Source organism: Helianthus annuus, chromosome 16 (genome assembly GCF_002127325.2).
Source record: "Helianthus annuus cultivar XRQ/B chromosome 16, HanXRQr2.0-SUNRISE, whole genome shotgun sequence".
NCBI lineage: Eukaryota > Viridiplantae > Streptophyta > Magnoliopsida > Asterales > Asteraceae > Helianthus > Helianthus annuus.
The window spans coordinates 7,566,498-7,638,586 of record NC_035448.2 but is presented as its reverse complement, the minus strand read 5'-3'; the positions used below and the strand labels follow the sequence as shown (position 1 = coordinate 7,638,586).

Below are 72,089 nucleotides of genomic sequence, written 5' to 3'. Positions count from 1 at the left end.
TCATTACACTCGATAAATCTCACCGATAGCAAAGCTAAGGTAGTGTCTTAGGAGGGTAAGATGTGCACAAGCCTTGAACATAGGACACACGGCACTCAGCAACCGGGATAAAGGCTGATTAGTGCATGTATCCCATGTCTTTCGTCTATCAACGGCACCACATGATGCATGATTAACGTCCGCCGCTTTTAGTGTTATTTTCACAAAATTAGTAAAATAACGTTAAAAGTGCAATTTCACTTTTGTCTCCCAAACGTCCACACATATATACATTATATGCGTCTACCGCGAACGAGACGTCTTGAAATGCGTTGCACCATGATGTGTGCTAAACAGACTATAAAAATTAACTAAATTAGACTCTCTAAGCTAGACACTACAAAGCTTTAATTCTAGACTCGACCTAAAACCACACAATTGGCAAGTGTACTGATCAATGTAGGATAACCTAGGAAGTCCGGATATCGAACCACGAGACTCTATGTATCACGCAAACTAGACTCTAACAGACGCAGACAGACACGACTTAACTTGTTTTAATTGTTTAAGGGGGGGGGGTTACGAAAAATCTGGGAAATCCAAATTAAACTACTAAATTAAGCTAGAATTAAACTAAACACGAATTAAGACTGAGGACTTTCTTTATGCGAGAACGAGACCACCTAGACAAGAATCCTGGATCATTTTTAAGAGATTACCAATTAAATTAAATGCATGAATTATGGAACCGGGATCTTAGAGTACTAAACCTATTAAGAACCATCGAGGCCCCTCGACCCTTCTCAAGGAGAAACCTGTGGAACTACCTAGGCCATTAATCCTACCGGTTATTAGACGCCTTTCCAGTTGTCTAATTATTGTGTAAGTACCCTAATGTTGACCTACTCTTTTCCAATTATAGATCTAGGGTAGTTTGAAGAAATCAATTTGACTTGATAGACTAATAAAACCGACAGGTAAACCAAGACATGACATTTTCCAAGGACTATCTAAAGCAATTCGCCGGGTAAGACCTACCAATAGCCCCTCACTTTCCAGGTATTAGGACTAGCAGAACACTAAGACTTAGCAAATTATTACCATTTACTTCTAGGGGTTATTGCGCAATTCTCCCTAAAGAGTGAAGGTTTTCTAACGTGATATAGACACTCACCGAAACCCTAAACCCTAAGATGACTCTATATTGTGATAAAGACCGTCACTAAGAATCATATGAAGCAAATAATAACAATAAACCAACTCAAAGCATGCATATACATCAAATCATTAAATCAAACTTTTTACAAAACACAATTAATCCATAAAAATCATGCAAATAACATAAACGGTAAAAACTTTATTTTAATCCATTCATCAAGTCTAGGTGATTAATAAATTTAGCCGAGCATGTTAAAATGTGAAAACAAATCAAATATGTCTAAATACGAATTCATCATAACAAGTTTCGTAAAGAAAGTCAAGAATAAAGAACTAGAAAACCCGATTAGATCTTCAAGTCTTCTTCTCCGAACTCGTATCGATGATTCCTATGCTTCAAGAACTCCAAAATTGCTCCAAGGATGCTCCAGAAGTCGCCCAAGATGTCCTCCAATCGAAAATTAGGGTTTTTTTTCACGTTTTTGATGATACATATGACTTTCCATAACAAAAATCGCCAGCAACAAGCTTCTAGCTGGGCGCCACAAGATCAGGGACTGGGTGGTGGGGTGTCACCTTGTTTTTTCAGCTCATGTATTACCTTCAGACTCTCGCCAGGTGCCAGAAACTCCTCACGGGGTGCCAGAGGCTCTTTTTTCAGCTTTTTAACTTCTTTTCGGCTCCCGATCTTTCCAACATCCTCCAAGACTTAACACTTCAATAGTTTTACTCGTTTTACTCGGTTTCTCGCATATTTAAACATCAAGACCTGCGAAACACAATTTAATCAATAGCATGCACATTCTAACGAAAAACAAAACTAAATATAACGAAAACTAAACAAACTGTACACGAATAAATGATGTATTTTGCAATACATCAAACATCCCCATACTTACTCTTTTTTCGTCCTCGAAAAAGAATTATGCAACGGAATCAGAGACAATTAATCACTCGGGTCGAAAATTATAGGTATAATTAATTAAAACCAAGGCTTGCGTTAGCTGCGATTGCGAATATACTTGTCCACTTTAAACCCGAACCCAATCCTAAGTCCTTATCATGTGATTTTAATTTAAGTGTGGTCAATCCACCTAGGGTCTCACACTAGAATCAACAGTCCACCTACTCCCGCCTCAAGCTTATAGGACTAAAGGAACGATCACTTGACCAATTCCCAACCGTCTTATATCAAAACCAGAAGAGTTTACAATTAGATTTTTTTTCATCATTTTTTTAAGTGAGCGTAGACGATGCTTTCCCTAACCAAGAGGCAATCCGGCTGTAGAGTCGCTATCCCCAACCACAGATTACTTAGATTTCGGTACTTTTTTTTTACTTTTTCTTTGCACGGTCGATTTCACACACCCTAGCGGTAATCCGGCTATAGAGTCGCTATCCCCAGCCCAGACTACATAGGAATGCATTACTTTCATTTAGTTTCTAGCTCGCTTCTTTTTTTTTAATCGCATGATCATAAACTCTAACGGTTTTAACTTATAACGGTGCCCCTTATACTATTATAGGCAGTTTTAGTTTCCCATATCTCCCAGGCGAAAACCCACTAGCAGACCAACAATTAAGGTATATTAACTCAAAGGGACCTAAAACCAAACCCGGGCCTATCCACAAATCCCTAACTAGACGCAAGCTCGATTTATTTTATTCTTTTATTATTATTATTTCAACCCGAGCAAAAATTCATCTTTTCTATCATTTTCCGTTTAAAAATGCAAACTTCTTTTATTTCAAAGAACATTTTTTGGTTTTTCAATTTTTTTGGATTTTTCAATTTTTTAATTTTTTTTGTATTTTTAATAATTAAGACTCGATTATTTATATGTATCCCATCCCCACACTTAGAGATTGCATTGTCCCTAATGCAAGAACGAAAACACGACTCAACAACTACCTAAAAATAAAAACTACAAACGAAATAAATAAAAATGTACAACAACAAAAAGGGAAACGACTTAGCTGAGTATGTGAGACTGTCAAAGTGCCAGTCGTTTCCACATAAGCCCTCCAATTCGATACGCGCTCAGCAAACAACTCTAACCTCGGATACGCGAACGAAAGCGGCTACAAATACCAACCTAATCAAGCAAACACCAAACACTAGCGAAAAATAATATATAAGATACTAAGTGTCAGTGCAAACATCCAACAACCAAGCGTCAACCATCCCCAAAATCACAACCAACCTGTTTAACGTATTTAAGTACAAACCAACAAACGAGGATTAAAAACAGCATAAAGATAAAAATAAACAAAAGATATAAGTTGTCATCCTCACTGCATCCTCGCTCTACTCCGCATCACAAACCCTGCTCCACGATAACTGACCACCCTCAGTGGTAAATCAGCCGGCTGCTCCTAAGCAGCCCCCTGAGATCTCGTGGAAGCACTTCGCGTGCGTTTGGTGCCTGACGAGGAACCTACACCTGACATCCTGTAAAAATAGTTCAAAAACGCGCAAAAACAGGCGAACAGTCAGTAAACACAAACTATTTTTGGTATTTTTGAGTTTTTTTTTTTGGATTTTTTTATAATTTTTTTGAAAAAATAAAAAAAAATAGCCGTATAGCATTTCATTCGCGGCTAATTCTAACACAAGCGGGTTACTTTTTACAATTGCTAAGTGGTAGTTAAACTCGCCCGAATGGAGATTGAGTACGGGCGAGCTTAAACCACTTGTACGTGCAAGTAAACCCAAACAAAACTAAAAACTACATTAAACTAGACTCAATGTACACCACCCCCCATCGGCACTTTGCGCGCCCTCGAGCAATCCCAAGTGTCGATAAATCATCAAACAAAGCATAAACGTGGAAGCAACGAAAACGAGTCGAGTGTTCGGTGATAAAGTACATTTTTACGTCAAAAAGTTTCGACCCGTATCCCCACACTAGAGCTTTACTACGCCTATATCAACTACACCCGTGATATTCAAAGCAACCTAATCAACCCACCCCGTCGCCCAAGTTAAAATATATATCCGAGCAGAACAAAACAACCACCCCCCTCCTATCATTAATCATTTCCGAAATCAAATCAAACCAAGTAACTCAAACCAAACCAACCCAGGCCACCCGCAACCATGCTAAACTCTAACTTCAAACCTGGTCATATTCGACAAAACAACTATGGACACAATAAACCGACCTGCCCGATATCACTATCAAACCTGTACATAATTGACACTGAAAACTCGACAATGACACAGACGACTGAAACTACCACAAACCTGACTTGACTGACAATAGACCCGCAGACATATGACGCTAAAGACACGACTCAAAACCACTTACGAAACGCGACAAATTGTACCTCACAGACTTATTTCTTGACTCTACACTGCAGATGATAATCCTAGCAGACACAAAACAGACTCAAAAATTACCTCTGGGGAGTCGAAGCCAACATACCAGACCAATATGAGACACATAAGACCTCAAAGCTGACCTGACACTAACTTGAAACGACCCAAAGGACTTAGCACTCTACAAACGGACTCTAACAAAGATTGACACTGACTCTGACTCAACTAACGGACTCGAAACAAGTGACACACACCCAACACTGACCCGACCACAACACCGGACTGAACAGAGACCTAAACGGACACGACTGCAGACAGAGACCTTACTAACTCGACTCAATAAACAAACCAAACAGACTACTCGACTACTAAACTAAAATACAAGAAAAGCTTTGCAGGAAAACATACCTTGGATTCATTAGAAACACGAAGAAATAGAAAGATTTTGGTTGAACCTTGATCCCCACAGTGAAACTCGAGTTTATGGTTGATTATGGTGGAATTTGGGTTGAAATTGGCGGTTAGATGGTGATAGATGGAATGGTGAGGTGATAATGGTTGATAATCGGTGATTAGCGGTGGCCGTAGGGTGTTTACGGTAGTGGTTATGGAGGTCGAAAGTGGTATCGGCGGTGTGGTAGAGGGTGGTCGGCGATGTATCAGTGGGTGTATAGGGTGATAGTTTGTGGAGTTCAGGTGGTAATGGAGGTTGGAGGGTTTATCGGTGGAGAAGAAGTGATGGGGGTTAAGGGTTACGGCAACGTAGAGGGATTGGTGAGGAATTTTGAGGTGAAATCTGGTGGGTGTAAGGGGGTTAGCGGCAGTTTAGAGGTAGGTGAATAGGGGGGTGGTCGGCGGTTGAATGGGGAGGAGAAAGAGGTTATCGGCGGTTGGGGAGAAGAAGGTTAGGGGACTGATGGGAGTAAGTGGACTGATATGGGGTGTTCGTTCTGGCTTTGTGAAATATGGTGGGGTCAGGAAGGGTTTAAGGCTTTGTGGATGAAAAGGGTAGGTCAAAAGAGGTGGTTTGAATTGTTTACTAAACATCGGCTGCAGATATTCGTTCTGGCGGCCCGCCAGAAAATTATGTGGTGGGTGGCGGGGCGCCGCCACGATATAAATTTCCGAAAAAAAATTCACAAAGTTAGTGGGCTGCAGACATGGCTTCTGGCGGCCGCCAGAAATATCTTAAGTGGGTGGCGGCCCGCCACCACGTTATAAATTTCCGAAAAATTTGAGTTTTTTTTTTCAACTCAACAAAAATCAACCAAAATTTGTCTAACACTTAATACTTACCTGGAACCTTAATTTCTCTCGCAATTTCCTGCAAATCCTCGGTAATGTACTCCTGCAAATGACTCAAAACACAAGCAAGGACCCGAAAAACTACGAAAAACAACTGTTAGCTACTAAAAATTACGAAAAATAAACGAAGATACAAACGGTACAAACTCTACACCTGAGATTTCAACTTTTCACATACTTATGGAGGATCATAGAGATGCAGCTCACCTCCAAACACACACTCACGGGCTGTAGCACCATTATACCTATCATTGCTCAACTCAACCCAAACACTCTTATCTCTCTCACAACCTCTCAACTCCTCACCTGGCGGTTTGAATCTATACTCTTCATATCGAACTCCATCCCCACACTGAGCCTTGCTCAGTGTCTCTATCTTAGATTCTAAATGCACGATTCTCTCCTCTAATTCCTCTACTCTCCTATCCGGTGGATCCCCACACTTGAGTCCTATCACCTTCTCTAGACTCGGATCACTCATCATCTTCTCCTTATCTTTCTCGTCCTTCTCACACTCCCCTACCGACGATACCGCCTCCACTCTATCACTAGGCCCTCTCGAATTCATAACCTTAAAAATTACCGATTCCTCGCCCGCTCTAAGTGTGATGGTGCCTAAAAAGACATCTATGAGAGCTTTAGCGGTGGTCAAGAACGGGTGTCCTAAAATTAACGGTACGTTTTCATCGGCTTCCATGTCAAGAATGACGAAATCGGGCGGAAAAACGAACTTGTCAACCTTAACAAGCAAATTCTCAACTATGCCCCTCGGGTGTTTCACGAATCTATCAGCTAAGGATAATGTCATTCGGGTGGGTGAAAGCTCGCCTAAGTCTAGCTTTTCGTAGAGAGAAAAGGGCATCAAATTGATGCTAGCACCTAGGTCGGCTAAAGCTCTAGTATTAGTGTTACTACCGAATAGACAAGGAATTGTGAAAACACCGGGATCGGTAAGCTTTTCAGGAAGCTGATTTGAGACAACGGCCGAACATCCTCCATGCAATGGGACATTCGACAACTCCCCTAACTTCTCCTTATTCCTAAGAAGGTCCTTCAGGAATTTCGCATATTTAGGCATGGATTGGAGTGCCTCGATAAAAGGAAGATTAATCTTCAATTGCTTGAAGATGTCTAAGAATTGCCCGTATTCCCTCGAGTATTTTTTATTCTTAAGACAGGAAGGGAACGGGACATACGCATGGTTCACTAAAGGCGAAGGCCTAACATCCACGGGAGGTTTCACTACTCTCTTCTCACCTTGAGACTCACCGGTCCGTGCGGTACTTGATGGGCAGCCTCGATTGCACTCTGCCGGGAGCCTCTATCTCTATCTCTTCGTCTACAATATCCTCATCCTCATCCTCATCGACTGCTCTCTCCTCTACGCTCGGGTCCCCTACGGTTTTGCCACTATGGGTGGTAATGGCCTTTACATGAGCATTCGGGTTAGGTTGGGTGTTCCCGGAAACTGACCGGGTAATCTCTCCTCTAACTTCCTAGACATATCGCCTACAACCCTTTGAAGGTCTTGGAAAGCAGCTTGGTGATTCTTAAGCATAAGGTCATGTTCTAAGTTTCTTTTGGGTGGCTTGGTCCCTAACAATTAATTGACTCATCATGGACTCCATCCTTTCTAGATTACCCCCAAGATCATCGCTTGAACCCTGACCTGTTTGAACCTGACTACTTGACCCCCCATCCTTGACCTGCCCATTTGAACCCCCACCAAAGAGTGAACCTAGACCCCTATTTGGATTTTGAGCTATTTGAAAACCAGGGGGTCCATCTGATCGAAAATTATTATTATTATCAAAATTATTATTATTATTACGCCAACCTGAACCAAAATTATTATTATCAAACCCACTAGATTGACCTCTACCGAAACCTCCTCCTAAATCAACTTGCTCCTCACCAACTAGCAGTGGACACGCACTCGTATCGTGACCCCCTCGACAATACTCACATTTGTCTACCTTAGCCTTAATTTTCTTAAGTTCCCTAGACATGTTTTCCAAAACAGCGGCTAAACTAGGATCCATGGTGACATGGTTCACCCCTCGGGCGGGTGCACTAGTAGTGGTATTCGAATTACCACTTTGATACCGCTGATCGGCTCGCGATTGAGATTGAGACTGAGCAAATGCCTCAGAACGCTCTAAACACTCAGCAACTGTAAGAATACCCATCATATGCCCCCAGCGTTAGTGCCGAAACGATCACGAGTCTCTTGGGTGAGACCGTTATAGAATTTCTCACATAGGGCCCAATCGGAAAGACCATGCTAGGAGCAACGAGCACAAAGGTTTTGGAAACGCTCCCAAGCAAGGTAGTAAGGCTCGTCGGGCTCCATGCGAAAGGAGTGGATTTGGTCTCTAAGACGTGAGGCTTTAGCGGGCGGGAAATATTTGTTCAAAAAGGCTTGACGAAGCCCCGCCCAAGTGGTAAAGGTACCGGTTGGTTGAGAGTCTAACCAAGTAGCCGCACGCCCTGCTAGTGAAAATGGGAAAAGCTGTAAGTAGGTAGCATCATTAGGGGCACCGTGAAGGCTAAAAGTAGCTAGGATGCGGGAGAAACGGTTAATGTGGGCCGGGGCGTCCTCGTCCTCACGGCTGTGGAACTGAATGGTGTTTGTGATGGCCTGCATGGCATAAGATGGAATCTGCCATGAGTTATCGCTAACTATGGGTGGAACGGTAATGGGTGAAGCTAGACCGGTGAAATTCTGAGTGGCTTGCTGGTGAACGGTTTGCCTAGCGTTGGCCATGTGTTCCAAGTTTTCTGGGATGCTAGAGGTACTAGAAGTAGGGCTATCGGGTGGAGAAACCTTAGGTAAGGTTTTAGGTGAATGGTTTGGCGAAGGTGGTGGTGTAGGAGGTGGGGTGGGTAACGGGGTGGAATCGAAATTGGGAAAACGAGAAGAGGATGAAGAAGCAACCTGAGGGCCTTGGCCCAATTGAGATGATGACTGCTTGACTGGTGGTGGTGGTCCGTGCGAGCGCAGATGTGGCATCCACTACAAGCAAAAACCTGAACACAAGAAAAGCAAACAGAAGTTACTACGACTCAAGATGAAAATAAAAGACACAAAACAAAGTAAACACGTAACACGTATTTGTCACTGAAATCTATCAAAGCTAATGAACGCGATTGCCAAGAGTCCCCGGCAACGGCGCCAAAAACTTGATGTGTGCTAAACAGACTATAAAAATTAACTAAATTAGACTCTCTAAGCTAGACACTACAAAGCTTTAATTCTAGACTCGACCTAAAACCACACAATCGGCAAGTGTACCGATCAATGTAGTATAACCTAGGAAGTCTGGATATCGAACCACGAGACTCTATGTATCACGCAAACTAGACTCTAACAGACGCAGACAGACACGACTTAACTTGTTTTAATTGTTTAGGGGGGGGGGGTTACGAAAAATCTGGGAAATCCAAATTAAACTACTAAATTAAGCTAGAATTAAACTAAACACGAATTAAGACTGAGGACTTTCTTTATGCGAGAACGAGACCACCTAGACAAGAATCCTGGATCATTTTTAAGAGATTACCGATTAAATTAAATGCACGAATTATGGAACCGGGACCTTAAAGTACTAAACCTATTAAGAACCATCGAGGCCCCTCGACCCTTCTCAAGGAGAAACCTGTGGAACTACCTAGGCCGTTAATCCTACCGGTTATTAGACGCCTTTCAAGTTGTCTAATTATTGTGTAAGTACCCTAATGTTGACCTACTCTTTTCCAATTATAGATCTAGGGTAGTTTGAAGTAATCAATTTAACTTGATAGACTAATAAAACCGACAGGTAAACCAAGACATGACCTTTTCCAAGGACTATCTAAAGCAATTCGCCGGGTAAGACCTACCAATAGCCCCTCGCTTTCCAGGTATTAGGACTAGCAGAACACTAAGACTTAACAAATTATTACCATTTACTTCTAGGGGTTATTGCACAATTCTCCCTAAAGAGTGAAGGTTTTCTAACGTGATATAGACACTCACCGAAACCCTAAACCCTAATATGACTCTATATTGTGATAAAGACCGTCACTAAGAATCATATGAAGCAAATAATAACAATAAACTAACTCAAAGCATGCATATACATCAAATCATTAAATCAAACTTTTTACAAAACACAATTAATCCATAAAAATCATGCAAATAACATAAACGGTAAAAACTTTATTTTAATCCATTCATCAAGTCTAGGTGATTAATAAATTTAGCCGAGCATGTTAAAATGTGAAAACAAATCAAATATGTCTAAATACGAATTCATCATAACAAGTTTCGTAAGAAAAGTCAAGAATAAAGAACTAGAAAACCCGATTAGATCTTCAAGTCTTCTTCTCCGAACTCGTATCGATGATTCCTATGCTTCAAGAACTCCAAAATTGCTCCAAGGATGCTCCACAAGTCGCCAAGATGTCCTCCAATCGAAAATTAGGGTTTTTTTTCACGTTTTTGATGATACATATGACTTTCCATAACAAAAATCGCCAGCAACAAGCTTCTGGCTGGACGCCACAAGATCAGGGACTGGGTGGTGGGGTGCCACCTTGTTTTTTCAGCTCATGTATTACCTTCAGACTCTCGTCGGGTGCCAGAAACTCCTCACGGGGTGCCAGAGGCTCTTTTTTCAGCTTTTTAACTTTTTTTCGGCTCCCGATCTTTCCAACATGCTCCAAGACTTGACACTTCAATATTTTTACTCGTTTTACTCGGTTTCTCGCATATTTAAACATCAAGACCTGCGAAACACGATTTAATCAATAGCATGCACATTCTAACGAAAAACAAAACTAAATATAACGAAAACTAAACAAACTGTACACGAATAAATGATGTATTTTGCAATACATCACACCATATATTTATCTTCTTCATTTTCCTTTGTTATATTTTTTTGGGAGAAATTATACATGGTTAAATTTTAAAGACAAAAGCAAAAGAACAAAAGTCTCGCATGCTTTTAGAAACACTCAGTGCATGCAGTTAGTGACCAATTAGGATAAGTTTTGGTTGCTTTTTGCAAGATGGGAGTGATTGTACATATGCTGATTATTGATCAAAGGGATCGATATAAGTTTTGGTTGCTTTTGTATGAATTATCCGTTTGAATATATCTTAACGATGCAACAAAATTATATGTAGAAAAAAAGTGTTATCTTTTTATACCATTATAATCGATTAAATTATGGATAAAGCTTGATTAACATTTATACTTTACTTTTTAGTTATCTAGTCATCTTAATCCTTCCACATAGGTTGTTCCAAAACATTGATCTCAAATTCATTCATTACTTACAATTGAAATGTTGAAAAATACTCAAAACGAAAACCAACTTCAAACGTCTCGAATTGATTCACATCAAGAGTAAAGTCGTTATATTCTAATACAAATGTTAAAATACTATATATATATAAATATCAGTCATTCTTCGCATGCATGCATGCAAAAAAAACCTTGAATAATATCAGTTTTACACTTATCTTCTCGTCTTCTCTATCGGTAGCTGCAAACTCGACCCAATTGTGCTGCTTCTAGCCCAAGTCTTTTAAACAAATGAACACTCGTTAATAAAAAATATATAACAAAAAGATTATTGAGTTGTATAGAAAATGTTGTAATTTTAACAACCCCCCCCCCCCCCCCCCCCCACACACACACACACAATTCAATAAGCAAACACATTCAATCATTTTGAGTTTTCACACATGTTGAGCTACCCTATTGCTTTAACTAACGTTACCAGTCACTTAATGTTTTACTCAGATTTTACAGGAAAAATAATAATCCAGACAACAATAAAACGAGCAAGACATCGGGGTTTAGCTTAAAGCAAATTTTCCTTCTATATAAAATTTAGTAATAAAAAAAACTGTTGTGCAATTTTAAAACAAGCATCCACAAGTAAAGCTTATTCACTAGATTGATTATCATGCAAATAATTTCACAAGTAGAACACAAGACAACAAACAAATTGGATTACAACTTTGTCTTATAGAAAATAACTACCAAGTTAAACACAAGTTTGAGAACAACAAACATCTTTATTATTGATTCAATAGTAAGCCTAAAATTCACCACTAAAAAAAACAAAATCATGCATTCATATAACAATTTAAATTAACACAACACTTTCTCAAAACAGGGAAACCAATCAGAAAACATTTTCTAAAACCTGAATCACTTAATTCCAAACATACAATACTTAATAAAACAGGGTTAAGTTATATTCTACAAATACTCCTAATTGTAAGAAGTGTAAGAAGGATTTATAGAGTGACAAGTGTCCAATAAGCTAAAACCTAAACCCACTACACCACCACCTAAAACCTAAAATGCCATTTAACTCTAAAAAACATGTTGAATTTAACAAAAATAAAATAAATGGGAGAGGCTCATCCTCCATTTCCCTTGTTCCATCCTTGGATGGACATTCTCCTTGAATGTTGATGTGGCGATGACGTGAAAGGCCTCCTCCAAGGACTTGCCTCCTCCACACTAAGTAGCTTTAACTATAAGCAAAAACAAAAGGGTTATTAGATTTTATCACCCCCAACTATTGGCTATTGGCCGCTGCCAACTATCACTTTGACGCCCGTCACCCCCAACTTAACACTTAGTGTGTTCTGTCACCACGTCGTTAACTGATCACTAACTTTTGATCCTGTTACATCACTTTTTGGGGTGTCATAGAGATCTTGGGAAGGTTTTAGGGATCTTAGGACACCCTCAAAAGTATAGTAACGGGATAAAAAGTTAGTGAACTGGTGACAGAACACACTAAGTGTTAAGTTGGGGGTGGCGGACGTCAAAGTGATAATTGGGGGTGACAACGGCCAATGACCAATAGTTAAGAGTGATAAAATCCAATAACCCAAAACAAAAACAAAAGCTAAAATATTAAATTAGAAAGCTTCTTCTAAATTTGTATGTTTAAATCGGAAAGAGTGCAATTTAAATAAACAAAATATGTCAAACGAGTTGTATACATAAGGTCATACGTAGTGGGGCGCCATATCCGGAGATGGCGCCGGAAAACGCCCAAGAACACCGAAACGCAGGGCGCTATGGCCGGAGATGGCTTGAATGGCGCGATGATAATAGCGCCGCTATTCTGGTTCCTTTTAAGCTTTCCACCAATCACAAACAAGCAATCTTTTTTATACTAATTAATAAAATTGAAAATTATTAAATAGGTAATGATGGGTAGGGGATTTATGACTACGGGCTTAAATGCATAACGCCCCATAACCCCCACCTGCACACGTGGCGCGCCACGTGTCACATAACGCCCACAAAAGGGGGTTATGACTACACATGGCCTAATATGTAAAATATAATAAATTTTGTGTACTACTGCACTTAATATGCTGCAACGTGCGTGCGTGGTTCAACGTGTTTTCGTCTATTTTTTTTTAGTTTGACAGTTCTGCCGCAACGAGCGGGTTCTAAAAATTCGTTTTTAAGAAAAAAAAAAAAAACTAACTAAAAATGGAGGAGAGTTATATCAGATTATATGTTAAGATTGAAATAATTATTTTTGCAATATAAACTAGAAAGCACCCACTGAAACAACCTAATTGACAACTTACGGGCACCCACAATCCAATAGTTTGTCGGTATATTCCCACTATATATTGTATACTTGAAATAGATGTGTTTGTTTTGGTACGCATGCCCACAATTACTTTTGTGCTTTTTTAAAGGTTGCTTAAAGTATATGACTGTATGTAGTTCACATTTAGATACAAAACATTACACTTAAACATTGTTTAAATTAGGGGCTGTAAGTGTTAATACTGAAAATTGAGGGGTAAAAGTATAAAAAGATGCAAAAAGATATTAAAAAAAAAAAGCAAAGCATTATTCACCAAATTTGCTAATTATATCATAGATAACTAGTAGCTCGTAATTGTTAACTTTAAGGTATTGTTTTTCTTGCTAAATATTATGCTTCTCATTTGTAATAATCGATTTGTGTCATTTGTGTAATTTTTAGATCTTTAAAAAGGGTGTCGGGAGGGTTCCATAATTCACAAGACTATGGTAAAAATTTGTATATATAAAAAACGGGCCGGGTCAAATAAAACAAATAAGCAAATACCTATGTAAACCAGAACCCAACTACAGAAAAAAAAAAAAAAAAAACAAAAAACAAAAATCAGTTTTAAAACCAGAACCCAACTACAGAAATTAAAGAAGAAAAAACAAAAATCAGTTTTAATAAAGTACAAAACAAATAAGCATAATACATTGGCGATCATACAATTGTTTTTAACAAGTTTGTTTACATTTATTTTTTTTTTTTGGCACATATAACCCTTCAACAATATATCTTTAAACATCACGCCAACAATTTCTTTTCATTTTCTTATTTTAGAAGCACAACTAACAATTGATCAAAAGATCATAAGACCGGCGTGTCGCCACCACAAATCTGCTTCTGCCGCTGCAGATCATGGTAAAACCGGATAATAAATCGCTCGGCCTCCTCGTCCACATGGTTGTCCTCATCAACACTACTCAACGGAAACGGAGAGTCTGTTACTCTCAGTTGCCTAACCATAGGACTCCTCCCAAACCCTGGGAGTGCGGGAGATGTTGCCTCACTATGAATCATCTCCATCGCCTTGATCACCGCCACAATGTCAATATCCGCGACCTTGGGTTGGTTGTCCTTATGGTGTTTCTTATGGTAAGAAAATAGCGAGAATTTGTGGTTAGTAGTGGAAGGAGTGGTGGCGTATTCGCCTGGCGGAGGAGAGGGAATGGAGAGATGGTGTGAAGGGCGGTTAGCCGCAAACGTCGCCCAATTGTGGTGGTGGTGGAAGAGGAGGTTTTGCAAGGCCTTACCCGCGATCTTGGCACGCTTCATCATCATGTTGAGATCTAACCATATCTTGTTTTTGGACACGCCTTTGCGTAGCATGTAGTAGAACAAACGTAGGACACTCCAAACCTTTTTAGGTATAACCGGTAGATTTTGTTCCATGATTTTTGTTTTCTAAAGAATTGAAATATGATTGAATTGGGTGACTAGGAGGGAGGTGTATATATAAGGGAAGAGACACTCTAGGGTTGTGCATTTAATTAATATTAAAAGTTATTTGTTGATTGATTTTGTAACTTTACTTATAAAGTAATTGTAGTTACAATAAAATACTGAAACTCAATTCGTATGCACAAACATGTGTAATGAGTAACAACACTTTATAAAGTTCCAAGTCAAAAGGTCAATTACTTAGCGATAGAGTTTTGGGACCACCACCACTTTGTCAATGTCGATGTCTCATATATTTATTTACCTTAATTTTATTAAAAGCTTGACTACCCTACATAATAATATTTATATATTTAGTATTTAATGATAAAAGTTTATAATGTAAGTACTACAAAGAAGATAAATGGGAATATATCTTAAACAATTTTGTTAACTTTGTTTTAACTTTTCACATGTAAAATAAATTATTTAGATGTAAACGGTTAAGTTGTTTAAGACTTTACTTAAAATAAGTTATTAAATAATAATTAAGTTACTGAACCATTAAGGTGTTGTTTGTCTTTTCAGAGGTAAATTTAAAATTTCTGCAGTCTGCGGACCACATCTGCAGACATCTGTAGCTGAAGAAGTGGACCAAACCTCTGCAGTCTGCAAGAAGAAGACTGTTTGTTTTCTGCAAGCTAAAACACTGAGAACTATTGCAAAACTTGACATCAGAATCAACGCATAACCTCTTTCCCAGTACCCAAGCTTCAAAAGGAACCGACAATTCTTCCCAATCTTAAACCACTTGATTTAAACACAATCATATCAATTCGTACCAAATAGCTAACATAAGCTATTCAACTTGCTCGGTGCTGCAACACCTAATAAAAACTGTAAACCTAACTTAAAAAAAAGAGACTCAAATCATTCAAATCACAAACACAAAACTCAACAACTAATCCTCCGAAATGCATAAACTAAAAATTGATGTGGTTGTGGTTCACGAGCTTGGTGTCGACTGAGGTGGAGGTCGACGACAGAAAAAAACAGCCGGAAATTGAATGTAAATACGAATATATGGTGGAGGTCGACAGCGGATGTGGGGGTGGCGGAGGAGGTGGAGGTGTCGGCTGGAGAAGATGGAGGTGTCGGCTGGAGAAGAAGGATGCTAGGGTTTTTGAGATTGTGTTTTGAAAGAGCAGAGAGGAGAAGAGACATGAAGATGTTAGGCCAGGTCTACGCAAGGAAGATGTATAGAAGAGCTTTTTTAATGAAATCACTTCCAAAAAACAAACACGTTACAGACTCAAACGTCTACGCGTGGTTTGCGTGGGGCAGACATAAGAGGTTATGAAGTGTTTTTCACAAAAAGAACAAACACCCCCTAAGTGTTGAACCAGTAAGACGTCTGAACCATTAAAAACTAAACAAACACCCCCCTTAACAACCAATGACCAAATCTCCTCTTAGGTCTGAAGCATTAAGAGCTAAACAAACACCCCCTTAACAACCAATCAAATCTCCTCTTTTGCTCTTTCTTTTCTTTTTACATTAAGAACATTTATAACTTATGACACCCCTCTAGTTAAATTGTTTCCTTTTCTGCCCCCGGTATTCTCTTGAAGAAGAATTTTTATGGTAAATCTAACAACGTGGGAGCAAAAAGGTAAAAGCAAAACACTAAAAATTACGTGTTCATAGCTGTTGGCGACCAATAATTAGATAAAACAACATGCATACATTCTTAACAAATGAGGTTCGTTGCTTTTCAAGATTACATATCGTACATGCTTCTTCTTTCATTAAAAGCTGTTTGGTTTCCTTAAACTTTTTTTTATAAAAGAAAACGTGAACAACATGATATAATTATATGATGTAAGCTTGAAATGTTGAACGAAATATACATGTTTTTACGTATAGCCATAGATTATAAACTTGTCATAATAACATATAAGTTGAATATATTATATTATGTTATCAATTTCGATATGTGATGTTATAGAAATGTACATGTTTTTACGTATAGCCATAGATTATAAACGTGAACAATATATATTTAAAGGTATAGGATTATATACAAACATGTATTTTTGTACAAGCCGTAAGAACCAACAATTCAATGACATGTGTCCTCAATTAAGAAATTGATTTAAGGGTATTTTAGAGGTTTTATACCCTTTTATTTATATCTAATTAAAAACAATAATTAAATTATTTCTAGATTCATGCAAGATTAGTTCAAATCATAATCTCCTAATTTATTTTTCATCATCGAATCCTCACTGTAATCAACATCATCATCAGCACCACAATCATCATCATCGTCAACACTGTAATCAACACATCGTTAACATGAGCACGGTAACATCACCGCCAGCACATCCGACAGAAACATCCCACACAACCACCGTCAGCACATCCCGTAATCGGCATAACACTGTAATTAACACATTAATTAGCACCGTAATCAGCACAATTTCATGTTTTTTTTAGTTTTGTAAACAACAGATACTATTACATAACTTTTTTTAAAATAGAACTTCATTAAAAAAAACACCTCCGACCCAAAAGGGCAAAAGGCCAAACAATACACCCCCCCCCCCCCCCGACCCAAACGGGCAAAGGGCAAGAAAAAGCAATTACAACATATACATCGGGTATTTACACCACTCACCCCAGCTAATATAGTTACAAGACGTTCTATTTTTAAACCAAGCATAACCTCTCGATTTAATCTCCATCACAATCTCCTACGGGCTACGACTGATTTGGTTGAAAACCACCTCATTCCTTCCTTTCCAAATACTCCAACACAAAATAATCACCAACCCTTGGATAATATTCTTTGCCTCCTTTCCAACTTGAGAATAATTGTGAATATCCAGAATGTCTTTGAATTCGAAAATATAAATCAGAGGGATTTTACACCAAACGCTTATATCCGCCCAAACCCGAGTCGCCACTGGACACGCCGTAAAAAGATGCTCCACCGTTTCATCAAATTCGTTGCAAAAAGGGCACATAACGGATATAATGTCCACATTCCTTCTTCTTAAATTCACTTTCATAGCAAGTCTATCCAAATTAACTAGCACAATTTCATTTTTTTAAATTTTATAAACAACACATACTGTTACATACCAGCACAATTTCGTGTATTTGTTTTAGTTTTGTAAATATCACATACTATTACATAACTAGTAGAAAAAAGTTCGTTTCCAAATAGGCACCCAATAACAACACAAAATGAAAAAAAAAACAACACACAAGAATTACACAACAAAATAAGAACTTACGTATAGATTGAAATCAACACAATACATTTTTCATACTATCACAATTATAAAACACATTTTTATAACTTTTTTTAAAAATCACTTTTATAAATAAATATATATATATATATATATATAACAATATGGTATTTATATTAAAGATAAAAAAATACTTGATTTTATGGTATATTTTTTTTCCAAAAATAATGAAGTATATAAAAGTAATTTTCGTTTAAAAAAACTTGATAGAATTAGTATTTAATGGGAAATGGTTAAATGACTCAAATACCCCTAAGTTGATAGTATTAATTATTAATTATATGGGTTTTATTTGCAATCAATACTAAATTTTGATTTAAACTCTGAGATCTGTTCTTACATTAATTATAGGGGTTTTATTTGCAATCAATACTAACTTTTGATTTAAACTATCAATGACTAAGATCTGTTCTTACGATTCTTACACTTACCACTGTTTATCTCAAATGTAGCTAGGGCCTTACTGTTTCAAAGTAATTTACCTTTACGTTTTTTGTCAGAATGTGTTTTGACTGCTGCGTATTTGATTAACAGGACTCTGTCTTCTGTATTGGGTGGTAGGTCTCCTTATGAGTTAATTCATGGTTTTAAACCCACTTTATTTCACCTTAGAGTGCATGGTTGTCTTTGTTTCAGTACTGTTTTAAATAATAAAGATAAGCTGAGTAGTCGTGCTGATAAGTGTGTGCTTATTGGTTATTCAAATGAAAAAAAGGGATATAAGCTTTGAATTTAGAAAATAAAACGGTTTTATTTTCTAGAGATGTTCGGTTTTATGAGTCTGTTTTTCCTTTCAAGTTGGTTTTAAATGAAAATGCTTCTGAAACATTTAAAGATATAAACTCACTTAATTTTTTCGACTTATTTGAACAAAATGATTTTATACGCTCTAGGGGGTTGGATGATCCCAATGATGAAAAAGGGGTTAATCATTGTAGTAATCTGAAGTCTTGTGAACCTCAGCAACCAAACAGGGAATCTGAGGTCATTATAGATAGGGCTGAACAAGGTTGTTCTAGTCAACGGGAATCCAGTGAGAGTCCTGGGAAAACCAATGATCAGCAATCTAGTGAATTAAGTCTCTGTTTAGGAAGGGTTGAGCATGAGTCATTAGGATGTGATCATGATAATCTATCTGAGGGGATGTCATCATCACAAACTCCGAGTGTTTCTATTAGAAGGTCTACTAGGACTTCTGTTTTACCTAAACAGTTAGATGATTATGTTGTTGAAGGTAAAATAAAAGTATGGTTTAGAAAGAGTTGTAAATTACTCTAAACTTTCATGTGATAACTTCTGTTTTGTCTCTGGGTTGAATAAGTCGACTGAACCTAGAAATTATGTTGAAGCTTGTGTTGATCCAAATTGGGTTAATGCCATGAATGATGAAATAGAGGCACTAAATAGAAATAATACTTGGAGTTTAGTAGATTTACCTCCTGATAGAAAAGCTATTGGGTGTAAATGGGTTTTTAAGATAAAGTATAAGTCGACTGGTGAAATTGAAAGATATAAAGCCAGATTAGTGGCTAAAGGGTTTAGTCAGAGAGAAGGTATTGATTTTGATGAAACTTTCTCTCCGGTTGTTAAAATGATTACTGTTCGTTCTGTTTTAACACTTGCTGTAAAGAATAATTGGCAAATTTATCAATTAGATGTAAATAATGTGTTTTTATATGGTGATCTTGTTGAGGATGTTTACATGAAGTTGCCTGAAGGGTATTTTCAAAGAGTGAAAGAAGAGTTTGTAAATTAAATAAGTCGTTATATGGGATTAAACAAGCTCCTCGTATGTGGAATGCTAAACTGTTAAGTGTATTGTTTGAATTGGGCTTTTGCCAAAGTAAGTGTGATCATTCTATGTTTGTGAAATCTTCTGATTCTGTGTTTATTGTTCTGCTGGTTTATGTTGACGATATAGTTAGTATCGGTAATTCTGAAGAAGAAATTATTGAGGTTAAGAAGTTTTTTAATTCCAAGTTTCTAATTAAAGACTTAGGAACCCTTAAGTGTTTTTTAGGTATTGAAGTACTTAAGGTTAATGATGGTTTATGTTTGTCACAACGTAAATACTGTCTAGAATTGTTAGCAGATTATGGAATGACCAGATGTAAACCGGTTAGTAGTCCGATTGAACCAAACTTTGTTGTTAATGCTTTGTGTGAAAAAGAAAGTGCTAGTTTATTAATGTTACTGGGTATCAAAGGTTGGTTGGCAAGTTAATATATTTGTCTCATACTCGCCCAGATATTGCATATTCTGTGCATGTTTTGAGTCAATTTATGCATAAACCAACAAAGGCACATTTTCTTTTGGCTATGCGAGTGTTGCGATATCTTAAGAATTCTCCTGGAAAAGGAGTATTGTTAAGTAAAATTGGTGGTTTTGAGTTATCTACATATGCAGATTCTGACTGGGGCAAATGTTTGGTTTCATGAAGATCTGTGTCTGGTTATTGTGTTTTCTTAGGACAGTCTTTAGTTGCTTGGAAAAGTAAAAAGCAGTCCATGGTATCTCGGTCTACAGCAGAAGCTGAATACCGAGCAATGTGTGCTGCGACATGTGAAATTTTGTGGTTAATAAATCTTTTATCTGAATTACATGTATCCGTTACTTTGCCAATTTCTGTGTTTTGTGATAATAATGCAGTAATATCAATTGCTGCTAATCCGGTGTTTCACGATAGAACAAAACATTTTGAGTTGGATCTTTTCTTTTTAAGAGAAAAAAATACAAACTGGGAGCATTGAAACTGTTGGGGTTAGTTCAGAAAAACAAGTAGCTGATGTTTTTACAAAGGGGCTGTTAGTACATCAACATGTTGAGGCATGTAAGTGGTTAAACCTGTTTGATGTATTTAGTAACAAAAGTGAGGGGGGGGGGGTTTGAAAATATATACATAATATAATATTACTTTTCACTTTTATTACTTATATTATTCTTATTGCTTTTATGTTTGTTTGTTTGTTTGACACATGACTGAGCTTTGGACATGGACCTGGACTGGGCTTGTTATGACTACTGGGCTTTGGCTTTGGATGTTGGGCTACTGGATCTGGACGACCTGGACTGGGCTTGTTATATGTTATACCGGTATGTTATAAGTGAATTCATCAAGCGACTGAGGAATTATTCAATCATTGTTCTAGATATTTCTCTGTATCACATCGTTCTCTCTCCTAGGGTTTGTTTTGATTTTCTTCTTTTGTAAAGATCTAGTGTTTAGATCTTCTATTGTGAGTCAAAGTGTACATCAGATCATCAAGTTGATGATCTGTATGTGTTAGGAGTGTAAGAGTGTGTGAGATTGTTCTGTTCGTGATTGTTTCAGTGATTTGTAAGTGTTCAAGTTTTTAAATAAAAGTTACAGTTGTTGATTTCATGTCTTTTGACAAAGTGAATAATCGAATATAGTATATTGGAGCTTTTAGTCTTTTACCAAGTTTTTTTTGGTGTTAACTGAATGGTAATTTCTTACCACTCTTTTGATTTCTTTTAAATAAATTCAAAGTCTTGGTAAAACTATTATATCTTTATCTTTATTCAGTCATCATCGATATTTGACCAATATAACCGATGATAAAAGTTCAAATACAAATAACTTTAACGTACAAAACGTACGAACTAAAGGTTTTGCGGAAAAAACGCGGTGACATTTTCATAATTATTTACATTGTAGAGTAATTATCAAACTTACTCTACAAATGATCTTGTAGGGTAATTTTGATCTTGTAAAGTAATTTTGTAAAATGTTCTTGTAGAGTAATTTTGATCTTGTAGCGTAATTATCAAAATCACTCTACCAGTGTATCTTGTAGAGTAGTTTGGCTCTTGTATGCTAATTATCAAAATTAGTCTATAAGTGTATCAAAATTACTCTGCATCAAAATTACTCTACAAGTGTGTATCAACATTACTCTACAAGTTTATCAGACAACATACAATTCAAAATTACTCTACAAAATCATTTGTAGAGTAATTATGATACTTTACAAAATTACTCTACAAGATCAAAATTACGCTAAAAGAACATTTTACAAAATTACTCTACAAGATCAAATTACCCTGAGTAATTTTATTAATTACTCTACAATGTAAATAATTACGAAAATGTCACTGCGTTTTTTTGGCTTTTTCATGCCTTTCGTACGTTTTGTACGATAAAACACTTTGTACGTGAACTTAACTCTATAATCGATATATCACCGATATTTGACCGATATAACCAATATACCATCGATATATCATTGAATTGTTAGTGTTAAATTTCTGTACATACAGATTCTGCATGATATTAAAATTATTGATATCTCACTGAGATATATCTCAGATAACCTATATCTCATATATCGGCCATTCTATATTTATTAACTGCATAGGTGTAGTGTAGTCCATGTAGCAAAGTGATGCGGCCCAAATCCATGAGGATCACCGATAGTCGAGAGATAGGGTTGGGTTGGGTTGCGAAGAAGTTGGCCCAAAACAAATACAATCACTACAAAGAACAGTAGCAGCAGATCCAAAAATATCATGAGAAAGTGCTAGTGGGCCTTGAGATACATTAACATCATATCCAAAAGGCACATGTAGATTCTGTCCAAAATAATATCCACCGTAATTAGACTTTCGATTGAAACATAAATATTGGGTTATTTCGTCTATCTGTTATGCTTGCTTAAGGACCATGTGATTATCACTTGGTGGATGTTTGGAGTTGTATTATTTCCGATAGGCATATGGAACATCTCGTTCATTTCCAAAGCTTATGTAAATACTTATAAATAATATAATTGACATTTTGTAACCCATGGGAACGTAAACTAGTAAACAGATAATATATGAATGGTAAACGAAACAAGTTCATGTATTTCACGACGCTTGTCGTTGATTTGCAAATATATAGTAGGTATGTGAATTGAGTTTTGCATATCTCTTCGCTACAGAGGTATAAAATGAATTAAGCCTCAGCACAAAAGCTAATACTAAGAGGGTGTTTGGTAGGGGTGTTCAGAATTCGTTTTGAATTCGAAAAATTCGAAATTCGATTATCAAGAATCCGTTTCTTTTATAAGAATTCGAATTCGATTCTATTCTAGTCAAGTAAATCGAATACGAATTTATAATTTCAAATTCGATTCGATTCAAAATTCGAATAAAAATTATATATTTTTATTTATTATTTTTATATATAATACATATATAACTTTTATTGGGCTATACTATAAATTATTTTCATAATTTATTCCAAGTAATAAAATTGCCTATTAGCAAACCCACTATATGACCCATAATTAAAACCTAAGTAACAAATCTATCAATAGATTTCTAACCTTAAAAATATTTTCATTTTTGAATCAGTTTGATTTAAGTCCGACCTAATACATCGGGACGAGCATTTGATATCGAGTATCGTACTGAGTCATTTCGGTACTCACTTTTTATCTTTTTCGGTATCGGTATTTTAGGATCCATGTGGTATACAGTCTTTTGAGACAATTTACCTTCGAATACGGGTGGTACAGTCTTTTGAGACAATTTACCTTCGAATACGGTAACGTATTGTACATGCCACTTTCAGTACCGATACCAGTACCAGTACCTCTTTTTGGCGATTTTCATGATTGGTCATTTTGGTTTAGCAAACAACCTTTTAAACAAAAGTTTGGTTATCTTAAGTTCAAGTCTTACAGACAACAAAGATGAAAAAACAATTCGTCGTTAAAGAAAAATAAATAAATAAACAAAACAGTTCTTACATCTAAAAAAATAATTTTATCCCACAAGATGCGTATAGTAATCATATTATTTGTTTTCTTTATAAGTGGTATTGCATTATCTAGTTCTTTTTTAGATAAAAAGAAACTAGCACACATGCATGATCCCTCATAAGGATATGTATCTAGGGATGAACTCAGTACCGAACTAAAGGTATCATATGAGTATTAAACTGAAAGTACCAATCATGAAAATCGCAAAAAATAGGTATGGGTACCGAAAGTGGCACGTACGGTACGAAATATATTTTGTTTAAAAGAAAAAAATACAACATTTTTTGTGTTATAAACCGAAGTTTTTATAGGCAAAATCACCTAACTATATTTTAATTATTTTTGTTTATTTGCATATCATGTTATGTTATTTTACGTTTTCAAGCTATATCTCCATTCTTGAACCCCTAAAGTTTACCATTAAAGATGATGTTACTAGACCAAAAAATCCAAAAACACTATTGGGCTATACTTGGTCCTTTCTAGAGTATAAAAGCTTATGCATGCTATTATGTAAATATGTTATTGTCGAATCTGTATGTCTATAACTTTGTTTCTATGGAATAAAGTAACCAATACAAATTTTGTTAAGTTAGTGTACATTATCATTTTGCCTAATAATATTACAAGGTAAAACAAAACCTAATTTTAATAATAAATAATTACTCATCCTGCAAGTTTCTCATCGGCTATTCAGATCTCCAAGGGGGTCACGCACTCCCCCCCCCCCTCGCTATCCCCTTAACAAGCGTTAACGATTTAGGGTGTGGAGCCAAGTCATAATCAACCAGCCAAACCCTTTTACTCCTTTTCTATAATAAAAGGATTTAGAATTAATTATATTTTTAGTTAAAGCACTAGTGTACATAGTCTAAGAGTTATTAATTATATCTTTATTTTGAAACAATAACTAGTCGCTAAAAAAATCTTATGCTACTAAGAAATTGTCGGCCAGATGTTTTAGAAAATAAGAATAAACAAATGGAACCACAAATAAACGATATAAAAAATATGATTGGTGAATTGATAACAACTTTAAGCTTTTAGAGGCTGTGAAACCCTAATCGTGAACCCATGTGGATACTGGTGACTGCAGTCCACAGATATTTTGAAGTCACGAGTAGATCTAGTTTGATATTCTCGGACCACACAACACAACTGCATAAATGAACACTGACCATCAAAAAGATTGCATGACGGTTGGTTTATTATGAGCCAATTAACTTTTTGGGTTCTTTATGTCTTTGTTTTATATGATCATACTTGTGACTCACGTCACGTTGCATGCATGCAAACAAGTGGTTAAAAATGAAAGATATGGTTGTTTATATCATATTGGTTTTTAGTGTATATATATATCAACACGTGAACTCTCTATACAGTTAAGTTTGATGGACCCTTTTAACGTTCATCCATCAACTTGCTCCTTATAAAGTTATATACACACATATATGTATGTTATGTTCAACAACTCAGGCATTTATTTGTGTTTGAAAATCACTCATATAACAAAATCAAATTTACTAAGTCACTAGTGATGCGTTCAATTCGGCACCAAGTTAATGTGGAGAACTGTAGGAACTAGGAACTATATAGCGTACTTATACAGAGTATATAGAATTCGAAGATATTCAAAGTAGTGAAAGAGAGAAATTGTGTCAGTTAATAAATAGCATCACATTCAAAGCACTACGTACAATCATATCATGTGATTCTCAGAGTTCTCAATAAATTCTAGGTTCTTAATTAACGTGTTGGTATAAATAAACTTTGGGATGTGAATAGATCTACCAAATTTATTAGGCAAATTACTATAATCATCCCATAAATACCAATTTAAAGATCGTAAATGTGCCGCAAAAATAAGAAATAAATCAATAAATAATGATAATGATAAAGTTAATTGTAATTATACAAATTATTAAAAATGCATAGAAAAGACATAGGAATTTTCAATGCCATGACTTCGTTGAAAATGCGTTAGGAGTTACGTAGGAAACGGTTTCCTACGGGTTATTCCAACATAAACTTTTGTTTGCAAATGCGTCGGAAAACCTAGTTTCCAACGCATTTCTAATGGAAAAGTATTCTAGAAATAACCAATTTTCTAGCAGTGCTGGTCTCGTATCTGACATAACAAAAGTGTAATTTAATCGTGACGCATACTAGCACTATTAAACGCTCGGGTATGAGCAACAAACATCTACCGTTGGAGTTTCGTCGGTGATGTTGTTTAGTAGTGTAATATAGTGCTTATATTAGAAGCTACAATTGGTGGAAAATCCTTAAATTCAAGTACACATGCATTAAATAATATTGAACATATTGATTATGTCCACACCAACTTAGAAGTTGACATTTGAAACTACATTCATTATCAATCATGTCCAACATTTAATTATTTAACGACATGTGAATTGCCATGGTTCACAACACTCCATGCTACCTCATTATAAATAAACCCCCCTCCTTGCTTCCCTTCTACACTAAGCCAACTTTCAATATATTCACAAAATCATATTTGTTTCACCATTTCATTTCATTTCATTTCCTATTGTTTAGTTTATCCTAAGTTAACATGGCACCACACGGCGACACCATAGTTAGCTCATACACATTTACCAAGCCACCAAGACTATCGTCGGATGGGCTCAAACGCACGGTATCCGACATGTCTTTCGAGTTCGCCAAAGAAGCAATAGATATCAAGTCACTGAACACGATATCCGAGGTAGTGGATGCTAAGTGCGAGTGTTGTGGCATGGTCGAAGAGTGCACGCCAGAGTACATGGAAAAGGTGAATAGCCGGTTCTTAGGTAAGTGGATATGTGGGTTGTGTTCAGAAGCCGTGAAGGTGGAAATGGAGAAAAACGGTGGGAACAAAGAAGAGGCGATGAGTAGTCACATGACCACGTGTGTTCGGTTCAACAAACTTGATAGAGCCTACCCGGTTTTGTGTCAAGCCGAAGCCATGAGAAACATGTTGAAGAAGACTAGACTAAGAGCTACTTCTTTTCCTAGAGACAATGGGCTCACTAAGAAGGGTGGCATCACTAGAAGCTCTAGTTGCATTCCTGCCATTACTAAAGATATCAATATTGTCAGTACTACTGGCTAAGCTAACTATAAATTCATTAAGCATGTCCATATATTAATAGGATTTGCTTATAGTATTAACTAATATCGGTATTGCCATAACTTCGCTACGTGCGCACAAACGTTACGCGACTACTAGCAAGACAACACCAACGTCCCGAAACGGTTTTTTATCATTGATTGTAAGCTTGTACCAACCCAAACACATCCAACCAACATATGTTGACCAGATCATAGGTTTTTTTTGGAGTGTTGGTTGTTTTTCAAAGGGTTTTGGTCATTTATTGTATGTTTCTCAACTTATATTATAATTTGTAAGTGTCATTTAATTCTTGTAAAGTGTGTTGTAATCTATGATGCTAAGAAAGGGATGTGGATTATTTCTTAAAGAGTAAATTGTCATTTTAGTCACTGAGGTTTGGTTCAAATTGTCATTTTAGTTCAAATAGTTTTTTTTCTCCTCTGGGTCCCTGACTTTTCCATTTTCTTGTCATTTTGATCACATTGTCTAACTCAGTCTAAAAATCTGATTATAACCAGGGGTATTTTTGGCATAACTGTTGGGGTAGTTTACAACATAATTTATAAACCTCATAATAATTTAATGTCAAAAATATCCTTGATTATAACCTGGTTTTTAGACTAAGTTAGGCAATGTGATCAAAATAGCAAGAAAAATGAAAAGTCAGGGACTCAGAGGAGAAAAAAACTATTTGGGCTAAAATGGCAATTTAAACAAAAACTCAGAAACTAAAATGGCAATTTGTTTTGTAACTAGAAGGTAACAATATATTTGTTTTGTAACCGCTACAACCACCAACACCGACGGTGTTAAGGGTCAAGCTATAAAAAAAACGATAACGTTTGAATAGTCGTATTAAAAGGAAAGTTGTTAAGCCGGATCCCTTCTAGGTCGATCGTTCATTATTCTTTGCGGTTTCTTGTGACAAGTTGTAGTATGTAAACAAATCATAGAATGGAAAGAGGTAGAATGTGATTTTATCATAAAACACCATTAATTAACCATTAATGTGGATCTAGTTGTGTTGTGAGTTCAATCTACGACAACAATCGATTCAAATCAACAAGCGATCAAGTTCATAGTCATAATCAAACAAGTCATGAGTACGAGGATCACGTTTGGTGGTTGGAAACAAACCAAACCACAAGGCAAAATGCGAGACATTTGTATCCAAAAAGTTTCATGAGACTTGTGAAGATCAAGCAAAGGACCAGTTAATAAACATTAAGCAGATGCAATGAACATTTTGTTCCTCGTTAACCACCTTCCACGCCACTGCTCGCTCATAAGAAACCGGTCTCCCCATGCTCGATAAACACATCCCTCGTTCAAGACACGCAAAACCCTATAATAACACAACCAACCCATAATTGTAATTTATAAACAATCAATATATATATATATATATACACACACACACACACACACAAAGAAAATGGTTATTGATAAAATAAACCTGTTGCATTATATGAGGAAACTCGGTGCAAAAGCTTCTTCTTCCATGTTCATCTAGAATCTTTTCCAAACCGATTTCTTCAAGCGCACCCAGCGTCGTCTCGAGCATATCTAGTCCCGCTTGGTTTGCAAAACTAAAAATCGGCGATGCCTGCATCAATCATGCCAAAAATCTAAGCATTTAACGTGGTAAAAAATTGGATATCGGTCAAGGAACAATATTTGAGATACTGGTAATCGCGGTGGAATATCGGTAATTTTAATATCATGCAGAATTTATATATATATAGTAATTTAACACTAATATCGGTTGATATCGCGGATAATACCAGTACCGACGATATTTTGACCGATATTTTGCACCAATATCTCACTAGAGGACTGATAACCGATATATCGTGATATTTACATAGCCAAAAATAAGTACAAGCAGTAAAAACAAAAGTTACGAACGTTTGCGAAATATAAAAAAGGCCCACCTTAAAAGAGCAACACATGATTGCATCAGCATGGTGCCAGAGAGGCTTAAGAATCGGTTCACTTGCATGGCCGCCATTTTTAAGAAGCTCGACACCCAAGTAACACCTGTAACTATCGCAGATCCACTTAGCGAGCGTATGGGCTTCAGGGGTGCCCATGGGTGCGTTAAGACCACCATTAGGATTAAGGGGAGATGGAGCCAGTGCCAATGCGACCCTCTGAACCGAGGAGATAATAGTTCGAACATATTGACGAGCCATTGATGCTACGTTTTCTTGCATGTGACAATCGAATGCAAACTCAAATGCGATTGTCACCACTGATCTTATGGTCCCACTGCCAGAGTTATGATCACCTGGTAACTTGTTCCCGGATCCGCCTATTTCTAACGCAGAAGCAAGATCAAGAGTGCGATTTGGACTTGATTTCTCCTGCATATGTTAATATTAATTAATAAATTATAAACACAGGCATTTGAGCCGAAAATGAATAACTAAAAGGTGAATTGCATTATGCATAAAATGACGTGACGGGAACTTTTAACCAAGTTGACTTGTTTATGACATGGTATGTTCATTTGTAAATTACGCACATTATAAATTTCAAAACGCTAATTACACATGAAGAAGAAATCACGCATGGGTTGTTTCAACCCTAATTACGCATGTTATATGCATAGTTACGCACGTTATTTGGTGGTCGCATACCGGTCACGCGTTAAGAGCCTTTTGTATTTTAATCTCTCTCTCTCTCTCTCTCTCTCTCTCTCTCTCTCTCTCTCTCTCTCTCTCTCTCTCTGTATATATATATATATATATAGGGTAAGGTTTATTTGAGAACCACTTTTATTGAGAGAACCATGAGAACCAATGTGAAAACACCAAAAAAAAAAATTTTTTAAAAAGAAAATTTTTTAAAAAAAAAAAAATTTCTTTTTTTTGGTAACGAAAATTAGCGATTTTGAGGTAAAAAATATTTAAAAAAAAATTGTGTTTTTTTAGCTATTTTTAGGTATTTTTGGTTGTGTTCACATTGGTTCTCGCAAAGGGTGGTTCCTAACGGATCCTTCTCCTATATATATATGTACGTATATATATGGTGATACAAATGCTAACCTAACCTTGACAGAATCAAGAGGAATGATACGAAAGCCCGAAGGCAAAAGAGGTGCATCATCAGCAAACGAAGAATCGATGGGAGCAAATATAAGTTCAGCACACATCCCAACAGCATTCTCATCCATTCCACTGCATAGCTATAGATTAAATCATAATGTTAGATACATCAAAAAAATTACGTAATAAATCGTAATTTCAGGTATATTAGATACGAGGTGTTGTATCAAAAAAACCACGTACTTGAAGAAGAAACATGTCTCTCGGTATTAAAGCGTCTTCTGGACAATGCTCAACACTCTCCATTTTAATGACCTCCAATAACTATAAAGTTTCAAACATTTAGAGTTAATTTCGGATATTAATCTCAAACGGGTTGACGGTTTTAGATATGGAAAATTGCATGAAATAGAAACAAAGAGTAAAATGCCATTTTCGTCCCCTGAGGTTTAGCCAGTTTTGCGACTTTCATCCAAAGGTTTGCTTTTCGCATCTTGTCATTTTTCCGGCTCGTTAACTCTATCCATTTTTCTCCGTTAATTCAGGGGTATTTTCGTCTTTTTTTGTTAACTTAAAGGGCAATTTGGTCCTTTTCACTTTATGTACAAGCATTTCGCATAATGTACAAGCATTCAAAAGACCGAATTGCCCTTTTAAGTTAACAAAAAAGACGAAAATACCCCTGACTTAACAGAGAAAAATGGATGGAGTTAACAAGCCGGATGAAAATGGCAAGATGTCAAACCTTTTGGATCTAGATGCAAAAAACAAATCTTTGGACGAAAGTCGCAAAACTGGCCAAACCTCAGGGACGAAAATGGCATTTTACTCTAGAAAAAAATATTAATACTTTCTAACTTGCCTCTTCATGCTCAATTGTTTGAGCAAGTGGTAGAACAACTTGACTTCCGTAATCACGGATTCTCGACCCCGGTACGCCACACGGACCAAGTTTGACTGCCGCTGCTGCGTAAGCATCAATACTACTATCAGCCCATTCGGATCGATGCTCCCTTAAAAACCTAAGCAGAAGAGCCGGAGGAACATTCTGCAAAAAAAAAAAAAAAAAAAAAAAATCAGAAAATTGCAGCCGTGTAAAAGCTGACGTGGCGACAAAAGGCGGACCTGTAAAAGCATTGATGCTTTTGCACACATTACAGCATTACTAACAGTTGTGTATCCATTTGAAAATGAAGGGTTCAATCCCGTAAGCTTTTCGGGAGACGAGTTTACAAGAATAGTGACGTCATCAATCCCGTCGTTGTTGATTAACAGCCAACCTTCGTCTGTAAACCCATTTACAGCCTCGTTGAAGCCCCTGCAAGATCAAAAATTTACACTAAGGACCCTATAAAATGGTGGTTTTTAATTTACAAATAAAAAGTGTACCTGCTTAATCTCTGGCTAAGTGCTCTTAGTGCTGCGGGTCTTCGACCCCCGTTAGGGGTACTCGACTGGGAAGCTTCTAAAGCTATCTGTCTGAGCTGACGTAAAGCCTGATAACAAAGGATTCCAAATAATGCCACGTGGCACGTTCTCAGTCAACCTTACAATTTTACTTATATTTTGTTGATTCTTATCCTTATTATAATTATTTATTATAAATCTCTCAATTTTAATTTTAATATTGTATATATAAATCTCTTCATCTAATTTTAATATTGTATGTGTGTGTGTGTATATATATATCAATTAATTTTTAATAAAAGATTGGTCAAATTTCATAATATTATAACAAAAACGTTGTATAATAATACAAATAATATTATAATTTTACTTTATAATATACCGCCTCCGCACAAATCTTATAAACAAAAAAGGTTTAAATTTATCACATGGAAAATTTAAATAATATTATAATTTATGAAACAATTGAGATACCCATTAACAATACACATATTCAACCTTGTGATAAGATTATAATATTATTACATTTATTAGCTGTATTACACATTTTTATAAGATTATAGTTTATATTTCCTCAACCCATGTGATAAAATTAACGAATTATGAATGTATACGGTTATAATATTGTTACATTTTTTAACCGTGTGATAAGGATTATATAGAAATCTATGATTTACATTTTTTTCAATATTCAATACGTGTAATACACAGGTTTGTAACACCTATAAATTAAAATAATAGTCAATTTAAATTTTTTCGATATTTAATCCGTGTAATACACGGGGTCGTAAGCTAGTAAAGAATAAACGGTACCATCATTGTCGCTTTTTGAGCAAGCACGGCTGATGATTCATACAACGGGCGCAACACTTCGGGTACACTCGATGCCTAAAGTTAACAACACACATACATACATAAAATTAAATTCAAATATAACTTATAAACTAGATATAAAAACATATGAAAGCAAATGCAAACTATACCTCTAAATTCATATGATCAACAATATAAATAATAGAACCGCCTCCTTCGCAAGGTCGTATAAGGTAACCACTAGGCAACATTTCCGCTCGTACAAAATTCTGAACCGGTGGCATGTTTGGACCATTTTGAATGTTGTTTAGCGATCTTTCACAAACCTAATGTTTTTACATAACATAAGAATTAGTCTACGTATAAATTTAGATATCACAATTCACGAAATAACGTTGAACAATTTAATAGGATTGCGTTTACATACCACTAAACTTCCATCTTCTGTAGCAGAGGTGTAACGCAATAGCCAGAAATCACGACCAGTAGCCAAAGTTGTCGGAGCGTAAAGCTAAAAATAAATAGATTTAGAATCAAAATAGGTGAAAAAACTGTGTTAACTACGTAACCAACCGCTAATAATAAGTTAAAACAAACCTGCATGTATAAAAGCTCAATGGTTCCACCATTAGTGGTAGGTAACAAGTTGACCACGTCTACAGCTCGGCAATCACGATACCATGAGGGCCGATCCTTGAGGATTTCAGCAACCTAAAATTTAAAAGAATTCCAAGAAATTCTTTATGTCTTCCCCGAATTTTTAGGAAGAGTAAAATGCCATTTCCGTCCTTGAGGTTTGGCCAGTTTTGCGACTTTCGTCCAAAGGTTTGTTTTTCCGCAGCATCTAGATCCAATAGGTTTGAAATATTGCCATTTCCATCCGGCTCGTTAACTCCATCCATTTTTCTTCGTTAAGTCAGGGGTAATCCCGTCTTTTTTGTTAACTTAAAGGGCAATTGTGTCTTTTTCACTTTATGTAAAAAGACCGCATACCCTTGAAAAAAAACGAATTGCCCTTTAAGTTAACAAAAAAGACGGAAATACTCCCGACTTAACGGAGAAAAACGGATGGAGTTAACGAGCCTGGTCAAAATGGCAAGATTTTAAACCTTTTGGATCCAGATGCGGAAAAACAAACCTTTGGGCGAAAGTCGTAAAACTGGCCAAACCTCAGGAACGAAAATGGCATTTTACTCTTTTATAGTTTTAAATTTGACATTTTGAAACGGAAACAATATGAATCCACCAAATAAAGCGCTCACCCGTGTAGGCTCAAGACAGACTAGACCGCAAGCTCGTGCTGCCACGCCAGTGCAACCATGAGAAATAGCAACGATTCCAATGGAATCCGGACCAGGCTACAACAAACACGAAAAGAAGATATTTCAGAAAATAAGAAAACCAGTTAACCACAAATGACAAAGAAAATAAATTAATGAGTAAAGTACACGAATGGTCCCTGTGGTTTATCAAAATTTTGGATTTGGTCCCTAGCTTTCTAAAAGTACACGGATGGTCCCTGTGGTTTGCACTTTGAAACACATTCAATCCACAGCCAACAAATCTAAAGGCTTTAGCATGGTCAAGTTAGGGACTAAATGCGTTACAAAGTGCAAACCACAGGGACCATTGATGTACTTTTGGAAAAAGCTGGGGACTAAATGCGTTACAAAGTGCAAACCACAGGAACCATTTGTGTAGTAACAAGAAGTATACCTTCATTCCAGGCATTTGGACCCACTCAACAGCGGTTCCGGTAGCCTTTGAAATAAACTCTGTTAATGTTTCTTCGGCAATGGACAAAAGTCTTGAAAACAGATCGTAATACACAAATTAATATTTACGAACCAACTGAAATTTTTATAAAATAAAAAACAAGAAAATGAATAAAGTCACTAACCCAGAAGGACTAGCATCCTGTGGCGGGTTCGGAGTCAAATGACTCGTTACCACCAACTCACGACTCGTATCTTTAGTAGCAAGTGTCGTCTGCGGTAACCGAAACACACGATATCTTAATTTTCTATTAATTTCAACGAGCATAAAGAAAATGAAATGTGAATGATTTGGAATAGGAATGATTACGTTAGGAGTGTGCTGACGGAAATAACCGTTTTCGTACACCAGATGTGATACTTGCTTCTGTAATCGATCGTTTTCTTCCATTAGGAGTTTGTTCATTGCCGACAGTTTTCTGTTCACGCCTTGAAGGCGTGAAGCTTCTTTCCTCTGCTTTTCTCGACATCTATACGACAGAACGTGATTAAAAGCTACGCATATAAAAATCTATACAAAACATCCGGAATCTAAGATTTAAAGCAAGCTATGAACTTGAAGCATAGAAAAATTTCGGAATTTAACATTTCGGAATCGTTACAAAACAACAAGAAATCAAGACTTGAAAAAGCAATAAAGATGTGCACGCCCAATTAAGAATCTTTACGGAACATTAAAAATACCAAGACATAAAAATTAATGAACTTGATGAAAAGAAGATTTGCACACTCATTTAAGAATCTTTACAATGCGTTAAGATTTCGAGATTTAAAAACCTAAAATATAAACATTTGCACACCCATCGCATAATTGTTACCAAACAACAAGAATTCAAGACTTTAAAAGCACCAAGCTTGAACAAACAATAAGGCCGGAGAGTATGGGGGCGCTACCTCCGCCATGTCACCATCTATGGCGCCGGTGGGGCGCCACCACCCATACCCAGACATTTAAGGAGGGGGCGCCATTGTTGTGGCTTCAACATGGTAGCGGGCGTTTTCGTTTGATTGAGGTAAAGGATTGGTTAAAGGAGGGGGGGCGCTATAGCTTGAAGGGGCTTTATCCCACACCCTGCAAGTTAAGGGGAGAGGCCTTAAAGCCCCCTGTGTGACGTGCGTTGATAAAGCCCCTCCCACACCCTCCAGCCTAAACATTACCACACCCAAATATAAATCTTTACAGAACATCAAGCATTCCAAGACTCCAAAAGCATTAAACTTGAAATAAGTAAAAAAGATTTGCACACTCATTTAAGAATCTTTACAAAACAACAAGAATTCAAGACTGTAAAAGCACTAAACTTTAAGAAGCAATAAACAGGGTGTCCTAGTGGCCAGCCTCACCCACCTCTTCCCAGAGGACCCGGGTTCCAATCCTGGCAGGCATATCCTCCAGGCTTTCGCTTTCGGTTGGGTATTAACCAACAGCAGCTATGGGGCTAAGCTAGCTTGTGGAGTGGGATCACTCCAGCGGTTGGGAGGACCACGCAATATCCCCCCCCCCCCCACCCACCCAAAATAAGAATCTATACAAAGCATTAAGCATTCCAAGAAAAAGCAATAAACTTGAAGAAAAATTAAAAAAAAAAAAAAAAAAAAAAAAACATCTACACATCCATTTAAGAATCTTTACAATACAACAAGAATTCAAGACTTTAAAAGCACCAAACTTGAAGAACCAATAAAGATTAGCACACCCAAATAAGAATCTTTACAAAAGCCCTAAACTTGAAGAAGAAAAAAAAAAGCTTTGCATACTCATTTACAAAGCATAAGACATGAACTACTACTATAAACAAACATGAATCAGAAACAACAAAGACTTGTTCTACCTTCTATTCTGGAACCAAACTTTGATCTGTTTGGGCTCAACATTAGACAGAATAGAACAATCCCTAATAAGCTGCTGTCTATGAATAGAGGTAGGTTTTGGATACTCATGATAGAATCTTTCTAAAGCTTCCACTTGTTCTGGTGTGTATCTAACATACTTTCCATTGTCAACAACAACCCCTTTATTACCATCTGTGCATGTCATCATCATCATCATCATTTTCTTCTAAAACAACCCACAAAATCCTCAAATAAACAAGTGATTTGTTATGATGGTTTCAACCCACTAAAGGCAGAAGAATATACAGCAATCTGAAACATGTTGAAATTTTAGAATCAAACATGAGATTTGAAGAGGGGTCTTAATTGTTTGGTTGATGAGTGTGAAGTGGTGTCATGTAGAGTATGTATGCTACCACCTGAAAGTGGCTGCTTCTGCCAGTCTGCAAATGGCTGCACCATTAATTTGGATTTTCTTTCTCTTTTGCCCCTACCTTACTTTCCCATCATGCCCTTATCTATATGTTTCATTTACAACATTGCCATTGAGGTCATTTTCTTTCACTCTCTTTCAAAATTAGGCTATGGGGTGTGGGGGTCATAGATTGTAACATTATTTCCAGTTTTCCACCTAGAATCATTAATTAAATGGTACACCATCTTCGTCCTTGATTGATGGTGGTTTCTATGGATTAAGGGGGTGGGGATGATCACTAGTGATAGAATTCCATCACTCACAATATCCAATCATGTTCTGTCATGTCAGCAACCATTTTTCCATCACTCACAACCTTTTTTAGTGGCAGTGGTCATCACTCACCACCACATCCAACAATTTCCCCCACAACCAACAATTACCCTCACAAAAAAAAAACCATCACGTCGTTAAAAAATAACGAAATGGGTTTACCGTGGTACTATCACGCGTGATGTGAGGAGTGGCGGTGGGAATTTGTGATTTTCCACGCGTTATATATGTATCACGCGTTAAACTAACGCTACGCCCCCTATCCCCTAAACCATGACCCTTCCATCTGATAATTTTAAGACAAAAATAAATTAAAAACAATAAAGGGGGTAGTGGTTTGGGTCATGACCACATCCTTAGAATAGTGGTTTTGAATGATGGATTAAAGATGGATGACATGTCGCCTATGTTGAGAGTCATGGTGGTCATGAGGTTCATGACCACACCCTATACCCTCAGGGTCAAGTATGGCTAATCTTGTCATATTACTTAAAATCTTGCCACACTACTTGTCGGATATTTGTTAGGTATACCCTTGGGATTTTTCATGTGTATATTTGTTACTTTCTTTTATAATTTTATGTTTTAAAAATCTATATAATATATTAAATTATGATAAATAACATACGTATTATGATCATTGTAATAATATTTGAAATATTTAAAAATGTAAAGATATTATAACATGAATCTCAAAAAATAATTTAGTATTTTATAGCATATAAATGTAAATAATGTGATCTAAAGATATATTCTAGTATGAAACCTTACTAAACATCGGAAGCAATTACTACAATGTGATCTGGACTGGGAACTGGACCATCAATGCATCCAAAAAGATTATGTGTGATCGGGAAACACTCAATTATGATTTTCCAATAACCATAATCGGTTGGAGAGAGTGAAAGCAAACTTGTGTAAGTTGTGAGAGGCCCTTTAAGTCGAAGAGACAAGAATAATTGTTCTCATTGTAAAAGGTAAAACCTTGTATGTTTTTCCTGAAAATTGTGTGAAGTGAAACCTGGCTTCGCCTCAAATTTGTAAGGCTATGGGGATGGTGATTTGGGTCATGGATTGCCACATGGGACGTGGTCCACGTGATACATCGCCCCCTTCCCATACCATGATGGTTTGTGTGGTTTAATCCACGACAACCACGGCCCTCTTTTAATTAATTAGGTGATTTTGATTGGTGGATGAGGATAATGGATGATAGTGGGGGTCTACACCATATAGGGTGGTGAATTAGGTTGGTGGATGCAGATGGAGTGACACGACGTTGACGTGGAGGGTGTTGGTGGTCATTTGGGTCATGACCACACCACATAGCTTAAATGAAGCCTAGCAAACGAAACCTATCAACGCTTGAAAACTGCAAGTTGTCTGACAACAACGACAGTGAAGAGGGTGGGCAGAGTTGATTGAGTGATCCAAAGAGGAAACTGATTGGTTATTGTGACCAGTTTTTGCAGAAGAATATACAGCAATCTGAAACATGTTGAAATTTTAGAATCAAACATGAGATTTGAAGAGGGGCCTTAGGGTATACGGGGCGCAATCGGGGAGGGGCTCGGTGAACCATTTCCCCGATCGGGAACACCGCCGCCATCCCCGCGGGGTCCCGAATCGGGGTGTGGTTTGGGTGTGGGGTTACCGCTTGGAAATGGCACGATGAACGAGATTTGACCGTTGCCAACGGTCGTTTTTTTTAAAAAAAAAAAAAATCAATTTTTTTTAAAACAATATATATACTAACCAAACCTAATTCATTTTTTACCACATTCACAACAAACCCACACCAAAACTCTAAAACTTTTATATCTTTTAAACACAAAATGGATTCCAAGTTCCCGTTTCTTTCTACCTTACCCGAATTTCCCGACGATGACGATGCGTCGTCAAGCGATAGTAGCTTAGTTTTCTTCCAAAATCTCATCCAGCAAGCGGAGCTACTAGACACGGCATCGTCTAGTAAAAAAAAATATGTCCGTCGGGATCGTGTGGGGGGCCACGAGACACTCATGGCCGATTATTTCGTTGAAAATCCAAAATTTAGTGAAGATACTTTTCGTCACAGGTTTCGTATGTCCAAGTCGTTGTTCCTAAAAATTGTTAGTGACGTGGAAGCGTATGACGAGTGGTTTCAAGAAGGCTTAGACGGTAGAATGAAGAAAAGCTTTACACCATTGCAAAAGGTTACTTCGGCAATTAAACAACTTGCAACCGGTAACCCACCAGACGAGGGGGACGAGTATTTAAATATGTCTGAAAGGACCTCTCGTGAGTGCCTTGAATATTTCTGCGAGACGGTATGTAAAAGGTATGGCGGTGAATGTATTTTTTTTTCTAGTTCGAATGTATTTTTTTTTTCTAGTTCGAATGTTTTTATTTTTAATTTAATGAAATGTCTTTTATTTAATTTTTATTTTTAAAAGGTATGGCGGTGAATTCCTACGTAGACCAACGAGCCACGACATCGCGCTATTGTATCAGGCTCATGAGGATAGGCATCACCTACCTGGCATGTTAGGGAGTCTCGATTGTACACACTTTGTCTGGAGAATGTGCCCCACAGAATTGCGTGGACAATACATGAGAGGCGATCATCAATACCCGACGGTTATGTTAGAAGCGGTAGCGTCTCAAGATTTGTGGATTTGGCATGCTTTTTGTGGGCCAGCGGGTTCACAAAACGATATCAACGTGCTGCAACAATCTCCGTTATTTCTTGCTCAACGAAATGGAACGGCGCCAAATTGTCCATTTCAAGTGAACAACCATTTATACAAACGCGGGTATTATCTTACTGATGGGATCTACCCTACTTGGTCCGTGTTTGTGAAGTCTTTTCCATATCCACACGACCCGAACGAAAAAAAATTCAAGAGGCAACACGAGGCCGCAAGAAAAGATGTGGAACGGGCGTTTGGTGTGTTAAAGTCGAAGTGGGGAATACTAAATCGTCCAATGCGTTCGAAAACGGTGAAAAAAATAAGGTCCATCGTGTATACGTGCCTTATTTTACACAACATGATTATAAAAGACGACGGAAGGGCGATAGCACCGGTTCATATTCAAGATCCTCCAGTCGAACCCGTCTTCGATGATACAGCCTATACGGAGCTCATTGACGAAGACACGCATTGGAGGCTAAAACACGATCTCGTTGAGCATCTCGGAAGTTTAGATTTGCCTCACCTTGAAGTTGATTCGGACGAGGAGTAGTTTGTTTTTATATTTTTTTAGGTTGAATGTATCTTTTTTTCTAGTTCGAATGTTTTTTTTTTAATTTAATGAAATGTCTTTTATTTAATTTTTATTTTTACTAATCTTTTTTTAATTTATAAATCATGCATTATTTTAGAGAATAAAAAAAAAAAAAAAAAAAAAACAACTCACCTAATAGGTGAGTGCCGCCATCAAAACAAGGTATTAGGGGAGTGTATTAGGTGAGTTGACGTGGCACCATGTGATTGGCTATGTGTAAGATGGGGGACTCACCTATTAGGTGAGCACCCCTTACACCCTTAATTGTTTGGTTGATGAGTGTGAAGTGTTGTCATGTAGAGTATGTATGCTACCACCTGAAAGTGGCTGCTTCTGCCAGTCTGCAAATGGCTGCACCATTCATTAATTTGGATTTTCTTTCTCTTTTGCCCCTACCTTACTTTCCCATCATGCCCTTATCTATATGTTTCATTTACAACATTGCCATTGAGGTCATTTTCTTTCACACTCAAACAACTTTGCCATTGAGGTCATTTTCTTTCACACTCTTTCAAAATTAGGCTATGGGGGTCATAGATAGATTGTAACATTATTTCCACTTACAATTATTAATTAAATGGTACACTATCTTCGTCCTTGATTGATGGTGGTTTCTATGGATTAAACGACGACCTTTCCATTTGATAATTTTAAGATAAAAATAAATTAAAAAAATAAAGGGGGTAGTGGTTTGGGTCATGACCACACCCTTAAAGTAGTGGTTTTGAATAATGGATTAAAGATAAATGCCATGTCACCTATGTTGAGAGTCATGATAGTCATGAGGGTCATGATCACACCCTATATCCTTAGGGTCAGGTATGTCTAATCTTGTCACATTACTTGTCTGGATATTTGTTGGGTATACCCTTGGGATTTTTCATGAGTATATTTTTTACTTTCTTTTATAATTTTATAATTTTATGTTTTAAAAATCTATATAATATATTAAATTATAATAAATAAAGATCATCATAATAATATTTGAAATATTTAAAAGTATAAATATATTATAACATAAATCTCAAAAAATAATTTAGTATTTTATAACATATAAATATAAATAATGTGATCAAAAGATATGGGTGAGGATCAAATAGGAAGTTTATTTTGACTAGAAAGGATAGGAAGCAATAAGATTATGACATGTGCCAAAATTTAAAATAAAAAGAAAGGGTATTTTAGTCAATCATATCCTTTCTTCTTCCTTCTTTACTCCAGTAACTTCAAAACCCGCCATTTTCAACCTTTTCTTCACTTACTATCTCAATAATCACTACATTATAGTGCAATTTTCGTCATCAATCAATGATTCAAACACCCGATCAACGTGTTCTTCAGCTTTTTTTGAAGAAAACCCGGTTTAATTTCATTAAAAATCTCGTTTTTCCCGTGATTTTGAAGATAATCACTCGATCCGTTCGATTCGATCGCTGATAAGTGTTTCTATCATTCAAATTTCGTCAATCGTTGAAGAAACCGGCTTCGATCCATGTAAGAAATTCTTTAATTTCATTTTTACGATCTGGGTTTTTGATTTAGTCATTGTGTTTTACGATCTTGGCGGAGGTCCGGGGGCAGCGCCCCTGGTAGCAGGGTCCAAGGGGCTGCAGCCCCTGGCGGGGTCCAAGGGGCAGAGCCCCTGGATGGGGTCGAGCTGTGAACAACATTTTTTAATAAAAATATTTTTTTGATTAAACTGCTTTAATAAAAATGCATCAGAAAATTTAATTTTCCAGAAATTGCCTCATTTTATGGTTCTGTGAACAACAGTTTCTGGTCATTGCATTTTAGAAATATAACATTTTTGAAGTGTTTTTACTCATTGCGTTTTAGGTAAACACATTTTTATGTGTATTCAGATCATTGCGTTTTAGACAAAACAGTTTCTTTTGTGTTTTTAGGCCATTGCGTTTTAGAAATAAGACATTTTTATGTGTTTTCTAGCCATTGCGTTTTACAAAAAAGACATTTTAAGTGTTTTCTGGACATTGTGTTTTTTGTGCATTGCGTTTTAGGTAAACACATTTTTATGTGTTTTGAGTCCATTGCGTTTTAGAAAGTACACTTTCTTTTGTGTTTTTAGGCTATTGCGTTTTAGGAAAAAGACATTTTTAAGTGTTTTCTGGCTATTGCGTTTTAAAAATAAGACTTTTTTTTTGTGTTTTGGGTGCATTGCGTTTTAAGTAAAACACATTCAGTCCATTGCGTTTTAGAAAGTATACTTTCTTTTGTATTTTTAGGCTATTGCGTTTTAGAAATAAGACATTTCTTTGTGTTTTCTAGTCATTGCGTTTTAGAAATAAGACATTTCTTTGTGTTTTGGTGCATTGCGTTTAGAAAAAGTCATTTTTTACACTTTTTTTTTTCATTGTGTTTTACGCAACTGAGTTTTCTCCATTGCGTTTTACGCAACTGGATTTTCAAAAAAAAAATTGAAAATATAGCAATAGTATACTCGTTTTAAAGATAAAAAAACGCTCGTTTTTTTGTGCAATTTTTATAAAAAAAAATAATGTCGTGTAACGTTTAAAAAATGGGGGGAATTGGAGGAGAGAGAAACTATTGTGGTTGATTGACTAGAATGCCCCTAACAAACCCACGCGCCTCCTTTTTTTTCCTCCAATTTCATTCATTTAATCTTTGCCCTTGATTAAATAAATAGATGGTCAAGATTACTTCCTAGGCTTCCTACCCAAATAAACTTCCTATTATATCCTAACCTCAAAAGATATATTCCAGAAAATAGTATGAAACATTACTAAACAATATTTAAAGGAAAATAAATATAAAATTTAAACGTTTTCATATAAACATGTATATAGTTTCGGGTAATAGGGTCGGGTAAACATTGTGTATTGGGTATACTCGTCCAAAAAGGTTCGGGTTTCGGGTATACCCATCAGGCTGGGTATTTTTGCTATAATGCTATCCATATTCAAAATTCAAACCATGTATTAAAACCTAAAATCGGTTGACAGGTTAACCCACTTTTTTAAATTAGGCGTGTTCGATTAACCCATTTATTAAATAGTTCGTTTCCAGACTGCCCCGATTAATAAAACAGGTTATGTTAGCTGACCCAACATTTGTAGTTTTTGGTTGGTGTTGGGGGTCATGTCAATAATTGTGACCCCTAACATGTATGTACATCATAAGTAGTTTACAGATACCTTGTTGTTTTTCTTTTATTATATTTATTTTTGATCGATGTCGTAAAGTCGGTCAAAAATATAAGTTAAAAGTGTCCTATTCACCTTTTACTAGTAAAGGGCAAGTAGGGTGTCGAATCCACGGGGAATCAGTGGAAAGTATGAAAGTTCGTTGCTTTAATTACCATCTACGTCTAAATTAATTGCTTTTTGCAGTTTTGAGAATGATTGCGAAAACAAATATAAATTAGAGTTGTAAACAATTGTGAGAAAGTGGACCAATCTCCGGGTTTTCAGGTTATGCAAAAGATCAGGTTACTTAGTTACTACCAGTTGGAAATCACATAGACATGATTTGTAAACTTGTTTTGATAAATAATTAATGGACAATATATTTGATTGCAATGATCCACGATCGAAACCGAAAGATTGATGCAAATGAATAGTAGTCCAATTAATTACCAATTTCAGATTTCATAAACATAATCGAGTTCAATGATTAAAGGTTTAAAACAATGACATCCTAGAATTTAATCCCGGTTGTTGATGAACAAACCAAATAATTGATGAACACGAATGATTACGACAATCAAATATTGTTTAATCGAACAAAAACAATAAGAATAACTAACCGAAAGATTAATCAATTCTCAATCTAAAAAGTTGTAAACATAAGTAAACCTAATGTTCAAACATAAACCCTAGTCCCGGAGACGGTCACGAGACGACTAGCCGCTCATGATGTGTGTGCAATCCCCAAAAGCTTGGTAGAAGATTGAATGCATGATTGATTCGGTATGTTGCGGAAGATGTGTGTTGAATGATGATGATGTTGCCAAGATGAACTAAGAGTTCGAAGTTGATGATATCTTGCTGCTCCCAGAGATCGATCAATGATAATGTTGTGATATTAAAGTTGCCAAAATTCTCCATAGTGGCTGCCAGTTTTCGTGAATGATATGGGCTATGTATTGTGGCTGGCCCAATTCGATGGTAATCATGATGTTCTCATTAGGTTTTTTTCTTAAAACCTAAAATCCCACAACCAGCCAAAAGACCACGTGCCACTCCATATTTATTAATATTTGCTGCCACCACATTCCGTAAGCCCCAACTGAATCCCGTAAGCCACTAGTGCCAGCTTCTGTTTCTTTTTGTCTTGTAGCACCACAAACCGTAAGTTACACGTCATTCCGTAAACCCCATAGCAAAGTTTCTGTTATAAATGCCGAACCAAAAGTCAAATCTTGAGGGAATTAATGTTGACCGAAATGCATGTCCACTTTTTGTTCACATGGATTGTTTTAAAAACATGTTGTTGATTGGATGAATTATAATAATCATCAATCATCACATCAAAAGTCTTCATTTTCTTTGTTTGTTTGAAATCTGCGCCCCCCACCTCAAGTTGTCGGCTTGCCAAGATGATTTTTTTATGAATCATATGGTTCCTTTCTCACCTCATAGGATATTTCCTCAATGTTCACAAGTTAGTGTGTGATGATAATGACTTTATAAAACAATCATGGCTCCCCCCAATGCTCCTAAAAATCCACCAGCCGCCACTTTCTTCCTTTGTTCACTTCCAATGTCTCGTGACTGATGATGATGTTTTCATGTGATGTAGCCGCCACTTTCTTCCACATATGTGCATGTTTGCGTAGATGTATATGGATGGATGATGTGATAAACAAAAGCCCTCCATGTTCCTTTAATAAAAATGCCATCCTCCTTGTCATTTAGTCACATGAGTATGGCTCCAATCCCATCATCCAACAAAAGTCTTTTGGATTTTGTGAATAAATAATTATGATTTCCCCGAATTAAGCAATTAACCTGCAAAACCACAATTTCTCATAGTTATCTTATTCAACGTATATAATCACCTAAAACAGACCAAAACACGCAAGATAACCCTTTAAAGCTCGGGTTTCACCCTCTCCATCAATATGCGGACTACTTTGTCACACTGGTTTATTTATTTTGATGGGCATGCCATCCTCCCTTAATTCTACTTCTAAAACACATTTGTTTCCCACTTTGTGAGACTTGAACACGTATCATTTTGACAATAATATCAGAAGCAGTTACTACAGTGTGATCTGGACTAGGAATTGGACCATCAATGCATCCAAAAAGATTATGTGTGATCAGGAAACGCTCAATTATGATTTTCCAATAACCATAATTGGTTGGAGAGAGTGAAAGCAAACTTGTGTAAGTTGTGAGAGGCTCTTTAAGTCGAAGAGACCAGAATAATTGTTCTCATTGTAAAAGGTAAAACCAAGGGCGGACCTAAAGCAAATCCAAGGTGGGCGGGCGCACCCCCGGGGAAAAAAAAATTAGTGCTAAATTCCGTCGAAAATCCCGTCCGCACCCCTTGGAATTTTTCGTCCGCACCCCTTGGAATTTTTCGACCGCACCCTTGAAATTTTTCGTCCGCACCCCTTAGGTAAAAAGTGTTATCAATTTATATTTTAAACCCAAATACTCATACCTTTACTCACTTATAATTCCTAACTAGCTAGTCCACTAAGTCTTAGCCCATTAACCAAACCCAACAATATTTCAAACTATAATAAAATAATTAAAGCCCAAAAAATGAAAACCCGTAGGGCGTCGACGTTTTAATTATGTTTGTAACAAGGTTTGACATGTTTTTGATGATTATATAAATTTAGTTTGATGTTCGTTTATTTTACATGACCCGACCCGACCCGATACGAACTGATTTTTTTACTTATATACCTAGGGGCCTAAAATTTTTAAAAATGTTTCGCACCCCCATGGAAAAATTCCTGGGTCCGCCACTGGGTAAAACCTTGTATGTTTTTCCTGAAAATTGTGTGAAGTGAAACCTGGCTTCGCCTGAAATTTGTAAGGCTATAGGGATGGTGATTTGGGTCATGGATTGCCACATGGGACGTGGTCCACGTGATACATCGCCCCCTTCCCAAACCATGATGGTTTGCGTTGTTTAATCCACGACAACCACGACCCTATTTTAATTAATTAGGTGATTTTGATTGGTGGATGAGGATAATGGATGACAGTGGGGGTCTACACCATATAGGGTGGTGAATTAGGTTGGTGGATGCAGATGGAGTGACACGACGTTGACGTAGAGGGTGTTGGTGGTCATTTGGGTCATGACCACACCACATAGCTTAAATGAAGCCTAGCAAACGAAACCTATCAACGCTTGAAAACTGCAAGTTGTCTGACAACAACGACAGTGAAGAGGGTGGACAGAGTTGATTAAGTGATCCAAAGAGGAAACTGATCGGTTATTGTGACCAATTTTTGTAGACGAGTATGATGGTGACCATTGATTGTATGCGTCTCTCGCTTTGATACGTAATTAAACCCTTGATGTAAATGTGTTTTGTATTGATAATTGTAATTAGGGTTTTTATATGAGAGGGATGATTATATACTTTTTTAAAGGCAAACAAACTTTTATGAATATACTTCCGGTCAACAATAGTTAATCCGATATGAATACGCATACACCAAGAACCAAAAACGCACTTCAAACTATCACACCCCCATACCAGATAACTCAAAATTACAACAATCATTCCAAGATAACTCGCTACATTTCGCTCTATTTTTAATCCAAAGATACCCATACACTTATACACTTGAATGTCTTCCTTTATCTTCACCATGTTCGGTTGTTTGTTGTTAAACACGACATCATTTATGTTCCTCCATAACACCCAAACCGCAATCTGAATCAAGGAAAACATCACCTTTTTCCATTTTGCTGAGCTGCGACATCGAGTATGCATATTTAACAGATCTTTTAGTTCCAGAGCAAATAAGGATCCGACCTTACACCACCTTGCAATAAACTCCCAAACCTGTTACGCCATCCTGCAGGAAATGAATAAAGGGTCGTCGTCTCGCAGTATTCGTTACAAACTTTACATTCAATTGACAGGATAAAAACATTTCTTCTCAAATCCATAGCCGTAGGAAGCCTATCCAGTACCAATTATATTGTATCTAACAAGGGAGATCACATGATGAAACTTTGGGTTAAGCATATAGCATTAAGGAAATTTTAAACTCATTACTCGTAAAACAGAACACATTATTATTTTATTATGTGATGATAATAAAACCACAATATTTTTTTCGTTTTATTTTTTACAATACTCGGTAAAACATGAACAAATAACTACATTTTTTATCACCATTTTCACTTTCTTTTAGTGGCTGTTTAGCAACTTTTGAATGATTAAGCGTTGAACCAGTAAGATGTCTGAACCATTAAGAACCAGTATAATGTTTAACCGTTTAGAGGCAAATGTCTTACCAATTCAGATTAGAGGTCTTAACCATTCAGACTCAGTATAATGTTTAGCCGTTCAGAGGCAAATGTCTGAACCACTAAGTGATGAATCAGTAAGAAGTCTGAAACATTTAAAGACTCGTTAAAAACTAAACAAACGACCTGTTAATGAAAAAAGGGATGGGAGGTAAATACATAGACATGGTGGGGTAAAACCGTAAAAGCGTGGGATAATAGAGGGGTTCAAACTTCATAAAATAAGGACAAACAGGATGAGAGCGAGAGAACACCATCATCATGATTTTTGCATGCGCCTCGGTTTCTACCTTCTTTTTTTTTTCTATTTTTTTATTTTCAATTTCTTTTATAAATATACACACATTTCCAAAGACTTTGGACTTTTGTCTCCTAGAGGTATAAATCTTTTTAGTTTTGCCCCCTTTCTAACTAACTTCTTTCTAGTTCGAACACACTAGCGGAACGTTATCGGGTTCATCATAAGGGTGTAAGGGGCACTCCTTTAAGAGGGTAGTCCCCTTTCTTACGCATAACTAATCCTCGTGTGCCACGTCAACTCTCCTCTTAAACTCCCCTAACACTCTAAATTGATGGCGGCACTCCCCTCTTAGGTGACTTGGTTTTTTATTAAAAAAAACAAAAAAAAAAAAAACTTTTCATTGGTCCACTCCTCCCTCTCTCCTCCCTCTCTTCGGTGACTTCCCACCGATTTCACTCCCCCAAACCACTCACCTAAGTGATGGCGGCGGTGTTCCCCTTAGGTGAATGGGGTCACCAAAGGTGCCCCTTACACCCTAACACTCTTTTTCATTAAAAATGTAACTAGTAATGGGTTAGGGATTGTTTGTTTAATGGTTCAGATCTTTTACTAGTTTAACATTTAATGGCTCAGATTGTTTGTTTTGCGAGCAAATGTCTGAATGGTTCAGACACTAATTTGTCTCTGAATGATTAAGCATTATACTGAGTCTGAATGATTAAGACTTCTAATCTGAATTGGTCAAATATTTGTCTCGGTTAAACATTATACTGACTCTTAATGGTTCAGACATCTTACTGGTTCAGCACTTAACCATTTAGAAGTTGCCAAACAACCCCAAGTAGTTATGTTTCTAAAAAAGTCTCAGATTTTATATATAAAAATCCAACAAGGTTTAGACCTCTTACGTGTTATTCTCTATTGAGTTTCTTCGTTTTGTTTTATTTGGGGTCGATTTTCATACAACTCATTTTTTCTTGAAGGTTTTATAAATAAAGGAGAGAGTTAAATGTTAGAGTTAAATGTCATTTTAGTCCTTGTGGTTTGGGCTATTTTGCCAGTTTAGTCCAAAGGTTTCATTTTTAACCTGTGGGTTCAAAAATGTTTCACAGTTGCCATTTTAGTCCACTTGGTTAACTTCATCCATTTTTTCTGTTAACGAGAAGGCCAATTCGGTCATTTTATATGGCTGAATTGCCCTTTTAGTTAACAGAATTACATACAAAATGACCAAATTGGCCTTCTCGTTAACAGAAAAAATGGATGAAGTTAACCAAGTGGACTAAAATGGCAACTGTGAAACCTTTTTGGACCCACGGGTTAAAAATGAAACCTTTGGACTAAACTAGCAAAATGGCCAAAACCACAAGGACTAAAATGGCATTTAACTCTAAATGTTATTTTAGTCCATATGGTTTGGGTCATCTTTGCAAGTTTAGTACAAAGGTTTCATTTTTCGTCTGTGGGTTCAAAAAGGTTTCATCTTTGCCATTTTAGTGCACTAGGTTAACTTCATCCATTTTTTTCTGTTAACGAGAAGGGCAATTCGGTCATTTTATATGGCTGAATTGCCCTTCTAGTTAATAAAATTACATATAAAATGACAGAATTGCCCTTTTCGTTAACAGAAAAAATTGATGAAGTTAACCAAGTGGACTAAAATGGCAAAATGGCAACAGTGAAACCTTTTTTGACTCACGGACGAAAAATGAAACATTTGAACTAAATTAGCAAAATGACTTAAATCAGATTGACTAAAATGACATTTAACTCTAAAGGAAATAAAGAGAAAACTGATAATAGAACGTGACAGATTTGACAATGAAAAATTGTTAATTTAATATGATGATGTGTAAATATTTTCTATTATTTGACATTTTGTGTTATTGAGTATGTTAATGTACTATTTTAAAATAATCAAATAGCTAAGATAATAACATATCATTATGTTATCTCACTATTAAAATATGCAAAAATCGAATGATTTAAACACAATAATGACTCACGGAAAAAATATAACAATTTATTTAATTTTATACAAAAAAAAAAAAAAAAAGCATATAGATGGAAGGTAAAAACAAACACAAAAGTTATGCAAGGGTGTCCATAGGACTATTGAGTGTGACATGAAATTGACGCATTTGACAATGTGGGCACAGAGAGCAAAGCTTACATTTTAGCATGAGAATTGTAACTTTTACTAATGGAATCCCAACCCACAATGTGATAAGAATAAGGCTTCGGCTGGTATCGGTTTGGTTCGTTATAACACTGGTACGGTTTGATAACAATGTTGTTTTCTACAAAATGTAGGAACGTTAGACGACCTAACGAGTCGATCAGAAGAGTGCTCAGACTGAATCAGAGACGGAATTCATTGATTCAGTCTTTGTTTAGCTTGATTTCACTATTTAACGTCTCTTTTATTGATCTGCTAACAATATACAAGTGCTGGAGACAATTTGGCAGGGCTTCGCCGTACCATACAAGACCTCAACCTCACTACTATCTAGTTTCGCTCATGAGATCCTTTATATAGGGTTGAGGTTTCGCTCCAAGGACCACATGTCCATATGAGCGAAACTACCCGGTGTACAGATAAGCGAAACTACAAGTTACCCTATGAGCGAAACCTATCTCTATGACATATAAGCGAAACCATGATTAAAACATGATTTCTCGATTTCCGTGCATGATACAATCAGCCCTAACCTAAGACTCGAACGAAGATGTAGTCGACAGACAACTGCACCAACACAAAAGTTATACCAAAATGTCAAAAAATAAGTTAAACACACTTGCGTATCCGGGCTTAAAAAATGTTAACAAATACAAGTTATTAAAGAAAATTAAATTGTATGATATGATCATTTTGTTTTTGTCTAAATATTACAAGACCATTTTTAAAGCTTAAATTGGACCACAACAAAGTTGTTCAAGTGGTATGGGTTATAACATGTTCAATAGCAAACAACACCTTAACTCAAACAAAGGGAAGCAAATTATAGGAAGGTGTCACCAGGATCCAACCATATTTGTGGGTTCACATGGACCCACTTAGTTTGAAAAAAAAAGTAATAAAAAAATTAACAAGAATCTATTAAAACGAACCCATTGGAAAAAGTTCTTGAATCTGCCACGAGGTCACATCGACTTTCAAATGTAGCATTAGTGGCGAACCCATAAATTATTTGTTAGGGATGCGGATGAGTGGTTCAAGCATATTTTCAGGGGGTGCGGTCGGATTTTTGCCTAAAAAATACACTATATTTTTTTTTCAAGAGGTACGCCGCCCACCCTTGGCTTCACCTAGATCCGCCCCTGATATCTAGCAAAGCAATTAAAAAGTAATGAAGAAGATTCATATTTGCGGAGGGCCGGACCGATAGGCTTAGCATTCTAGGCAAAGGCCTAGAGCCACCAAAAAATAAGGGCCTCCAATTTTTTTATTTTTTTTCATATATTACATAAGCTACCTGGTCTCTTTTTTCTTGAATGCAATTATGCATCCTCTGTCGATGGGGGAGAAACAGTGGGTAATCGATTGTTGCCTGTGCGATTTGCGATTAATCAGTAACCATAAAAAAATAATTTTATGGTCCAATAAAGCAGAGTAAGGCCCAATAACTATAAAAAGGCCCAATAACTATAAAAGGATCTTGAAAAACCTGAAAGTAGGACCAAGACAACTAGTTGTAGATTTGTTTGAACACGATGGTGATTTTCGCGAGATCAGGAGCTCTAGGCCCTTTATTCAAATCAGCGCAGTATCAAGTCATAAAATCGCGAATATCAAATCATAAAATTATTTTTTATGGTTGCTAGACCAATCGCAAATCGCACTACAGACTTATTTAAAGTTGTTTAGTAAATGAGTCGTGTCGAGCTTATTTAAACTTGTTTACGAGCCGAGCCCGGACCTAAAAATAAGCTTGTTTAGTAAACGAGCACGAGCTTCACCTATAGAGCTCGCAAGCCTAAACAAGTGTATTATTTATATTAATTTTATTTAATATGGTAACTAATAGATAATAAACGAGTTGAGCCCGAGCAGAGCTTAAGCTTGAGAAACTACCAACGAGCCGAACTCGAGCTCTTATAGTCTTATATGCTAATTGAGCTCGAGCTCAAGACTGGTCGAGCTCAGGCTCGCCTCATATTGTTTGAATCGCTAACTAAACCCAAAGGGTATCTTCCTACAATTTGTTGTAAATCATGTTCATCTAAACATCATTTCACCATATGATGCATCATACAAATCTCAGATAAATTTGGACAACATTACAATTGCTGATTTCATACATTAATTTTTTAATGGTTCTCACAGCATGTTACTCAAAAAATACCCAAAAAACCAATGCAAACTTAAAGATGTCTATGAACCAAACATCAAATCCACAACTTTGGAGACCATTGATTTTGCAGGGATTGCTATGGTTCCGCCAGCATTCGGGGCGCCATTTTGACTGTGAACCTGAGTAGATGCATTGAAAGAAATTGGGTCTGTTTTTCGGGTGGTGGTGGGCGGTGGTATTGGCATGAATCCTTGATTATGCAGTCTATCACTAAGTGATTGGCGTTGCATTGGATCCACGGGTTTCACTCCAATTATTAGGGCTCCATTTAGTTGCATGCCGTTCTTGCTAAGAGCTTTTTGAGCATCAAAACGACTCTGTGTAATAAAAAATAAAGTTTCGAATTTTCGTCATCATCGAATTCCTAATCCTAAATAAAGTATAAGAACGCCACGCATCAAGATGACCCTTATAACTAACGAACGCAGAAATTACCTGATAAAGAACGTGCATCCAGTTAGACTCTCTTGGACCGGGGACATGCTTAAGAATCACACCACATTTTTCAAACTCCCGAAGAACTAAACTTGTATCCGCGGGTGAAAACCTGCAAATGCACCATAATTGTTAATGGCGAATAGCGACAAATAGCGATAAGATACCCATATGCTACATAGCGAATAGCGATAAACAGCAGACGGCTATTTTATAAATAGCAATACACTAGAAAAAAATGTTCTAAATTTTTTATATGTATATTATATCAAAATACCCTCGTATATATGCTATTTTACAAGTATATTTAACAAAAACCTAGAATCCAGCTATTTTATAGCTATATTTAATTGCTATTTATATTAAAAAAAAAGTGTCGCTATTAGCTATTCTCGCTACAACCCTAACAGTGACCTATACCTATACGCTACATATTATATAATGCTATTTTACATGTATATTTAACAAAAACCTAAAATCCAGTTATTTGATAGCTATATTTACTATTTATATTAAAAAAAGATACAGTGTCGCTATTCTATATATCCATCGCTACAACCCTACTTAGCGACCTATACCTATACGCTACATAACGCACTATAGCGATCGCTATTGACAAGTGACAACTATGAATGTAACAACTAACAAGCATATAACTAACCACTTAATCATGTATTCATGTTTCAATGTCAGCTATCTATATAATAACAAACAATGCATAACAGAATTACCCATAAACAGTGACCCATTCTTCTTCTTCATCAACCGAACCCACCGCCGCCACCGCATTCCCCTCAACCTCCAGTCTCACAACCTCCCTAGGCGCCGGCAATGTCAGCAACACCCCCGGCTGCCGCCGCTGAACAACACCATCCACTGGAGACCCCACACCCGACCCCGAACCTAAGCCCGAGCCCAAACCCGAATCTGAACCCAAACCCGGACCCGAACCTAAACCCGAGCCCAAACCCAGACCCGAACCTAAACCCGAGCCCAAACCCGGACCCGAACCTAAACCCGAGCCCAAACCTGGACCCGAACCCAGAGTCTTTTCTTTATCATCACCCTCATTCTTCCAAGCTGCAGAAGTGACAACAGGACTAGGGTTTGAATAATTATGTACGGGTGACCCGACCCGGAAGTCTTGGAAGGCGGAATCCGGTGAGAAATCGGAGCGGTCTTGGAGAGTGAAGATAGGGGGTGGTGGGAGGTCTGAGGTGGCAAAGTTTTGGCGCCATAGGGGAGTGGGTTGGGCGGGGGTTGTGGTACGACGGTTAGTGAGGGGGGTGGATATGTCGTTGAAGAATAATGATTGTTTGTTAGTTGAATTGGGTGTTTTATGGGTGGTTGAGCTCATTTTACACCATTCGATCGATGAAGAAGACGAAGAGGATTCAAAAACCCTAGACGATGGAACGTTGGGGATTCAAAACTGGGGTTTTGTGTTTGTCTTAAATTAAAGAAGAAATTACACCTTTGCTCCTTTTGTTTTTGTCACTAATAGTTTTTTGAGTTAACTTCCATTTTGCTTCCTGTGAATTGGTTATTTTAACGGTTTTGCCCCAATAGTTTAAAAAATAGTCATTTTTCTCCCTGATTTTTCTAACTTATCGTTATTTTGCTCCCCACCTCTAACTCCATCTAAAAAAATCCATTAACTAGAAGGGTATTTTGGTAATTTTATAGATAAAAGCAAGAGCATGTAAGTCTTTTCACCTAAATAAACCTATAACTTGTTTATTTACATGTATATAAGTAATTCTTTTCAGATCCTACATCTTTCCAACCACTCTTTCTACCGGCCACCACCATCCACAACCATCCTCCACCACCTGCAACTACCACCTGCCGACCACGAATACCGCGACTTTTAACTAAACGTTTTAATTGAGTTAGAGCCAGGGAGTAAACTACTGAAATACCCTTACTTTTAATTGAACGTTTTTACTGAGTTAGAGTCAGGGAGCAAACTAATGACAAACTCGAAAGATCAGGGAGGAAAATGGCTATTTTTATACTATTGGAGTAAAACCGTTAAAATGACCAAACCACAGGGAGCAAAACGAAAGTTAACTCTAGTTTTTTTTGTTATAAATTAGGTAGTAACATTTTAATTTGTGACAATGTTTGAATACTAATGTTAAACTTTTTAATTTTTTTTTTATTTTTACTAATATGTCCTTTAATAACTAAAAGGTCTATTTTTATAATTAATTATATTTGATCACAGGGGTTATTATTGTAACTTATAAATCCCGCACTTTTAAAAATCATTTTTAAAAACTGATCCCATCAATGATTTACGTTACCTGCTACTAGGCTATTCATGAGCCCTAACACCATTCTCACAAAATCTGGTGGAATGGATATGAATGCTCTAACACCTCAACGAGATACAAATTGTTCTTCACATTCATGAATCTCCAGTGGCGGATCTTGATTTTTTAATTGGGGGGGGGGGGAGTTAGGTAAAAAGGGTTGAGTGATATCAATTCATACTTATCCACTTAATAATTGTAGAACTATTTGTAATACCCCGTGTTTTCGAATGTCAAGTCAAAGTCAAAGTCCAAGTCAACTTTGACTTCTTTGACTGTAATTAGTTGATTTTATGTTTTATTTGTATTATGTGGAGTAAGTATTGTTAATCAGAATAAATCGAAGTAATCGAATGTTTAATCGACGCGAACCGACTTACGACTGTGAATAGTAGGAAGTAACAATGCGATAAAGTTAATCAATCAATAATAAAGCTAATCCAATCATCAATCGAACTCGAATCTCGAATTACGCGAACTTTGGTTGTTATTATACTTGTGTGTGTGCCTTATATGTTACCTGTGCGTGCTTAGTTTATGTTTTGTGTGGTATTCAATCGAATCAATCGAAACCGGAATCGAAACTCGAATCTCAAATCGAATGCAAACGAAATCGAATTATGTCGAATGGTAACGTAAGGATAGTGTGAAATATAGATGATTTTATGTTAGATATAGTGGTTGGGGTTAAAAGTAATTTGAATAGGAAACTCTATCGTATTCGTATCATCTTCAATCGAAATCGAAATATCGAAAATCGTCGTACCGAACACTCGAACCAGGCTGTTGATCGATCAGGCTGTCAGCCGATCGAACAGCCCAGCCGATCGGACGGACTGTCCGATCGAGCAGGCTGTCCGATCGGGATGCCTGGCCGATCGGCCAGCCCTTTCCTCTTTTGGAGCCTATAAATAGGGCTGTCATTGTCATTCTTTCCACTTTTGGAAACTCTCTGACCGACCAGCTCGTGCTCCTCATCTTTTCTCAGATTTCTTCCTATTCCGGTAAGTTTTCATCCTAAATCTTGTACTTTCTTGATCAATACCCACTCCTACACCTTTCTATCTTTCAAATCTTGATTTCTAACCGTGAAATCATCAAGATCTAAGTATTCTAGGATGATGTCATCATGGTGTTCTTCAAGAACATCATGTTTTGGCCTCAATCCACCATGAATAGCTCGGATCTAACCGATTTCCACATAAACAATTTGAGATTTATCAAAGATCTAAACATTTACTTGATGTGAAGGATTGAAAGAAGGAATTCCAACTTTCTTTCAACTCTTTTACACTCAATGCCTTCAAACCGGTAGAAACGGAGCTTAAGCCGACTCACCAATCATTCTAGTGGATGAGTGGTTCAAGGCTCGGATTCTATCTATGAGGATCACCGACTTCGGGTTAAACATCAAACTATCGTTCCGAACAGTTCACCGGCCGGAATTGGGTGATTCCTGTCCGAGCGGGGGAAACAAGTAAGAATGGAAGTGTTATGATTCAACTCGTTGTCAAACTACCTCAATATAACGTCAAATAATCAGAACAGTCAAGTGTTAGACGAACAGGTCGACCAGGTCAGGATGTTGGCCGAACGGTTAGGCTGTCCGAACGGACAACCCAACCGATCGAACATGTCAGCCGATCGACCAGGCCAGCCGATCGGCTAGCATATGGCCCCACACTTTGACAATTTCATGAAGTATGGTATTGAACGAGGTGATGTTCGATCGAACGAGCGGTTTGGTAACATTACTCATCGGATCATGAGATACTATGCTTCAACACTTAATCAAATTACAACTCGTAGTAGTACGAAGTGCCACCCGATCGAACATGCTGTTCGATCGATCAGGTGACATCCAGCTGAGGACTCACAAACGAAGTGTCTAACCGATCGGTTAAGCCGGCCGATCGAACAGACCGTTCGATCGATCGACCTGAAAGGTACGAACACTTCAGTGTTCTCAAATACTACAACGAAAACTTCAAAAGGTCAAACCGTCATACACAAACACATCTTACTCAAAGGAAGAAACAATCCACTCGAACAGTCCAGCCGATCGAGCCTACCGGCCGATCGAACAGACTGTCCGAACGGACTGTCTAACCGAACGAACAACCCGTCCGATCGAACCTGCTGTTCGATCGACCAGGCTGTTCGACCCTTCATCACTTGTTTCCATTTTACGTGTTGCTCATCGTTATGCTATCGAACTATTCAGGCTAACCCTACTCTCAAGCGCTCTCTTCAATCCATCAATCAATCGTTGTGAGTATAATCGATCCCTTTTTGCTTATAGCACTTTTGGGTGTTACATACGTTACTTATCAAAATCACAATCGAACACACTACTCAATTATTTGAACGCTAACCGTTATGCATGTATTACGTTACTAAATGAATGCTTGTTGATTGTGTTTACACGTGGAATGCTGTCTACCTGCCTTAACGACGTAGTACTATAGTTTGGACTCAGCACCCATTCACACGGGGGTTGTTAAGGACAATTACTTGCATGGATTACGGTGGTAAACATGTATTGCGAACTGTCTCGGACATTGGTATCGATAGATCCATGTCGATAATTAACATGCTTCGTTTTCCTCTGTGTACGTGCTGGTTATGCGTAAACTATTTCGAACTCTATATGCTATTATCAAACTTGTATGCTCACCTTTACATTTATGTATTGACTTTATTTTAACGTATGTGACAGGTGTTTAAGATGTTTGCTTGCTAGGAAAGCAAGGCTAGAATAAAGCTTTAGAGGCCCCCAACAAATAGTTGTCTGTCAGGATCAAGTGTCTAGAGCATAGTTGTCTGTAGATCTTGTCCGACCGGGTCTTTAGGAGCATTTGAACAATATTTATGTTATTAATTTAAATCTGAGTTGTCGGAACAGAATATTTGCCTAGTTGTTATCTGTAATAATATATTGTATTATTTGGGATACGGTATGGGACGTATCATTCAACTGAATAGTATTAATAGTTGTTGTAGAAACTTCTGGACAATGTGTTTCGCTCAGTGCCATGCCCCGATGATTCCGCCATCGGTTGTGTAACATTTGTGCTTGTAATCATTGTGAACAGTTCAATTATCAATAAAACAATGTTATTTTATCCCAATGATTGTTTGATTGTGTTTTACATTTTTCATGTTTTGACTTTCGTTCAATTTCAAACTCTACATCGCTTTCTGGAGAATTATACGCAAACTGGTGCGTAAACGTACTCAGTTTAATGCGACAAATACTCCGGAACATCAACATATACTCAACATACCTTAAATAACCTTTACATAACTTAGAAATAAGTTTTGAAGGCTTTGGTATAGCAAAAACAAGTTAATTCGCTTACAGGGACTAAACTTGACAAACTGCGAAAGTATGCCAATTTGAACTGTAACGTACATTCCGGAACATGTCCATAAGTTAAACATACCATAAATATCCTTTACATAGCTTAGAAATAGGCTTTGAGAGGTTTGGTATGCTAAAACAAACTTTTGGATCATTCAGGGACTAAAAGTGTCAAAAAGTGCATAAGTTTGCACTTTCGCGCATAACTTATGTTCTGAATACATCCGGACATCCAAAAATTTATGTAAGCATCCTTATATTATGCCTTAGTGTTTGGCATGAGAAAAATCCATTCGTCGCCTCATTTGGATCGTCTTTCGCGCTTATGCGCATTTCGTCGTAATTAAGCGAACATCGCGATCGTACGGCCAAACGAACCGACATCCGACATATTTTTGGGCATGTTTCATGTCCACAATGTTTAGGCATCATTTTGGGGCCTTAAAGATGGCTTTACAGGTCTTAGAAGGGCTGGAAATAGCTTAAACATGCAACAGGGACCAAATGTGTAAATTCTGCAAGTGGTGCAGATCAGAGAGGGCCAGGCGGCCCGCGTGAGTTTTGCCTAAATGTTTAGGCGGGCCGCGTGGGGATGTCTGACAGAAAGATTTTGCATTTAATGCAGAATCTGGCCTTTCGTTCGATCAAAGGGCGATGCCTTTTCACCCAAATGAAGGGCCAAGGGCCAAGTTCAGTGTATTTAACCCCTGGACACATGTACGCACGAGATCAAGGCACGATATTCGATAAAACGATCCTAACGGTTCCACTTTTCCTATAAATACCCCCCCCTTTAGTGTAAAAATCACAAAATCAGATCCTAAAGCTCTAAGTTGAAACCATTGTTTCATACCTGAGCTGTTTGATCTTGATTTGCACTCGGGGACCCTTCGTAAGTCTTCTTTCGCTCTTTTATTCGCTTTTCGAGTCCGAAAGTCAACGTTTTGTTGACTTTCTGCATTGACCAGCTTTTGGTCGATGTGAAGTTCATGGAACTTCATAACGTGAGCGCGATCACGATGGTGATGGTCCGTAGTAACCATACCTACTGATCACCACGTTATCTAGGCTCAGTGACGAGTCGTAGTTTCGGCCAAAATGTGCATTCTTGCATATTTTGTAACCAAACTACTCGTGAGCATCAAAGCCGTTTGTTTTGATGCCAAACCTGTTTTCTAAACTTAGTTAAGCATGTTCTAACATGCTTAGCTCGTCACGTTTAGTATAGTGCTTATATAGGGTCGTAAGGTAAGCGATCTAAACCATCGCTTATACTTTCGAACCCGACCCATTTGGTCGATCTTTAGGATCCGACCAAACATATTAGGTGACCATAGCTATAACCTTCCGAGGTTATACCTTGTTGTCGCAATGTTAGGCGTTCCATACGCGTTCTACGCGAATGACGCGTTAGGGTGGCATAAGCTACCTCAACGGGTCGTGATGGACCGTAAGCACTTAGGTTAAGTTTCATTTTAGTATGTAGGCTTTGTTAAACCATATTACACGAGTCTCCATACTCGTTTGGTTTTCGAATCCGCGTACTGTCCGATCCTTCCGATTTGGTCCGGTATATTAACATAAGCTACCTATTAGGTGTCGTTGATATTCCGTGATCTTTAGCATTATCTGGTTATTATACAAGGAACTCAAAGCAATCTCAGGTGAGTACATAGAACCCCATCTTTTACTGTTTTCTAAACTGTTTTGGGGTGAAACACATGTGCCTATCTGTTACTTTCATGCTTTCCATGTTTTCACATCGTATATCTGCTATGCTCATTAGTACATTATAGTACATGATTTCACTACATTTTATGCTATGTATGCCCATTGTGTGCGTACTTAGTACATTGATTTACATGAACATTTTTGCTGCATATGCTTACTCAGCATATGGGCACATCGATTTACATGAACATTTCTGTTGCATATGTTTACTCAGCATATGGACACATTGATTTACATGAACATTTCTGCTGCATATGTTTACTCAGCATATGGGCACATTGATTTACATAGCATTTCTGCTTAGTATGTTTACTTAGCATACTTAGTACAATTGTTTACATCACATGCCTTCATTTTGTTATGACATTTGGTTTGTTTAACATGGGACAATACATTCATTAACATTGATCACGCCGTTCGTTAGTAGGTAGTGGTACCATAGGAATTGACAACTCCCGTTTCTGAAGTCCTGGGTTTGATAGGACTGGAAGGAATGACCGAATTCGATATACATAACTTAGATAAACCTTTAATTTGTTTAAGGGTTTATCGCCGCAGTCTCAAGGCTTGGATGTATGCATAATTTACAATACCACATAAATGTTAATATCAATAGAGCATGCATTTCCCGCAGAACATAACGCTGATTTAAACCACGTTTTACTTCAACGACTTGTTTTGTGCATATGGTTTAAGTTGATACATTTCGCTTACCATACATGATACATCTTGGGATTACACATTACATGATTTACATTGAACATAAACACGTCGACATTGACATATACATTTGGTGGTTTACCTTTGAACATAAACACTTGACATGGATTACAATAACACTTGACATTTGGTTTACACATGAACAATTTACATGGTGGATTGGTTTGGGTAAATGATTCAACTAACGGGGCGTATGTAATATGATACAAACATGGTGGATACGCCGCTGGTACTTCCTATATATAAATGTTTGTATAATATTACATATCGTGGCGTTATCTAAGTCATTTCAGTTTAGACACATTACATTTTACATAAATAACATTTTCTTCACAAGACATTATTTTCACAAACAACTTATCTTATTCAACTCATTTTACTTGGTTATTCGTTTAACCTTGCACTTATCTATACATATCGTTTGATGTTATCGTTTTTCAAATGGTTTACAAAGCAAAACAAATTACAAGGTTCATGACTGACTGTTATTAAACATTTCTTTAAGCTCAAGTCATGAATCCCATTTTCACAAAAACTATGTATCTCACAGGCATTTTTATGCTGACGTACCTACTTTCACATGTGTTTTCAGGAGCTATTCCATAGGACGATGATCATGATTCTAGGGCGGACCTGTGCCTTAGAGCCTAAAAATGAAGTTTGAACTAGCTTAATTATGTTTTGATTTCCGTACTCTCTTTCCAAGACAATGTAACACCTTTGTTTATAAATAAAATACAACTTGTATGCCATGGTTATGAAACAATTTAATTCTGTCCACAACACTCCCCGGCGTTTCCGCCGCGGTTGCATGTTATACGCGGCCGGGGTGTGACAGAAGAGTTGGTATCAGAGCCATTGGTTATAAGGAATTAGGTTATTAGTAATGCTTTGACCTAGACTATAACTTTCTAGGACCCTAACACAAGTTATCTTGTGTTTAGAGTTTAAAACATGCACATCACCTATCCTTAGGTGATAACCACAACGGGAACTTCGGTTCCGAATCCGCTTTGAAAATTAATCATCTGTTCTAGGATGATTGATTACTAGGTTTTGAACCCTCTGTTATAAGGTTTTGAACCCTCTGTTATAAGGTTTTGAACCCTCTGTTATATGGATTTGAACCTCTTTGGATTTCAAAAATCCCGTCAAAGTTTTGGGTTAATAGTGTGAACACGTGCGAACTGGAAGAGTGAATGCCTGTACCCTGGGTTTTCTGTCTAAGGCTAGAGTGTTCGTACAAATCCACATAATCGGACCAGTCACTCTTACCTGGGAACTCTTGGGGTGAGTGTTCACTTATAGGCGAGCATGTCTTCGCGATACACTAATCCTGACCCATTTACTTTGACTAGACATTTCATGTCGCTTATTTGCTTTGCGATGCATAACCGTCATCTTTGCTTTTGATTGATTTTGCTTCATCTCATCCTCTTCATCCAATCATCTCACTCGTTTCATTTCATGTTTTTTCTCTTCTAGAATGCCTCCTCGACGCGACAACCAGATAGCTACTGCCGAGCTGGCGGAGATTATTGCGCAGCAGATGGCTGCTCAATTTCCGAATCTCTTTGCTCAATGGAACCAGGCCAACAACAACAACAATGGTACATGCAAATACAAGGATTTTAGCTCGGCTAAGCCACTCAAGTTTAGTGGTTCTGAGGGAGCAACTGGGCTTCTTCAGTGGTTCGAGAGCATCGAGAACACTTTTCGCCACGTGCAGTGTCCGGATAATCGCAAGGTCGAGTTTTCTTCAAGCGTGTTTCAGAAGAGGGCTCTAACATGGTGGAATGGGGTTATGAGAGATCAAGGTGCAGAAGTTGCTCTAGCTCAGTCATGGGCTGAACTGAGAGCCCTTATGATGAAGGAGTTTTGTCCTCGTCATGAACAGCGAGCGTTGGAGAAAGAATTTGATGTTTTGAAGCAAGATAGTGGCGAGCACAGGGCTTATACGGATAGGTTTGAGGAGTTGAGTCTCCTTTGCCCGACTATGGTTACCCCACTCGATAAGGCCATCGAAAGGTACATCGACGGCCTACCTGACTCAGTACAAGACATTCTCACTGGTAGCAACCCTACCACACTCCGTCAGGCAATCGAGTTATCAGCGACATTGACTGAGTCGCAGATCCGAAAGAATAAACTACACAGGAAGGGTGACAAGGGCAAGAAACAGTCGGCTGACAAGGAGGATAGTAAGAAAGGTCAGAACAAGAAGGGAAAGGACTCTGGTTCCTCAAGGGGGTCAAGGAAGCGTAAGGCTTCCCAAAACTATGCTGTCACTGCCCAAACAAACCAGGCAGCTCCCAACCAGCCTCCAGCAAAGAAACCCTACTCAGGAAGTGCACCTTTGTGCAATCGATGCAACAGTCACCACCAGCCACAATATCAGTGCCGTTTCTGTACTAACTGTGGGAAATCGGGTCATCTTGCCGATGTTTGTCGGTTTGCTCAAAATCACGCAGTCCAGAACCCTGCTCAACAGGTTGCTCAACAACAGGGTCAGGCTGCACGACCAAACTACCCACCAGGTGCATGTTATAATTGTGGGGATCTGACCCACTACAGAAATCGGTGTCCAAGACTAGTCAACCAGAACCAGAATGCAAACCAGAATCCGACACCGGCTCGAGGTCGAGTCTTTAACATGAATGCACAAGAAGCACAAGCAGACAACGAGGTGGTGAACGGTACGTTCTTTATTAATAATCAGCCAGCATCTGTTCTTTTTGATTCGGGTGCCGACAAGAGCTTTGTGTCATTGTCTTTTGAGACAATGCTTCGCGTGTCTAGAACGAAACTAGGTAAACCTTTGACAGTAGAGGTTGCCAGTGGTGAACCCATTGTTCTTAATTCCGTTCTACGCAACTGCCAGTTGAATCTTAACGACCATATTTTTCCTATTGACCTCACGCCAATGCAACTTGGAAGCTTCGACGTTATAGTGGGAATGGATTGGTTATCCAAGCATCACGCAGAGATAATTTGTTCTGAGAAGATTATTCGTGTACCGCTGTCAACAGCCGAGATCCTGCAGGTTCTTGGTGAGAAGCCTGCCGGTGGTCTCAAACTCATGTCCTGTTTTAAAGCACGGAAGTATCTGCGAAAGCATTACGTAGCCTTTTTAGCACATGTTACAGCAGATAAGGGCAAGGGTAAGTCTATTTCAGATATTCCTGTCGTTCGGGATTATTCCGAAGTATTCCCTGAAGACTTACCTGGTCTACCTCCAGCACGCCAAGTCGAGTTCCGTATTGACCTCGTACCTGGTGCAAATCCCATTGCCAGAGCTCCATATCGTCTTGCACCGTCTGAGATGCAAGAGTTATCTAAATAGCTGCAGGAACTCTCCGACAAAGGTTTTATCCGTCCTAGCTTTTCACCTTGGGGTGCTCCCGTTCTCTTTGTAAAGAAGAAGGATGGATCTTTTAGGATGTGTATCGATTATCGTGAGCTTAACAAGCTTACCATCAAAAATCGATATCCCCTACCTCGCATTGATGACCTCTTTGATCAGTTGCAAGGCGCTTCTTACTTTTCAAAGATTGATCTGCGATCTGGATATCATCAACTCCGTGTGCATGAAGAAGATATTCCAAAGACAGCGTTCCGTACTCGTTATGGACATTATGAGTTCACAGTCATGCCATTCGGTTTGACTAATGCTCTTGCTGTTTTCATGGACTTGATGAATAGGGTCTGCAAACCTTACTTGGATAAGTTCATCATTGTTTTCATTGACGACATTTTGATATATTCTAAGACGCGAGCTGATCATGAGCAACATCTCCGTCTTACTTTGGAACTCCTAAAGAAAGAACAACTTTTCGCCAAATTCTCCAAGTGTGAATTCTGGCTTAAAGAGGTTCAATTCTTAGGACATATTGTCAACGAACAAGGTATTCATGTAGATCCCTCCAAGATCAGTGCGATCAAGGATTGGGATACACCTACTACCCCTACTGAAGTTCGTTCTTTTCTTGGTCTAGCGGGTTATTACCGCCGCTTCATAGAAAATTTCTCGAAGATTGAAGTTCCTCTAACTGCTCTAACTCAGAAGAACAAGCCATTTGATTGGGGAGTCAAACAAGAGGAAGCGTTTCAGACCTTGAAACAAAAGCTTTGCGACGCACCTGTCCTAACATTGCCTGAGGGCAATGATGATTTCGTCGTTTATTGTGACGCATCTAAATTAGGTCTCGGCTGCGTCCTAATGCAAAGAAACAAAGTCATAGCATACGCATCAAGGCAGTTGAAGATACATGAGAGGAACTACACCACTCATGATCTTGAGTTGGGTGCAGTTGTCTTCGCTCTCAAAATTTGGAGACACTACTTGTACGGTACAAAATGTGTGGTTTTCACGGACCACAAAAGTCTTCAACATATCTTCAATCAAAAAGAGCTCAACATGAGACAACGACGTTGGGTTGAACTTCTAAACGACTACGATTGCGAGATTCGCTACCATCCTGGTAAGGCGAATGTCGTAGCCGATGCATTGAGTCGCAAGGAACGTACTAGGCTTCATTGTGTACGTGTCCAATCTGTTATTCAAACTGATATACAAGCCCGTATTTCTCAGGCTCAACAAGCTTGTGTTTCACAAGGTTTAATGGATAAGGAATTTCCTTATCACATAACACCTGCTCTTGAACTGAAAGACAATGGATCGTACTATTTCATGGACCGTTTGTGGGTCCCAAGCCAAGATGATCTTCGTACCTTGCTTATGGATGAAGCCCATAAGTCTCGTTATTCCATTCATCCTGGCTCAGATAAGATGTATAAGGATCTTCGTATTCAGTATTGGTGGCCTGGTATGAAGAAAGACATTGCCTTATACGTATCAAAATGCCTTACTTGTCTTAAGGTTAAGGCTGAACATCAGCGTCCTTCCGGATTATTAGAGCAACCGGAGATCCCAGTTTGGAAATGGGAAAACATTACTATGGATCTCATTACTAAACTTCCGCGCACAAAGAAAGGTCACGATGCAATCTGGGTAGTCGTGGATCGTCTTACCAAGTCAGCGCATTTCTTACCAATCCGTGAGGATTTTTCGGCTGACAAACTTGCTCAAATCTACGTAGATGAAATTGTAGCTCGACATGGTGTTCCTTTGAGCATCATTTCTGACAGAGATGCTCGTTTCACTTCTCATTTTTGGAGAACCATGCAATCTGCTATGGGGTCTCAACTTAATCTGAGCACAGCTTATCATCCGCAAACGGATGGTCAATCTGAAAGAACAATCCAGACACTGGAGGATATGCTTAGAGCTTGTGTGATAGACTTTGGTGGTAGTTGGGATTCACATCTTCCATTGATTGAATTCTCCTACAACAACAGTTATCACTCCAGCATCAACATGGCTCCTTTCGAGGCTCTCTATGGTCGAAAATGTCGTTCACCAGTCTGCTGGAATGAGATCGGTGAGGCTCAACTTACTGGACCTGCCCTCATTTTAGAGACAACAGAAAAGGTAAAGAAAGTTCGTGATAACCTTCAGACAGCTAGAAGCCGTCAAAAGAGTTACGCGGACCTAAAACGCAAACCCTTGGATTTTCAAGTCGGTGATCGTGTATTACTTAAGGTCTCACCTTGGAAAGGTGTGATCAGATTCGGAAAGAAAGGAAAACTTGCACCTAGATATGTTGGACCATTCAAGATCGTCGAAAGAATCAGTAAGGTAGCCTACAGACTTGAGTTACCTCCTGAACTTGGAAATGTTCATCCAACCTTTCACGTGTCCAATCTCAAGAGGTGTTTAGCTGATGAAAACCTCCACATACCGCTTGACGAAATCCGTGTTGATAAAACACTGAAGTTTGTTGAGAAACCGGTAGAAATCATGGAACGTGAAGTCAAGTGGCTTAAACGCAAGCGCATTCCTTTGGTCAAGGTTCGTTGGGAATCTAAGCGTGGACCCGAATTTACTTGGGAACGTGAAGATCAAATGAAGGCAAAATATCCGCATCTTTTTCCATCAGTTTCCTCTAAATAAATTTCGGGACGAAATTTCCACAAGTAGGGGAGACTGTAACATTTGTGCTTGTAATCATTGTGAACAGTTCAATTATCAATAAAACAATGTTATTTTATCCCAATGATTGTTTGATTGTGTTTTACATTTTTCATGTTTTGACTTTCGTTCAATTTCAAACTCTACATCGCTTTCTGGAGAATTATACGCAAACTGGTGCGTAAACGTACTCAGTTTAATGCGACAAATACTCCGGAACATCAACATATACTCAACATACCTTAAATAACCTTTACATAACTTAGAAATAAGTTTTGAAGGCTTTGGTATAGCAAAAACAAGTTAATTCGCTTACAGGGACTAAACTTGACAAACTGCGAAAGTATGCCAATTTGAACTGTAACGTACATTCCGGAACATGTCCATAAGTTAAACATACCATAAATATCCTTTACATAGCTTAGAAATAGGCTTTGAGAGGTTTGGTATGCTAAAACAAACTTTTGGATCATTCAGGGACTAAAAGTGTCAAAAAGTGCATAAGTTTGCACTTTCGCGCATAACTTATGTTCTGAATACATCTGGACATCCAAAAATTTATGTAAGCATCCTTATATTATGCCTTAGTGTTTGGCATGAGAAAAATCCATTCGTCGCGTCATTTGGATCGTCTTTCGCGCTTATGCGCATTTCGTCGTAATTAAGCGAACATCGCGATCGTACGGCCAAACGAACCGACATCCGACATATTTTTGGGCATGTTTCATGTCCACAATGTTTAGGCATCATTTTGGGGCCTTAAAGATGGCTTTACAGGTCTTAGAAGGGCTGGAAATAGCTTAAACATGCAACAGGGACCAAATATGTAAATTCTGCAAGTGGTGCAGATCAGAGAGGGCCAGGCGGCCGCGTGAGTTTTGCCTAAATGTTTAGGCGGGCCGCGTGGGGATGTCTGACAGAAAGATTTTGCATTTAATGCAGAATCTGGCCTTTCGTTCGATCAAAGGGCGATGCCTTTTCACCCAAATGAAGGGCCAAGGGCCAAGTTCAGTGTATTTAACCCCTGGACACATGTACGCACGAGATCAAGGCACGATATTCGATAAAACGATCCTAACGGTTCCACTTTTCCTATAAATACCCCCCCCCTTTAGTGTAAAAATCACAAAATCAGATCCTAAAGCTCTAAGTTGAAACCATTGTTTCATACCTGAGCTGTTTGATCTTGATTTGCACTCGGGGACCCTTCGTAAGTCTTCTTTCGCTCTTTTATTCGCTTTTCGAGTCCGAAAGTCAACGTTTTGTTGACTTTCTGCATTGACCAGCTTTTGGTCGATGTGAAGTTCATGGAACTTCATAACGTGAGCGCGATCACGATGGTGATGGTCCGTAGTAACCATACCTACTGATCACCACGTTATCTAGGCTCAGTGACGAGTCGTAGTTTCGGCCAAAATGTGCATTCTTGCATATTTTGTAACCAAACTACTCGTGAGCATCAAAGCCGTTTGTTTTGATGCCAAACCTGTTTTCTAAACTTAGTTAAGCATGTTCTAACATGCTTAGCTCGTCACGTTTAGTATAGTGCTTATATAGGGTCGTAAGGTAAGCGATCTAAACCATCGCTTATACTTTCGAACCCGACCCATTTGGTCGATCTTTAGGATCCGACCAAACATATTAGGTGACCATAGCTATAACCTTCCGAGGTTATACCTTGTTGTCGCAATGTTAGGCGTTCCATACGCGTTCTACGCGAATGACGCGTTAGGGTGGCATAAGCTACCTCAACGGGTCGTGATGGACCGTAAGCACTTAGGTTAAGTTTCATTTTAGTATGTAGGCTTTGTTAAACCATATTACACGAGTCTCCATACTCGTTTGGTTTTCGAACCCGCGTACTGTCCGATCCTTCCGATTTGGTCCGGTATATTAACATAAGCTACCTATTAGGTGTCGTTGATATTCAGTGATCTTTAGCATTATCTGGTTATTATACAAGGAACTCAAAGCAATCTCAGGTGAGTACATAGAACCCCATCTTTTACTGTTTCCTAAACTGTTTTGGGGTGAAACACATGTGCCTATCTGTTACTTTCATGCTTTCCATGTTTTCACATCGTATATCTGCTATGCTCATTAGTACATTATAGTACATGATTTCACTACATTTTATGCTATGTATGCCCATTGTGTGCGTACTTAGTACATTGATTTACATGAACATTTTTGCTGCATATGCTTACTCAGCATATGGGCACATCGATTTACATGAACATTTCTGTTGCATATGTTTACTCAGCATATGGACACATTGATTTACATGAACATTTCTGCTGCATATGTTTACTCAGCATATGGGCACATTGATTTACATAGCATTTCTGCTTAGTATGTTTACTTAGCATACTTAGTACAATTGTTTACATCACATGCCTTCATTTTGTTATGACATTTGGTTTGTTTAACATGGGACAATACATTCATTAACATTGATCACGCCGTTCGTTAGTAGGTAGTGGTACCATAGGAATTGACAACTCCCGTTTCTGAAGTCCTGGGTTTGATAGGACTGGAAGGAATGACCGAATTCGATATACATAACTTAGATAAACCTTTAATTTGTTTAAGGGTTTATCGCCGCAGTCTCAAGGTTTGGATGTATGCATAATTTACAATACCACATAAATGTTAATATCAATAGAGCATGCATTTCCCGCAGAACATAACGCTGATTTAAACCACGTTTTACTTCAACGACTTGTTTTGTGCATATGGTTTAAGTTGATACATTTCGCTTACCATACATGATACATCTTGGGATTACACATTACATGATTTACATTGAACATAAACACGTCGACATTGACATATACATTTGGTGGTTTACCTTTGAACATAAACACTTGACATGGATTACAATAACACTTGACATTTGGTTTACACATGAACAATTTACATGGTGGATTGGTTTGGGTAAATGATTCAACTAACGGGGCGTATGTAATATGATACAAACATGGTGGATACGCCGCTGGTACTTCCTATATATAAATGTTTGTATAATATTACATATCGTGGCGTTATCTAAGTCATTTCAGTTTAGACACATTACATTTTACATAAATAACATTTTCTTCACAAGACATTATTTTCACAAACAACTTATCTTATTCAACTCATTTTACTTGGTTATTCGTTTAACCTTGCACTTATCTATACATATCATTTGATGTTATCGTTTTTCAAATGGTTTACAAAGCAAAACAAATTACAAGGTTCATGACTGACTGTTATTAAACATTTCTTTAAGCTCAAGTCATGAATCCCATTTTCACAAAAACTATGTATCTCACAGGCATTTTTATGCTGACGTACCTACTTTCACATGTGTTTTCAGGAGCTATTCCATAGGACGATGATCATGATTCTAGGGCGGACCTGTGCCTTAGAGCCTAAAAATGAAGTTTGAACTAGCTTAATTATGTTTTGATTTCCGTACTCTCTTTCCAAGACAATGTAACACCTTTGTTTATAAATAAAATACAACTTGTATGCCATGGTTATGAAACAATTTAATTCTGTCCACAACACTCCCCGGCGTTTCCGCCGCGGTTGCATGTTATACGCGGCCGGGGTGTGACAGGTTGGGGTGTGACAGATTGGTATCAGAGCCATAACTATAGGGATTAGGCGAGACACGACCTAGTCCGGGTCGCTGTCTTAGAGACCTCGACTATAGTCAGGAACCAACAGACCAGGCATATGTGCTAAACCCTGCTACTCTTCACTATCACTGCACTCGAATTTTCAAATAAAATCAAGCGATTTAGTGAGGATTAGGTGGGAAAACCGCAAACTCCCGACTAAATTACTTGATCAATGCCGATTTTGTCGAATTATCAACAATTTCCTCATTATTTTCAATAACAAACGAGGAAGAATTATACCAAATCAGGAGTGAAATCCATATTTTGATGAATAATCTCCTCAATTTTACTAAAACAAGGAAGAAGTTGCCAAGCTAGGGGTGAAACCTTAACCTTGACAACTTATTCCGGGTTTTATTTATCTCACCAAAGCCTCGACGGACTCCAACGACCTGAACTCACAAGTATGACCTAGGGAATACGTGTTGAATGCCCAAGAATCGAGGCAGCAACACGAGCCCGAAAGTTAAAAAATGACGACAAGTCTATTGTGAATAGTCGAATCGCTTTGGGTAGTCGACGTCTATTAGCCGCAGACAATCTATTACTCGATTTTATGTGTTTCGATTCTGAGCCCGCAACCACAGACTCTGATAATTCGGCGATTTTATGTGCTTTGTGTGTATTTATATGTTTCTGTGTTTAAATTTTTGGAGAATTATTCGATTTTCGCTACCACTACGATCGATATGCTAAACGATTATACTATACTACTCGATACGCTATATACGGACGACTCGCGAGCTTTGAATAATAGGTTTCTGTATTCTGACTGCTTCTGTGATTAAATGTGTATGTGCTTCTGTGCTTATGTGTCTCTGTGCTCTACGTGCCTACGTGCTTATGTGTTTCTGTGATTATGTGAATCTGTGGTTATGTGTCTATGTGTTATGTGATGTGTATTTCGACGTGTTCCTGAGCTTTAGTTAGTGGTAGACGTGTGAGGTGAGATTCAATCATGTTGTGTTGAGTCCTGTGACGATGTCTGTTGCAGACAATGTCGTCTGGATCCCGGCACCCTCTTACTCGCCAAGAGAAGAAAGACAGACGCCTCGCTGCTATCATTGCCAAGAGTGTGGCAAAAGCTGTAAGCGATGTATATGAGAACGTTAGCAAGTCGTCCGAGGAGTCGCGAATTGAAGCTCCTAAGGATGCCAACAAGACCGGTTTCAGCTTCAAACAGTTTAAAGCATGCGGACCCAAAGAATTCATCGGAGAAGATGGCCCTACCACCATGTTTCAATGGTTCGATTCAGTTGAAGTCACTCTGCGCCAAAGCGGTTGTCCTGAAAATCTCCGCACCCTCAATGCTACAGGCGTCTTCCAGTCCCGAGCTCTAGACTGGTGGACGGCCGAACGAAACAAGCGCGGAAATGATGCAGCTTATGAGTTGACTTGGGAGGAGTTGAAGGCTATCATGATGGACGAATTCTGCCCTCCCTACGAACGCCAAAAGCTGGAGGACGAGTTTTGGAACATCAAGCAGAAGGATGGAGACAACGTTGCTTTAACTGCTCGCTTCAAGCAGCTTAGCATTATCTGTCCCGATCAAGTCAAGACACCAGACATGGCCATCAAGAAGTACATTCGAGCTCTACCCGATTGTGTTGTCGATTTTGTTCATGCTGCCAAGACATCATCGATTGAAGAGACCTACCTACTTGCTGTTGAGATCAATGACAAGCGGGTGAAGTCAGGTTTCTGGGATAAACATACCAAGTCTCTGCACCAAGCCACCGCCACATCAACCGTCGACACCACCACTGCTCAACCCTCCAAGTCATCAAGAAGAAAGAAGAAGCACAACAACAGCTCCAGCAACAAGAACTGTGTTGTGACATCAACTGTTGCCCCTCTGCAAGC

At 37.8% G+C, this 72,089-nt stretch overlaps 5 protein-coding genes across 7 annotated transcripts; 2 read left to right on the top strand and 3 right to left on the bottom strand.

The window, feature by feature from the left end:
• Positions 1–13,986: 13,986 nt before the first annotated feature.
• LOC110916098 lies at positions 13,987–14,920 on the bottom strand. Its single transcript, XM_022160855.2, has one exon. The coding sequence runs from the start codon at positions 14,783–14,785 to the stop codon at positions 14,201–14,203; it is 585 nt and encodes a 194-aa protein (XP_022016547.1). The 5' UTR covers positions 14,786–14,920; the 3' UTR covers positions 13,987–14,200.
• An 11,463-nt stretch (positions 14,921–26,383) lies between these two features.
• Positions 26,384–27,264, top strand: LOC110916065. Its single transcript, XM_022160812.2, has one exon. The coding sequence runs from the start codon at positions 26,440–26,442 to the stop codon at positions 26,977–26,979; it is 540 nt and encodes a 179-aa protein (XP_022016504.1). The 5' UTR covers positions 26,384–26,439; the 3' UTR covers positions 26,980–27,264.
• A 690-nt stretch (positions 27,265–27,954) lies between these two features.
• Positions 27,955–36,283, bottom strand: LOC110915761 (homeobox-leucine zipper protein ATHB-15). 2 transcript variants are annotated; one of them, XM_022160516.2, is made up of 17 exons: positions 35,857–36,283; positions 34,335–34,494; positions 34,150–34,238; positions 33,966–34,056; positions 33,512–33,607; positions 32,847–32,960; positions 32,677–32,760; positions 32,420–32,575; positions 32,250–32,324; positions 31,419–31,525; positions 31,155–31,347; positions 30,892–31,077; positions 30,273–30,353; positions 30,035–30,169; positions 28,914–29,345; positions 28,436–28,585; positions 27,955–28,324 (listed from the first exon to the last, which is right to left on the bottom strand). In XM_022160516.2, the coding sequence occupies exons 1-17, from the start codon at positions 36,075–36,077 to the stop codon at positions 28,178–28,180; spliced, it is 2,517 nt and encodes an 838-aa protein (XP_022016208.1). In that variant the 5' UTR covers positions 36,078–36,283; the 3' UTR covers positions 27,955–28,177. The 2 variants fall into 2 exon arrangements, with proteins under 2 accessions (XP_022016208.1, XP_035841911.1); XM_035986018.1 differs by lacking the exon at positions 35,857–36,283 and adding an exon at positions 34,919–35,106.
• A 2,280-nt stretch (positions 36,284–38,563) lies between these two features.
• Positions 38,564–40,130, top strand: LOC118488433 (protein ANTAGONIST OF LIKE HETEROCHROMATIN PROTEIN 1-like). Its single transcript, XM_035986017.1, has 2 exons — positions 38,564–38,925; positions 39,041–40,130. Exons 1-2 carry the CDS (start codon positions 38,627–38,629, stop codon positions 39,828–39,830), a joined length of 1,089 nt encoding a protein of 362 aa, XP_035841910.1. The 5' UTR covers positions 38,564–38,626; the 3' UTR covers positions 39,831–40,130.
• An 11,704-nt stretch (positions 40,131–51,834) lies between these two features.
• Positions 51,835–53,834, bottom strand: LOC110917254 (nuclear pore complex protein NUP35). 2 transcript variants are annotated; one of them, XM_035986016.1, is made up of 4 exons: positions 53,427–53,833; positions 53,123–53,342; positions 52,392–52,503; positions 51,835–52,273 (listed from the first exon to the last, which is right to left on the bottom strand). In XM_035986016.1, exons 1-4 carry the CDS (start codon positions 53,746–53,748, stop codon positions 51,977–51,979), a joined length of 951 nt encoding a protein of 316 aa, XP_035841909.1. In that variant the 5' UTR covers positions 53,749–53,833; the 3' UTR covers positions 51,835–51,976. The 2 variants fall into 2 exon arrangements, with proteins under 2 accessions (XP_035841909.1, XP_022017534.1); XM_022161842.2 differs by having other exon boundaries at positions 53,123–53,834.
• Between the last annotated feature and the right edge of the window lie 18,255 nt (positions 53,835–72,089).

Excerpts from the sequence above, each read along its gene's own strand:
- LOC110916098 (XM_022160855.2), bottom strand. The coding sequence starts at position 14,785 with ATGGAACAAAATCTACCGGTTATACCTAAAAAGGTTTGGAGTGTCCTA.
- LOC110916065 (XM_022160812.2), top strand. The coding sequence starts at position 26,440 with ATGGCACCACACGGCGACACCATAGTTAGCTCATACACATTTACCAAG.
- LOC110915761 (XM_022160516.2), bottom strand. The coding sequence starts at position 36,077 with ATGATGATGATGATGATGACATGCACAGATGGTAATAAAGGGGTTGTT. Across the intron at positions 32,576-32,676 it reads CAGAAGATGGAAGTTTAGTG|GTTTGTGAAAGATCGCTAAA; the intron begins GTATGTAAACGC and ends TAAAAACATTAG. Across the intron at positions 30,354-30,891 it reads AAACAATTGAGCATGAAGAG|TTATTGGAGGTCATTAAAAT; the intron begins GCAAGTTAGAAA and ends GAAACTTTATAG.
- LOC118488433 (XM_035986017.1), top strand. The coding sequence starts at position 38,627 with ATGGCCGATTATTTCGTTGAAAATCCAAAATTTAGTGAAGATACTTTT. Across the intron at positions 38,926-39,040 it reads TGCGAGACGGTATGTAAAAG|GTATGGCGGTGAATTCCTAC; the intron begins GTATGGCGGTGA and ends TATTTTTAAAAG.
- LOC110917254 (XM_022161842.2), bottom strand. The coding sequence starts at position 53,748 with ATGAGCTCAACCACCCATAAAACACCCAATTCAACTAACAAACAATCA. Across the intron at positions 52,504-53,122 it reads GAATGGGTCACTGTTTATGG|GTTTTCACCCGCGGATACAA; the intron begins GTAATTCTGTTA and ends GTGCATTTGCAG. Across the intron at positions 52,274-52,391 it reads GGATGCACGTTCTTTATCAG|AGTCGTTTTGATGCTCAAAA; the intron begins GTAATTTCTGCG and ends TTTATTACACAG.